At 33.5% G+C, this 72,089-nt stretch overlaps 4 protein-coding genes across 6 annotated transcripts; 1 reads left to right on the plus strand and 3 right to left on the minus strand.

The window, feature by feature from the left end:
- Positions 1–17,356: 17,356 nt before the first annotated feature.
- LOC108487810 (uncharacterized) lies at positions 17,357–18,535 on the minus strand. The gene is made up of 3 exons (XM_017792163.1): positions 18,128–18,535; positions 17,777–18,074; positions 17,357–17,730 (listed from the first exon to the last, which is right to left on the minus strand). Exons 1-3 carry the CDS (start codon positions 18,533–18,535, stop codon positions 17,357–17,359), a joined length of 1,080 nt encoding a protein of 359 aa, XP_017647652.1.
- A 3,967-nt stretch (positions 18,536–22,502) lies between these two features.
- LOC108487809 (translocase of chloroplast 159, chloroplastic) lies at positions 22,503–26,404 on the minus strand. The gene has a single exon (XM_017792162.2). It carries the CDS (start codon positions 26,040–26,042, stop codon positions 22,680–22,682), a length of 3,363 nt encoding a protein of 1,120 aa, XP_017647651.1. The 5' UTR covers positions 26,043–26,404; the 3' UTR covers positions 22,503–22,679.
- A 9,873-nt stretch (positions 26,405–36,277) lies between these two features.
- On the plus strand, positions 36,278–40,115 carry LOC108489747 (ubiquitin-like-specific protease ESD4). Its single transcript, XM_017794474.2, has 9 exons — positions 36,278–37,478; positions 37,572–37,651; positions 37,739–37,832; positions 37,991–38,089; positions 38,204–38,296; positions 38,386–38,505; positions 38,816–38,919; positions 39,203–39,275; positions 39,520–40,115. The coding sequence occupies exons 1-9, from the start codon at positions 36,717–36,719 to the stop codon at positions 39,580–39,582; spliced, it is 1,488 nt and encodes a 495-aa protein (XP_017649963.1). The 5' UTR covers positions 36,278–36,716; the 3' UTR covers positions 39,583–40,115.
- A 982-nt stretch (positions 40,116–41,097) lies between these two features.
- LOC108489487 (kinesin-like protein KIN-13A) lies at positions 41,098–47,634 on the minus strand. Of its 3 annotated transcripts, XR_001871980.2 has the most exons (15): positions 47,389–47,628; positions 47,210–47,305; positions 46,823–47,091; positions 45,311–45,532; positions 45,023–45,220; positions 44,708–44,809; positions 44,499–44,576; positions 44,269–44,350; positions 43,764–43,926; positions 43,139–43,468; positions 42,747–42,965; positions 42,063–42,636; positions 41,903–41,968; positions 41,529–41,779; positions 41,098–41,436 (listed from the first exon to the last, which is right to left on the minus strand). XR_001871980.2 is itself a non-coding variant. In XM_017794068.2 (14 exons), exons 3-14 carry the CDS (start codon positions 47,033–47,035, stop codon positions 41,597–41,599), a joined length of 2,430 nt encoding a protein of 809 aa, XP_017649557.1. In that variant the 5' UTR covers positions 47,036–47,091; positions 47,210–47,305; positions 47,389–47,634; the 3' UTR covers positions 41,098–41,596. The 3 variants fall into 3 exon arrangements, 1 of the variants encoding a protein (XP_017649557.1); XM_017794068.2 differs by having other exon boundaries at positions 41,098–41,779; positions 47,389–47,634; XR_008272106.1 differs by lacking the exons at positions 46,823–47,091; positions 47,210–47,305; positions 47,389–47,628 and adding an exon at positions 46,399–46,750.
- Between the last annotated feature and the right edge of the window lie 24,455 nt (positions 47,635–72,089).

Consider the following 72,089-nt stretch of genomic DNA (forward strand, 5'->3'; position numbering starts at 1 on the left):
TTGTGATTTTTTATATTAAATGATGAATTTCAGATATTAATTGTTATTTAAAAGTATTTTATTAAATGATTTTTGATTAATTTTTCGGTTAGGGACTAAATTATTGAAATAATATAAATACAAGGGTTTGTTGTGAAATAATTGCAAAAATGGGCTTTATTGAATTTCATGAATATTTGGCTAGCTTGGATTTGTATTAAAAATAGTTTATTTGCATGTTTTGGGTTCAGGGACTAAATTGATAAAAGTAAAACTTTAGGGGCAGTTTTATAAAAATTAAAAATGACTAAATTACATGAAATGAATTATTTTATTGTATAAATTAATATATTGAATAAAATTATTAATTCAGATCAATATCGTGGAAAATCGAGGAAAATAAAAAATTACCAAAATGCCCCTAAATCTTGGTATTTCTACAATTTATCTAGGTAAGTCCCTACGGTTAAAAATTAATATTTTTATTAATTTGATAAATGGTATTATGTAATTATTTTATTGTTGAAAATGAATTATTTTTGGAATTATAAAATTGAATTGAATATTCCGGTTGAATGGAATGTAGGATTTGAGTACATTCGTTATTTGGCGTATGACACTATTGAAGAAAGATATCAACAAATTACCCAAGTAAACTGGGGTTCAGCATTTGTTGTGAACTCTCATGTTTTACTTTCTGTTTAGCTCTTTCGAGCTTCTGTTCAACTCTTATGAGTTTTTGTCCAGCTCTTATGAGCTTCTATTCAGCTTTCAAGCTTCTGATGGCGTATATGGAAGGCCCAGCTTTTATGAGCTTCTATTAACGATGCACTCTTATTCATAAGTTATTCTTCGATTTGGGAAAGTTTTGGTAAAGTGATTTATTTAATGAATTTTAAAGTTATCCAACGATATTCTAAATGGTTCAATGAGCAATGTCCTGTTACGAGACAATATGAGTTTGATATGAACGAATACAGGTATATACATGAAATACGTGGAAATGATGGCACATGATATATTGATATATTGATATATTGAAATTGATGATATATGTATACGAAGAAATGGTAAGAGAATGATATGTATCATGACATGAACATATACGAATATCTTTGATATGTTGATACATGAAAATTATGTAAGTTGGGAGTGTGACATGTTGAGATAATAAGGTTATCGATGTTGAATTTATATGAAATATGTTCAAGTATGCTAACAAGTGTTGTTGTTTAATGCGTAGGCAAATGCCAAGCTATTGGTTGAATGGTAATATGTTTAATTATAAGTTGTATTGAAATGGTAAGTGTTCAAATGAAAATATATTTGAGCTCATGAAAGAGTGGTAAGGTTTAAAGTTATTTAAAATCCTACTATGCTTGGAATAATATGTATAAGTGATGTTGTGGATTTATTCACCTTATGAGTTGTTGAATATAGCTTCATGAATCTTGCAGTATCAATATTGGATTATTCTTGATATGTATAAATTTCATATTTGAAATGAATTGACATGATTAAAGTTTATATGAGCTTACTAAGCATTCATTACTTACATATTTATTTTTCTTTACTTTTCAGACTATCAGAAGCTCAATTGGGTTGGAAGATTGTCGGAGTTATATCACACTATCCATCGATTTTTTTTCAGTACGTTTGGATGTTTTGATTTTGGTTATAATGGCATGTATAGGTTATTTTGGCTAAATGTTGGCCTATATGTATTTTGTGGAGATTAGCCACTTATTTGGCTTGTGTTTTGGCACATTTTGGTTTGTGCATATTTTCCTTATGTGGTTGATGTGTGGTTTAGTTTATGGTTGTATAGTGAAAAGGTAAAGTGTTAGCTAAATGTGCATTTATATACATGTGTTTTAGTATGCGATGAGTTGATCATAAATTGGTACCTTGATATGTAAGGTATATATAACTAAATATGGTACTATTTGAAATAAATTTTGGCATCAAATGGTATGTTTTGGCATGTAAGTGACTTAGTTTGAAATAATGTAAATTTTTTTCGTAAACCTTGGGTACAAATATGCATATAAGTTAGTTATACATATGAATATATTAAATACATGAGTACGCATGTTATAATCTGTCATCTGAGGTGCCTAAAGGCATATTGGTTGTATGTGAAGATATTATAGTGAAAAGCTTGATTTTGGTTTGTTTTAGTGCCTAATTTTGGCTTATTGATATGCATAATGTTAACTGAAGGTACATGGCTTTTTGGGTGAGAAAAATGACTTATAAAATAGCCTATTTCTGTCCACAAGGGTAGAGACACAACATGTGTCTTAGCCGTATGTGACACACGGCCAGGTAACACGGCTCTGTGTCCCCTGTATCTTTTAAAAAGAATGCAAATCAGCGAGTTACACGACCTTAGACACGGGCATGTCTCTTGGCTATGTGAGTCACATGGCTGTGTTACCCTTGCAGTATTGAAAATATTAAATGTTTTCGAAAAATTTTCTGAGTTCTTAATTTAGCCCCGATTTGTTTCTAATGTGTATTTTAGGCCTCAATGGGTCGTATAAAGGACAATATGTTTGATTTTGATTGGTTTCTGACATGTATATTATGTGATGTGAAATGTTTGAAATTTCTGTCTATTTGTTCTGTAAACTCCAGTAATGTTCTGTAACCTTGTTTTGGCCACGAACACGGGTTAAGGTGTTACATTTATTGATATCAGAGCTACGGTCTAGTCGGTTATCAGAGCTACGGTCTAGTCGGTTATCAGATTGAACATATCACATGTGAAGTCTAGAAATACATGGCATTATATAACCAGTGATAGTGTGATATCTCCCGACTCTGATGAGATTTGTTTTACTGATAGACAGAGATGTTTTCCAACCGAGCTAATTCCGATAATGCTGAAAGCGATACTCAAGTATTTGATTAGAAAGTTTCGTATGATAAGTAAAGATGGAACTTATAAATTTATGAATAAATGTTTATAATGATTATGTTAATGATAAATATTATGTTATACTTGTGTATATATATATGAGAGTCAATTTTGAGGCTTTACGACCTTCACCCCCTCACCTGTACGTCTTATATAATGGAATTCACAAGATTTATATTGATTAAGTTCACAAGTGTGAAACTGAAAAGTTCAGTGGCTGAATGATTAATAATGTGGTCAGAGCTGAGAATGGGTTAGTAAGTAAAGACGATTTTAGAAGAGATATCAAATTTTTCTAAAGATCATTCAGATTACACAATATCGCTTAAAGAAGAAATTAATCTTGACTAATCAATTTATTCAGGTATGGTATTTAAAGCATGGGTTAACCGAAAATTCTTCTGAATTGATTTCTTTAGTGATCGAGATAATATGGGATCATTGGTGACTGTAGTAGCCAGTGGGATAGTGTTGAAATTGCAAAGATATATGAATGCAGCTGTTATAGTTGAGTATTTTACGGTGATCTCCTCTGGGTATTCTATATGTTCTGTTATTTTCAGAGATATATGTAACTGTTCATTTTTAGATGTGATACTTATCATATACAAAAGCTGGCTAATCATAATATTAGATGGAATTCTTGTAAGTCTGGTTGATTCATGATCAAAATTGTTCTATCTTTCTTTGGTTTTGTAATCCATTATGTTTGATAGAAGACTTGATGATAAGATTCATATGATGTTATTTTCTACTTCTACTGGTTGATGCTCTGAATTACATATATGCAATTTACATTGTCTCTATCACAATTGTTTCTAGTGCGTATGAGCGATATTATTCTTCTGGACTTTCTCTGGGATATCATCAAACTTTTCATCATTCAATTTGGTTTTTATTCTCTAAAATTTAGTATAGCTTAACATCTTGGATTTCATTATCTCAGTTTTCTTATCATTCTTATGGTCTAATCTTATCTATCAAACATGGTTCATCTGTAAAAGATATTTTTTGGCTAGAGATAATTACATTTATTACTATAATAAATCCTAGTTCGATCAGGGGACCTATCATCAATGTAGAAAATGACTACTCGAGAGTGCATCAAAATCTTTATGGTCAAGCTTTGTTTGCTTATCTTTTATACATAAAGTAAATTCTTTGTTAGAACAGTTCAACGTATTTCTAGTGATGCTTAAAGGTTGCGAATAGAAGAGACAAGGATAGGTAGAGAAAGAAACTTTTCTGTTGTTCATTTTAAAGATATGATGACATAAAAGTTATATTAAGGGAAAGTCATTGGGCCTTGGAAGAAGGATTGTTCATTTTTAACAAATAGAGACCCAACTCGCCATTTAAGGAACTTCATCTTGTTACATCTCTGATTTGGATGCTAGTATGAGGATACCAGTAGAGTTAATGTCTTTAAGGAAGGTTAGCTAACATCAAGGGAGATATTGATGACATAGATTAGAGACTCATCTTCCCTTGTAATTTGAGGTATTTAAGAGTAAGAGTTTCGTTGATACCTGAAGGCTTTTGGGTGGCAGGCTGCTACGTGTTACGTGACAACTTTTGGAAGAAGAAATCAAAGAAAACAGAGAAGAATGAGAGAAAGAAAAGAGAGAAATTTGAGAGAGATGATTTAAAAAAGAAAGAAACTGATATTGCTTCTTATTTTTCATAACTACCTTGCCCTTCCAATTGGTGTTAAACTAGGCAGAATAACAGACTATGACAACTGGCAAAATAACTGTTGCTCAAACCGTACCATTTCATTAAACGGTGTTTCCCCCAAAACTGAATCAATTAAGCAAGTGTTAGGCCCTTAAGTCAAAACGTACCGTTCTACAAAAAAAAGTAATAAAACGCAATGTTTCTTCAGTCTGATTTACAATTAAAAGAAATCACAAAAATATGAAATGATAGTTGCATATTCGTTCCATAAAAAATACCCCTCCCCTCGAACAAGATCCTTGTACTCAAAGATAAAAAAAACAAGAACCTTTGTTGGATCTCCTTCAGATTTTCCCAAGCAGTATCTTCAAGAAATGTGTCAGCTTACTTGATCAAGATCTCTGTGACAGCTTGGTTCCTTTTTCTTATCATTCGTCTATCTAACACTCGAATTGGTTCTTTGAGGATTGCACCATTAGACCCCACTGGTGGCAACACTGAGGAACTCACTGTTGACTAAACTGCTTCTCCAGTTGTGAAACTTGGAAAGTAGGGTGGATATGAGAAATTGGTGGTAGACTCAACCTGTAAGCAACTTGTCCCACTCTTGCCTCTACTAGAAAAGGGTCAAAATACCTAGGTAACAACTTTTGGTTTCTGAATTTCCTCAATGAGTGATGTCTATATGGTTGGAACTTTAAGTAAACCAAGTCTTCCACTGTAAAATCCCTATTAGACCTTATTCTATTGGCCATTTGCTTCATCCTTTCTTGAGCTCGTTTTGAGTGAAACTGAAGCACCTTTCACATGGCCTCCCTATGCTACAACTTCTATCCACTGTTGCTACTTGAGAAGCCCTAATTAAGTAAGGTAAATGAGTAAAAGGGTACTAACCATAAAGAGCTTCATAAGGGGTGGTCTTAATGGCTGAGTGGTAGGTTGTGTTGTACTACCACTATGCCAGTGGCAAACAAGTAACCCAGTCAGAAGGTTTTTCACCAATCATGCACCTTAAGCAACCTTCTAAACACTTGTTTAAAATTTCTATCTGTCTATCCGTTTAAGGGTGATAGGCAGTAGACATTTGGAGTTTGGTGCTCAAGTGCTTAAAGAGCTCTTGCCAAAAGTTGCTAAGAAACAACCTATTTCTGTCAGATACAATCGATTCTGGTATACCATGGATTTTTAGTCTATTTGCATTTAGTATCCTTCTTCAACACTCCATAACCTCTTATGAACCTTCTATAATAACTTGATAGTCTAAGGAACCTTCATAACTCCTTCACAGACTGCGGAAGGGGCCAATTGAGAACACTCTACACTTTTTCCTTATCCATGCTAACTAACCCCTAGAAATGATGTGTACCAGATATTCAACTTGAGTTGCTCCAAAAGTACATTTATTCCTCTTAACATAAAGCTGGTTCAACCTCAACAATTGCAACACTTCCTTAGATGAGTCAAATGATCTGACCAAGTGTTGGAGTACACAAGTATATCATCAAAGAAGGATACGACTAACCTCCTCAATAACCATCAAAATATCAAATTCATTAGTGCCTAAAAGCTGGAGGGAGCATTTGTCAAGCCAAAGGGCATGACCAAAAATTCATAGTGCCACTCATGTGTTTTAAAAGTTGTTTTCTGTACATCCTTATCCCACATCCTTATTTGATGATAGCTCGATCTCAGGTCCAGCTTAGATAAAAAATTTGTTTGGCCCAATTTATCAAGCAGTTCTTCAATGACAGGTATAAGGAACCTGTTCTTGATGGTTAGTTGGTTAAGCTACCTATAGTCAATGAACATCTTCTAACTATCATCCTTTTTCTTTTCCATCACCATAGGACAAGCAAAGGGACTACTTCTATTACAGATTATACCATCTTGCAACATTTCTTGTATGAGCCTTTCAATCTTTGTCTTTTGCACTGCAGGATATCTGTAGGGCCTCATTTTTAACACCTTAGTTTCATCTACCAATTGGATTCTATGATCCTATAACCAAGGATAAGATAATCCTTTTGGAGTTTGGAACACATCCTCAAACTCATTGAGCAGGTTTAGTAAATCTTGAGGCAGCTGAGCTTATGGTACAGTGAGTGTGGTCTGGTCACATGAAGTCAACAACATTAGGTATGGGTCATGTAACCCCTAACCCGAATCCATCACCAGAACATGGTTATGGAGCATTACTGGAGTATACAAATTAATTATCAAACATTTCATTAAATTAATATTTCATGTATCATCATTTTCATGAATTTCGTGTATATTTATTCCAGAACAATTCATAATCATGAATATACACAATTATTAGGCAAGTCGAAGACTCTGAAAATTTTTCAAAAAATATTTAAAGCTTTCAACACTGCAGGGGTCACACGGCCGTGTGGCCAAGCCTTGTGACTCACATGGTTTGAAGGCACGCCCATGTCTCACGCTCTGTGGTCATTTGAAATAAAGACCACAATACTCATGAAGCTATATTTAATAGCTTACTAAGTGAATAAATCATTTGAAATAGAGACCACAATACTCATGAAGTTATATTTAACAACTCACTAAGTGAATAAATCTACGGTATCCCTTATATATATTATTCCTAACATAGTAGGAATTTTAAACAACTTTAACTCTTCCAAAATTTCTTTATTTTCATTTGCGTTTCTTTACTTTCCACACTCATTCCATATGCATAACGTACCAATTATAAGCATATCATTCAACAATAACTACAAGCTAGTGCATTTAAACATAGACTTTTTTTCGAATTAATCACATGATAACTCATTTCATAAGAAATTGCATAACTTAAACCTTACCACTCTTTCATGAGCACAAGCATATTTTCATTTGAGCACTTACCATTTCAATGCACCTTATAATTAAACATATTACCATTCAACCAGTAATTTGGCATTGCTTAGGCATCAAACAGCAACACTTGTTAGCGTATTTGAACATATTTCATATAATTTCAACATCAGTAACCTTATTATCTCAACATGTCACACTTGAATTTATTACTCGTCTCAACTTACATAATTTTCATGTATCAACATATCAATATATTAATATATATATATTTCATGATACATATCATCTTTTACTGTTTCTTCATATATCATCCAATACAACTCCTGGTAACTTACCATTCAAGGAATGACTTGCGAATATGAGTACATCGTTTACTTGATGCCATAGTCCAACTATGGTCTTACACGTATTCTACCATGGCCCTACCATGGTCTTACACTCGTAGTGCCATAACCTAGTTATTGTCTTATCATCAGGATGACATAGCCCAACTATGGTTTTACACGTATATTGTCATGGCCCTGCCATGGTCTTGCACTCGTAATGTGATAACCCAGTTACAGTCTTATCATTAGGATGCCATAACCCAGCTATGGTTTTACACGTATACACATATATTACCATGGTCCAACCATGGTCTTATGTTCACGATTCCATAACTCAGTTATGGTCTTTTTACTGAAATTCAATAGCCCAGCTATGGTCTTACGTTTAACACTTTGCTATGGTCCAACCATGGTTTTATCCGTCAATTCATCTTGTGTCACGGAATGATCGTACTCAATCCTGAGTTCTACTTAATTTGAACTTTCAATTTGATTTTTATATTATACAATAATCATAATTCAATAACAAAAATATGAAATAATACATTGTATCATTCCTAAATTAACAATTAATACAAAAGTTTAACCATATGAACTTACCTGAATTGAATTGAAATATTTGCAGAAGTTTAGGGACTATTCTGTTATTTTTCTTTTTTCACGAGTATCTTCAGAATCCTGTTCTAAAATATAAATTTTCTTACTCATTAGCATATATTTCAGTTCCAATTCATTTCACAATTTATACCATTCAATTGTTTTCAAATTTACACAATTACCCCAACTTTTATAACTTTTATAATTTAGTCCTCACTAGTTAATCTATCAAATCAATTAATTTTTCTCGATTAATAATTTATCCAAATAATCTAGGCTATATACAGCCCACAATAAAATAGAAATTTACTACTAAACCCTAATATTTTAATTATTTTCACAATTTGAAACTAACATCAATATTTAACAAAATCATTTTATATTGTCACCATATAACAAAATTCATGCTCTAAAACCCACTTGATATTAATAATTTCTTTCAATACATTAATTTAGACAAACAAAAAATTCATTTCATGCAATTTTGGTCATTTTTAACATTTTTATGAAATTGCCCTTAAAATTTTTGCTTTTATTCAATTTAGTCCCTAAGCCTAAAACATGCAAATTAGCCATTTTTAATGTAAACCCATGCTAGTTGAATATTCTTATATTTTCCTCCTCTTCTTCATTCCACATCCTTAATTTATATATATAATTCCACTATTTACTTGTATGTTTATATCAAAGTTGTCCACTTGAGTCATAGTCGCTAAATTATCTATATCTTGAGCTAAAGAATTCTAAATTAAGATCCGCTTGATGTGTAAGAAACTAGACTCAAATATATTTCTACCATAAAAATTTCAGAATTTATAATTTACCCAATAAGTACAGTAAAATCTTCAAATTTATCCCTGTTCCGCTGTTTGACAGCTTCAACATTTCTTTACTAAAAATTAATTATCTCTTAGTACGGGGTTTGGATGATGTTCCCATTTGTTTCTATTGAAAATAGACTCATTAATAATTTAAACATATAAATTTAAACCCCTTTTCTCACAAAATTTACTACATCTCATAATTTACAATTCACTTGCTTACATCGTTTCTTCTATGAAAAACTAGACTCAATCAACTTTAATTTAATATATTATTCAACCTCTAAATCAATTTCCACAATTTTTGGTGATTCTTCAAAATTAAACTACTGCTGCTGTCCAAAACTGTTTTAGTGTAAAATGTTGATTACCAAGTTTATAACACCCTTATTTCCTTTCTCTACAATATTTCCCATCACTTTCTCTTATTTCCCTTCACTAATATATCAAGAGCATAGAACCTTATATAAGAAAACTCTACTTTGACATCATTTTCATGCTTTTTCAATAATATCAAACTTAAAAATATATTGAAATCTTGATGTTTTTACCTTGTCCTATTGATTTCAATCTTTAGCTTGATTTTCTATCTCCTCCAGCTTCTATTTCTTGAATCTAACTTGATATTCTAGCTCCCCATAGTCTCCTTGTTATTTTTCTCTCTTGGTAGTTATGGAAATTCTTTTGGTTTCTAAGTGAAAATGGTAGATTTTTGGTAAAAGGGCCAAATTGTAAAGAAAAGAAAATTTTCTTTCTTTCTTTCTTCTTCTTCTCACGTTGGTGCATGGGAAAGATAAAGAGAATTCTTCATCAAAATTCTTCATCTTTCTCTCCTTATATATTAAATAAAATTATAATAAAATTATAATAAACTTATAATAAAATATCTTATTAAAATATTAATAAACTAATATTTATTTATTTAATCTAAAATATCACCAACATCATCATTGCCTTCTAGATTTCTCTCTCTTCTAATTGACCATTTTGCCCTTTATGATCTTTTAAAATTTCATCATTGAGTCATCACTTAATTTGGTACAATTACGATTTAATCCTACAAAATTCTTTACATTTTCAATTTGGTCCTAATTCATCCATTTTCCTTAGTTTCTAGACTATTCCACCCTTAAAATATTTACACTATTGGTCCTTCAACTTTTCATATTTATACTTAACCCCTCAGGTTTTGAGTATTTACTCTTGGGCAACAAAACTTTTTCTCACTTTTACAATTTAGTCCTTTCTCGAATTAATATATCATAATATAGTTTCCAATGTTGTCATAACTCAAAATTTCTCTTTTTGTCACTTTATTTCCTTATTTTGCTATATCAAGGATAATATCTTACTTTCTTATTGTAGAAATTTTTGGGGTATTACAAGTCATACCCTATCATACTCAAACATTTAGATAGTTAGTTGTTAGGAATAATCTATAAAGAGCCTGGTATAATACCTTGAAGAATACAATTCTGCCCATGTGATCAAATTCCATGGTTAGAGAAGAGAAATTCCAAATAATGGGGCCAAGGGAAAAGAGCCACTAGATTCCCAAGATCAGGTCACACCCTTTCACTGGTAGAATCATGAAATCATTTAAGAAACTATAACCCTGCTCTTTCCATTAGACATCTCTACATAGCCCTTGAGATGATAATCAAACACCATTAGCCACCATCACTCTCAATGTGTTTGCCTTCTCTACAAGCAAATTCAACCTCTTAGCTATTTTAGAGTCCACAAAACTGTATGTACTCCCTGAGTCCACCAAAATAATCAACTTAGTCTAGTCAATGAAGACTGAAAATCTCATAGTATTGTGTCCTTATGATCCTTCAAGAGCATGCAGAAATAATACTGGAGTAGGGTTTTCAGTTACCTGATCTACTGCTTCTAATCGGTCAGGGCAATCTTGGAACTCCTCTGAAGTTAGGGTCTTAGCATCAATGTCCTGGTCAACCTGTGGTTAAATGATAAGATAATATAGCTAAGATTTGGAACATTTGTGCCCTGGCGTGTATTTGGAACCACTCAAAAAATAGAGCCCTTTTTTTTCCTTTTGTCCTCTATTTCAACTTGATAAAGGAATTTAGTAGGAGTTCGTTACCCAGAGTTATTTGTTCCTAGAAGGCCCCCTACTGGTAAAGAGCCACAAGTGCTATGATGCACTCTTAGAGTAAGAAACAAAGGTTTCAGAGGAACTGTTCTACTACTTACAAGTAACCTCTTCCTTGAAAGACCCAACACAATGATTTCAACCTGTCTAGCCAAAGTATAACCCTCAACCAAGGTTTGTGGCTTAAACAACCGAAGGTACTACCCTATCTTAGGATTCAAATTTCTTTTAAAGATGCTTAATGCATATGCTTCAGGCAAATAGAGCTGGTTTAATAAACTTCCAAAACCATCATGAAATTGATCAACCAAGCCTTGTTGTTTGAGAGATACAAGTTCAACCATAGGATCGAGGAAGGAGTCAGATCCAAAATGCTCCTTCAGACCCTTAGCATACAAACCCCAGGTCAACTAATGCAACCCTCCTTGTCTCTAAACAAAGAAATGATGTCAATCTAAAGCCTTCCCTTTCAAGTGTAGCATAACCACTCGAACTTTGGCATGATCTCCCACCCCCTCAGCTTTGAAGTACTATTTGAGCTTAGACCACCAACCTCTAAAATTACTCTTATCAAAATGAGGACAATCCACTTGAAAAAAGTACTCCCAGCGTCCACGCTGCCTGCTCTAGAAAACGCTCTAGTATGTCTCAGATCTAACATGGGAGACATAACTAGATGCTTCTTAGTGGAAATCCTAAAGGAGATTCTCCCAAAATTCCTTTCTCCTTATTAGAGACTAGTCCAGTAATAGCAATTGGAGGAGTTTGCCCAAAATACTGTTCAAACAAATAGTGGAGCTCAGAACGAAGCTCAGATCGTACCCTAAAATGGACTTCAGTCTTGATTTCTTCTTAAAAGTCCTTTAAACGTGCATCAATCCTTGAATCCAAGTAATTGAACTCTGTTTGCCGCTGGGTAAGCTCATTCTAGACCACCCCCATATCTTTCTACGGCCTGGTGGTAACGTCCTCCATGGCCATGAGAACCGGCTAAGCTCTAATACCTTTGTTGCGTGATAGCTTTTGAAAAAAGAAATTGAATAAAACAGAGAAGAAGAAAAAAAAGAAAAGTGAGAAATTCTTCAAGAGAAAATTTAAAAGAGAAAGAAATTGATATTGCTTCTCATTTCATAACTACCTTGCCCCTTCTATTTGGTGTTAAAAGAGGCAGAATAATGGACTATGACAACTAGTAGACTAATAGTTGCTCAAACTGCATCGTTTCATTAAATGGTGTTTCCCCAAAAATGAATCGTTTAAACAAGTGTTAGTCCCCTAAGTCAATATGCACCGTTCTACTAAAACAAGTAATAAAATGTAACGTTTCTTCAATCTAGTTTACAGTTAAAAGAAATAACAAGAAAATAACAGAAATATGAAATGACCGTTGCATATTTGTTCCATAACACTACGTTAGAATCGAAGGACTTCGTGTATGGGTAAATTTAAGATATGAGAGGGTTTTTAAGTATTGCAGGCAATGTGAAAGAGTGAGTCACACTTACTCACATTGTATGAGCATTAATCTAGAAAAAAATCAATTTTTTTAATATCTTTAGAATCTAGTATAAAGGTATTTTCCCCGAAGTAAAAAAAAGGAATTCCATGATCATTTGAATAGGAAGGTCGATGAGAATATGGAGAATGGTACAGATATTTCAGTGGGGGAGGAGGGCAGCCTTTTGAATGCTGAACCAGTAGATGCTTTAAGTCTTAATTCAGTACAGGAGTACCAGCCATCAGAGGAAGGTGAAAAGCTTCATCAGATCAACTTAATACTCCGATATAAAAGAAAATGGGACTAATCAGGAATTAACATTCCCAATAGACGAGGGGGTGCAGTCTACATGACAGGAAATAAGATTTGTTACCTATGAGAATGGTATTCATTTCCTAACTAATGTTTTCTTTGTTAATAATGAAGCAAGAGATGGTGCAGAAAGTAGCACTAGAGGGGCTAAGAGCCCAACTAAAAGCAGCTAATGGCTAGAGATGACCTCAAAATAACATTACTTCCAATTTTGATATTCTCCATGATGACGATGAGGTGATCATTGAACAAGTGGGTGAAGGCACAAAGAATGAAGGAATGATCCCAATAAATGATAAAAGAACATGGAACATGTTTGACACGGTAGAGTATCAGAATATAAATGATGCAAAAGCATTTGAGAGATTCAAAATCTTATGTATGGAAAGTTATGGAAAAGTTCTCCAGTTCACATTGTAGAAAAAAATTAGTGTAGTTGGGTAAGCTCAGTATAAGCATGCAGAAATAAGTATTATCGAAACTAATATTGATATCATACGGGATGATTATATAGTGGATGGAATTGGGGGTGGATCAATTAGAGTCTTTGAAGATGGTCCAAGTTGAACCAATAGGTCTCGTTAGCTCAACTTATGAAATTTAGAACATCTAGTTGGTGTCACTTTAAAATTATCCAAGATCTACTACTTTATAAATAATGGGTGAGTGGGATTCCAAAATGGGTGATAAAGAGGGTGAGGATTTTAGTGGATCTTTCTTAGAAGATATCCAATAGTTAACTGCTAGCCCAATTAATATGGAAAAATCTTAGCTGATGTTATAATATCTAATTTATTTGCGTATGAGCCTTTAAACAACAACTCATAAAAGGTTTAAAAATTGGGGGTATTGAAAATGCCATGCATGATGAGTTGGTGCAGGGAGATTGTTTCGAAAGAAATAATGGTGAAGCCATGATGACTGGACTGTAGATGACCATTTGAAGTAGTAGGTTACAAAACAAGTTAACCCTATCTTTCTAGAAAATCCAATAAGATTGAAAAATACTCTAAATCAGGTTTCAATGTTGCAAAACATTCTTGTGGATGTTGATATGGAGGAGACTGATGTGGTACTAAACATGACAAACCAAATCGAGGTTGGGCTAGAGATTAACAATAGAGAATTTTCAACTCAGATGCAATCGAAATCAAATGAGCATTCTCTTCATTCAGAAGTGATACATGTACTTCAAGGAAATGATGATCACTGTAACTTGACACCAGTGAACTCGGGCATAATTTGAGTCGAGGTTTATGCTACTAGTCTTCCAAATGATATGACTAGGTCTTTGGAGATAAGGGATAGAGTGATTCAGGGGGATCATTAAGATGGGAAAGCAAATAATTTTGATGCAGTCCATGAATAAATGGTTTAAAAAAATCAGTTGGACAATATTATACCAATGCAAGGAAATTGTTGGTGTTATGAACAATGAGCAAGCAAGTTTCAATTGAGACTTGAGCTATAAGGCTCGATACTTGCAGAAGAAACAAACAGAATTCAAGATCAGAATTGAAAACAAAGGCAAAGAAAAATGGAGAGTATATAGAAAGAAATCTGATGAAATTTCATTCAAAAATGAATAATGGCATAATGCCAATACATAAATCAAGCATTCAGCTTGTCAAAATCAATATATGGTCACCTAATCAATACCTACTACCACTAATACATTGAAACTTGGTAAACCAAGCTTGTACACATGAAAAAAGCTAAGTTAACAGCTCAATCACGATCAAATTACATCAAATATCAAACTAACATAGTTCAAATGAACTAAATTACATTACATCAAACTAAGGTTACAAAATGAACCAAAAATCAACAGCTGCACTTGCTTCAGCAACTCTTGCATGGCTCGAACTAAATGGCCTACTTCTTGGCTGCTCCTGGTGCTACATGCTAACCAAACTTCAACACTCCTCCTTGGTTAGCATGTTGTAAACTCCCATTTCAGCTCTCAAGTGTAAGAATCTTAACACACTAAGGGCTTTTGTCAAAATGTCAGCTAGCTGCTCTTCAGAACTGTAATGAACTAGTTTCACTTCTTGTGCTTGTTCCATTTCCTTAACAACATGAAGTTTAATGTTGAAGTGTTTTGTCCTTCCATAGAAAACTGGATTCTTTGCAATTGCAATAGTAGATTGATTGTCACACATTATCTCTGTTGCTTCACTTTGGTGAAGATTCAGATCAACCAATATCTTCCTTAGCCAAATGGCTTGGTTAACAACTGCAGCTGCCACATATTCTGCCTCAGCAGTTGACTAAGCAACAATATTTTGCTTCTTCGAACTCTAACTAAAGATGGTTGAACCAAGGGTGAAAATATACCCTGAGGTGCTCTTCATGTCATCCATCGAACCAGCCCAGTCACTTTCAGTATAGCCAACAAATTTCAAGCTTTCAGCCTTGCTAAACAACATTCCATAGCTCAGAGTACCTTTGATGTACCTGAGAACTCTCTTGGCAGCTTTGAAGTGACTTGCATTACCACAATGCATATATCTTGAGAGTAAACTCACAGCAAACATTATGTCTGGCCTAGTGGCAATCAAGTATAGCAAACAACCAACTAGGCTCTTATAGGTTGACTCACATACCTTCTCAAAAACACTTTGGCTCAATAGCTTCTCTCCAATAGCAATTGATGTGCTTGTTGCTTTACAATTAAGATCTTCATGGCAAAAGCCCTCTGACTTAGAAAAATTCCTTCCTGAGTTTGTGTTACTTCCATGCCTAGGAAGTAATTCATTTGTCCCAAGTCAGACATCTCGAACACTTGTTGTATTCTAGCTTAAAATCAACCAACATTGCTTGGTCTCCTCCTATCACTAGCAAGTTATCAACATATAGAGACACTATCAATTGTGTTTCAGCACCTTTCCTCTTAACATACAAAGTAGGTTTACTGCTGCTTCTTTCAAATCCTAGGCTAGCAAGGTAGCCATTGATCCTGCTATACCAGGCCCTTGGTGCCTGTTTCAAGCCATACAAGGATTTCTTTAATCTACAAACCATTTCTTCCTTATCAGCCACTTTGAAACCTTGAGGTTGCTCAACATATATCTCTTCTTTAAGGAATCCATTTAAAAAAGTTGATTTCACATCAAGATGGTGGATTTTCCATTTCATTTGAGCTGCTAAGGCAACTAGCAGCCTAATGGTGTCAAGCCTAGCTATTGGTGCAAAGGTCTCCAGGTAGTCTATGCCATACTTTTGGCTAAACCCCTTCACAACTAGCCTTGCTTTTAACTTGTTCAAACTTCCATCAATATTCTATTTGGCTCGATAAACCCATTTCACTCCAATAATCTTCTTGTTGGCTGGTATTTCAACTAGTTCCCAAGTCTGATTCTTCTCAATCATACTGATTTCATCAGCCATTGCCTATTTCTAGACTTGCTGAGCTTCAGCCTCTTCAAAGCAGCTTGGTTCCACTATGGCTACTTGAGCTCTTTCATAAATCTCAGCCAATGGTCTAGTGCCCTTGACTGGTTCATCATCAATGTCCATTTCAGGACCATTCTGATCAGATTCAATCTGATCTGCTATAAGGTCTTCAGAAACTGCCTCTAGCTCATTCTTCTCCTAATTTCAGCTTGAATTCTCATCAAACACCACATACTTACTCACAAGCACCCTGCTTGCTAAAGGATCCGAGATCCTATAACCCTTTTTGATTGTGCTGTAGCCCACCAAAATGCCAGGTTAAGCCTTTTTGGCCAGTTTGTCCCTTTTCACAGATGAGACATGTGCATAGCATATGCAACCAAAGACCCTCAGGTGAGCCAATGATGGCTTGAACCTAAACCAGGCCTCAAATAGAGTCTTCTAAGCCAATACCTTGGTTGGGAGCCTATTTTGGAGGTACACAACAGTGTTTACTGCCTCAGCCCACAAGGTTTTGGGCAAATTCTTCTCAAACATCAAGCATCTGACCATATCCATCAAGCTTCTATTCTTTCTTTCACTAACACCATTTTCTTGAGGTGTATAGGTATTGGTGAGCTGGTTTTTTATGCCTACTTCATCACAAAAGACTTGAAACTGAGCTAAGGTGTACTCAGCTCTATTTTCAGACCTTAAAGTTTTGAGCTTGCAACCTGTTTCAGTCTCTGCAGCAACCTTTAACTTCCAGAAGACTGAGGCTATCTCTAATTTGTGGTTCAAGAAGTAAATCCAACAAAATCTCGAGAGATCATCAATAAATAGAATGAAATACCTACTGCCATTCAATGACTGAGTCTTCATGGGACTACACACATCAGTGTGCACAAGCTACAGCTTTTCTGAGGCTCTCCAAGCCTTATTTGAAGGAAATGGCAGCCTCGCTTGCTGTCCTAGCTGACATAACTCACAAACTTCCTCCTTTTCAACTGAGTTGGTGAAGTTCTCAACCAGATCTTCTTTGGTTAGCTGGTCCATCAATCTGTAGTTGGCATGACCAAGCCTTTGGTGCCAAAGCTTGGATTCATTTAATGAGGCTATGTAGGCTGAGTCTGAGTCATTTATCCAGTCAATAACAAAACTTTTATCAGCCATAGTGACTGATATGAGCCTGGATCCACTTGGATCACTAATTTGGTACTCTTTGCCTTTGAACACAACAGAATAGCCTTTTTCTAGCAACTGAGCTATTTCTGAGCAGATTTCTGTCAATCTCAAGCACCAACAACACATTTGAAACAAGCTTGTTACCTGTGGGAGTGCTTATTAGCACATCCCCTTTGCCTTCTGCCTTGATGAAGTGGCCATTACCTACTTTTACCTTTGTTTTGAAGCTTCTATCAATTGACTTGAAGATGGCAGCATTTGGTGTCATATGGTTGGTGCAACCACTGTCTATGAGCCACCCCTCTGTGGCCTTTTCTTTAGCAGCTGAGCATGAAACTAAAAAAACTTGCTCTTCATGTTCACTGCCTTCTTCTGCTACTCGAGCTTCAGCTTTTGGCTGTTGTGGTTGATTCTGCCTTGGTCTGCCTTTGATTTTGTAAACCTTTTCAACATGGCCCATCTTTTTGTATTATTGGCACTGCACCCTAAACTAACAATTGGCTTCTGGATGACCAGGCCTTTTGCAATGCCTGCAGGGTTAATCCCTACTTCTTGCAACATCTGACTTAGGCTTATCTCTCCAAGTTTTTTTGCCTTTGTAGCAAAGGTGCTCGAGGCAGGTTTAGTTTTGGCTTGGAAGACACCTTCTTGGTGCTCCTCCAGTCTGCTGGCTCTTCTTTGCTCTTGTGCATAAAGATCATTGGTCAACTCTGTCAATGAGATGTTGGTCAGGTCCCTTGAGTCATTGAGAGAAGATATTTTTGCCTCATACCTCTCAAGTAAGATTGAGATCACCTTCTCCACTATTTTTGTTTCACTGAACTGCTCTCCAAGGAGCCTTATGTTATTTACCACAACTATAATCCTATCTAAATACTGCTTGACAGTTTCTTCTTCCTTCATCTTTAAGTTCTCAAAATCCTTTTTCAAATTCAGTAGTTGTTGCTGCCTTATTCTCTCAGTTCCTTGGAATTCCTATTTTAATCTATCACAGGCTTGCTTTAGTGTCTCACAGGCCATGATCCTTGTGAAGATCACATCTGACACATGATTTTGGATGCAAGACATGGCTTTATGCCTCTTTGTCCTTTCATCAGCATGCTGTCTGATTTGAGCCACTGTTGGATTGGCTCTAAGAGGTGCTGGCTCAATATCTGAGTTGACCACCTCCCATAGATCGAATGTCTGTAAGTAGGTCTTTATTTTGACCACCCAAATGTGATAACCCTCTCCATTGAAGACTGGTGGTGCAGCTAGTGAGAAGCCTAATGAAGCCATCATTTTGAAGTTAAAAATGTAACAGGTCCACTAAGATTATAGCTCTGATACCAATTGTTGCTATTATGAACAATGAGCAAGCAAGTTTCAACTGAGACTTGAGCAACAAGGCTCGAGACTTGCAGAAGAAACAAACAGAATTCAAGATCAGAATTGAAAACAAAAACAAAAAAAAATAGAGAGTATATGGAAGGAAATCTGATGAAATTTCATTCAAAAATGAATAATGGCATAATGCCAATACATAAGCCAAGCATTCAGCCTGTCAAAATCAGTATATGGTCACCTAATCAATACCTACTACCACTAATAGATTGAAACATGGTAAACCAAGCTTGTACACATGAACAAAGCTGAGTTAACAGCTCAATCACTATCAAATTACATCAAATATCAAACTAACATAGTTCAAAATGAACCAAATTACATTACATCAAACTAAGGTTACAAAATGAATAAAAAATCAACAGTTGCACTTGCTTTAGTAGCTCCTGCATGGCTCGGACTACATGGCCTACTTCTTGACTGCTCCCAGTGCTACATGTTGACCAAAATTCAACAGAAAAAAAGAGGGAGTCAAAGTCCAGTGATGATAAGGAATGTGGGCACACAAGGAAAACCCATAGGCAAACTTGGAAGATATTTACTGTTCGCGAGGGTGACAATAGCATGTACTCATGGGGGCTTACGGACTAGCCTAGAAAAGCCTTAGCTAGAGCCATGATAATTGTCAGTTGGAAGACAAGGAGGTTGGATCGCCCCCTTCTTGCTCACTGCATTCAACAAATGACCTATCGTTTAAAACTAAACGTGTTATTACTGATGGAAATAAAAAGTTCGACTGAAGATATTGGAAAGTGGGATAAGCTATGGGGTTTTGATGATTTTGTGGGTTGTTCCTATGGAAGAAGTAGTCGGGGTTATAGTTATGTCTCGAGTATACATAAAAAGGTGATTCACTTTTCTGTTTATGATTATTGTAACTTATTTTCATGGATGGCATGTGTGTATGGTGACCAAAAATTAAATAAAAGGGACAAAGTATTGCAACAAGTAAAAAGGGATAGTCGGGTCATTTTGGGTGACTTTAAACAAGTTTTGAATAGTGAAGATAAATTTACACCTAGACACACAAATATCAATGGATGTGAGCTACTAAACGAATGCCTTGATGGATGTAGTTTGATGGAAACTAATCCAAATAGGCAATTATTCACATGGACCAACAATAAGGAGGTTGAAAAAGTACTTTGGGAGAGACTTGACTGTGCTTTTTGTAATCAGAAATGGCTCCAACACCATCTTAAGGCTAGCTTGATAAATAAACCAACCATTCAGTCTGACCATGGCCTAATGGTGCTTAGTACCAGTATTAGATGGCCTTTCATGTGAAGACCTTATCTTTTCGAGGCAATTTGGTTGGAACATCCAAGGTGTAAAGAAATCAATAGTCAAATCATGTTAAGGGTACCTTGTCTTACTCATTTTTACCCAAATTAAAAATTACGAAGCAAGCATTGAAGCTTTGGAAAAGGGAGGAGTTCGTGAACATAATGTTCAAGAAAAATATTATAAGATAAGCTAATGGTGGTGCAACAAAAAATTATGTGACTAGACATGGTTGAAAAGGAAAAGGAGATGAGGGAAAGTCTTGAAGGGGTTTTAAATATGAACAAGTTTTATGGTTTCAGAAATCCAGAGTAGAGTGGATAATGGAAGGAGGGAGGAATACTAGTGAATAAGAGAAGATAGAGAATTGGGATTTTAACGATTAAAGATGAGAATGGTCAAGTTGCGGAAGATCATAGTAAGGTTAAGAAGGTATTGCTAATCATTTCAAAAATATTTATGGAAAGGAAGATTCAGCTAGTGATGAGGAGACAAGGAATAACCTTCAATCCATTCACTTGAAGAGAATTACACAAGCTCATTTGAATGAACTAAAGAAAATCATTGTTATAAATAGGGATTAAAGAAGCCTTGAATCAAATCAGTCCCCTGAAGGCACTGGGACCCGAATAAGAATCTTGCTATCTTGTTTTAGCAAAACATGGACACGGTAGGTAATGGTGTTTGGAGAGGGATGCTTGACTTCCTGAAAATGGTAGGATGCTCAAAGAATTTAATACAACACTTATTGCATTGATGCCAAAAAGCAAGTTCCCTTCATCGGTAAATGACTACACACATCATTCTTTGCATTGTAGTTTATAACATCATTGCAAAAATTATTGTTCAAACCATGATAACACCCCCTCAAAATGTGTTTTCTCAAAATAGGTAAGTATGTGATAATGTCAGTATTGGTGCAAAGATTCAGAAAAGGAGGACGACCAAAGGTATGATCAGAGCTTTGAATATCAACATGAATAAAGCTTATGATAGGATTAGTTGAAATGTCATCAAAAATATCTTTTGCTTTCTAAGCTTCTGTGTAAAATGGGTCAAATCTTATCATGTCATGCTTCTTAATAGTGAGATCAAAATGACTATATTATGCCGAAGAGGGGATCAAGACAAGTTGATCCTCTGTCTTTGTATTGATTAACCTATTGAATAAGCAAGTAGTTGAAGAAGGAAGGCAAGGAGTTGTACAAGGAAGAAAGATTGAATAGAGAAATAATGAGTGGAAGATTCTATGGAAGTTGAATTTGTTGTACAAAATTGTGATCTTCTTGTGGAAAATATGCTCTAATTATATCCTATATCAGTTGGAGCTCGGCAGACATATATCATCCATAGATACATGTTGCCCTATGTATCATGAGGACCATTTATTCATCAAATGACCCTTTAAAAAACCAAGTGGTCTAACTCTATTGTGGATTCATAGCTTTGATAATAAAGATAAATAGGATCCAAAGAATGCTATCAAAGCTGGGAATACGAGAACATCGAATCATTATAGAGAATGCTTGGTAGCTTCACTGAAAATTGTTAAAGGGAAGATGGAGATTGGAAGAGGCGCATGCTTGATTGACAATGACAAACGGTTGATTTATAAATGTGCAACAAGTTGGAATAAAGATGATAAAATTGGTCTAAAACTGGGAGCTCTTACTTAAAGCAAAGGAACTGAATAGGATGATCAAATCATCCAGAAATGTAATAGATATTTCCTCTATATTGTTTGATCCTTAGCCCCCAAGTACTTTGATATTTTAGACATTGCTAGATGTTATAGGTCGAGTTACAAGGAACGCTATGGTCATTTACTATTTTACGATAGGAACTAATTATGCTTGCTTTGATAAATTTTTAATATAATTATATAAATATGTTTCTATAAATTAAAAAAAATTCATTTTTATTTTAAATACTATCATATAATTGTATTAATTATTAATGTATATTTAGTCATATATTTAGGGTTTTCTCGAGTTTTGAATCAGATTTATTTCAAGCTCAAGCTCAGATCATTAGAAGCTTAAGTTCAGATCAATCTGAAGCTCGAACTTGGGCTTCCTCAGGTTTAGATTAATTTGAACTTGAATTTTTTCAAGCTCAAGCTTTCTCGAGATCTCGAGCTTATTTTGTTTAATGGGAGATTTTTTTCTGTTTAGGGTCATTATGCAATAATTGAATTCTGATATGAATATGTCAGGTTTTAGATAATTTATAATAAATAAAGGAGGCTTGAAAATAGCAAATAAGTATGTTATGTTTCATTGAAACCTAGTACAAAATAAATTGACATTGGTAAGACTAGATAAAATTTAGCATCATTCTAAGCGTGTTACTGGCCTCCAATCATGAAAATGCTTAGCATTTAGAACTTTCTTATATCAGAGCCAGGATAGATCATCCGAAATATGGAGACTGCAATTGGAATTAAAGAAGCAAATGTCATGTATAATTGTTCTGAGCTGCTTACTTTGAGAGTGATTTGCCCACAAAACTGGTGTTTCAATTCCCCATGAACAGCCACTGAAGAACTGCATCCAATAGAGAATTGAGATTGTAGGTTATCCATTAGAGCTGGATCATGCCTCCACTTCACAAAAGACAGTCCAAGTATGGTCTGGATTTGCTCAACAGGAAAATTATCCTTTAATCGGATCTCAATGTTGGCTCCATATGCTACTTGACCTTGACATGCCACTGCCCCAGCATTTCCAGCCAAAACCAACCTTTTTCCTATTGAAATCCGATCCTCGATCTTAACTCCCGTAGCCATATTTCCGCCAAAGAAAGTACCTGATAAACCTACAGTTGTTCCGTTTATGTTGAAATTTCTGAATCTTGTTTCCGTCCTTAAGACGTATGCAAGCTGTTTTCCAACAGTTTGGATATCGAATCCCAGCACTGTTGATCCATTCCCTCTGTGTTTTGAATGGACTGAAGAATCCAAATGGACATTGAACTCTCTTTTATCCTTGGTGATTTGAACAGCAAATGCCCCTGGTAAGTAACCAGCTATAGCAAGACTTCTTTCAAGGCTAACACCATCATATCCAATATCATGATCCCAAACCTGTGAGTCCAAAACTGGCCTCGTGAGAAGCTGAGATGCAGATTCTGAAAATCGATACAGGTATGTCAGGTTATCCCCATTAAAGGAAGGAGGAAGGACCATTTCAGGCAAGGGGACCGATATAGTAGTCGGATCCACTTCTTCAACGTTTGCATTATCTCCAACATCATCATCATTACCATCACCATCTTTCTCTTTCTTCTTAGTTTCCATCAATCTTTTCACATCATTTCTCCATTGTTTCTTTTGAAGTAGCTTCACACGATAATCATTCTCTTCAAAGTAAGGTTTTCTCTGCTCTTTGCAAAGTTTATCAACCTGAGACCTTCTTAGAGACTTGAAGGGTGGATGCTTGTCATATTCATCATAATTTGATGAGTCTCCCAATTCAATCTCTAAGATGGCATCCTCATCACCCTGATTGTTAGGTAGTTTTGGATGAGGACGAGATCGCAATAGAGAAGACAAGAAGTAAGGTAGAGGCGGGGAATGAATTTGCGAGCTAAAAAGCTTATGGTGATCCAAAGGATCTTGTGGTTTCGACAAACAACTTGCTTCGGATAAGATCTTCACTGAATAACATAAGAGTAGCAACTGTGATCTCCAAGTTTTCCCATTTGGAAGCAAGAATTCTCCATTTCTGTCTCCCTGACACAATAGATGGTTCTCAACAAGAGCCACAGGTTGAATCATACTTGGATTCATTAGCCGCAGATCTCCAACTGCTTGGCTGATACCTCGATGAACCACATTAGACCTTTGAGATACAAAGGCCTCAAAACTTAAGGGTTCAACCACTGGTCCCTCGGGGCAAGCAGATGCAGCATGAGTAAGAGTTACAATGGCTTTTTCCCATATTGATGAACCTAGAGAATCAGTAACTGACTTTAGTAATAGAAAGTCCGTAAGATCTCTGTCATATGTGTCTAAACGATCGACATAGAGGACAACATCTGGCGGGAACTTCCTTATAGACCTCTTTATGGATGCCAATAGTTTGCAATTAGTAGCTTCTTCCGTCACAGGAGATCTAAGACCAGGCGTATCAAAGATTTTGATCTTAACTCCATCAAATGTTCCAACAATCTCCTTTACTGTGGTTGTGGCTGGTTCGAACGCATCAATCATGGATTTTTGCTCACAGAAAATGGAATTAATGCTTGCACTCTTTCCCACTCCAGTTTTTCCAAGAACCAAAAGAGTCAAAGAAAAGTCCAATTCATCTTTACCTTCTGCTTCAAGTTGCATAGCTGTTTTCATGGAAGATTCAAGGATGAATTCTTGACAGAAAGGGTTACCTGAAGCTAGTCTGTACAGTACTTGAGCCACCATGGGATCATTGGGAGAATGACCTAGTCTATGAACAAGTCTCAAGAATTTCACTCTTATTAGTTGTAACCTCTCAAACAGCTTATCTTCATCACTTAGATTCTCCTCGAAGGCAATGTTATCCATATTTGATGGAGCAACTTTCAGAGAATGGAATGAAGAACCTGAATGAGCAGCACAGTCTAGCGAGAATACTCTAGAACCACAAGGGGAAGTGACTGTGAGGCCACCACCATCCGTTTCAACGTCTGTCGGATCTTCTGAAAGAGTAGCCAATGCAGCAGAATTGAGCAGTTCCTTAGCTTCATGCTCCATCTTTGCTTCCGCTTCATCAGAATCCATTACAATCTGCTGATTTGCTATCCATATTTGATCCTCAAAAGCTACCTTTGAAAGAGATGTGGAGGTTGTTTCAGAGCTTCTACATATCATTTGAACAACACTTTCATCATAAAGGCAAACATTATCCGCAATATGCTTATCTATAGCTTCTACTTCTGGTTCAATTTCTTGGTCTAGACCTAATAATGAAGCTGGAAATTTGAAGGGATCAGAATTAGTATCACCATCAGCAGTTTTAAACAAGCTTACATTCCCAGTATTTACAATTATAATATCACCATTGTTGCCCTCTGTACTTTGGCAACTCATTGGCTCTCCTACCTCCACCCTTGTTTCCTCAACTTTGAATTCCTCCATATCAGACACAACAATCTTGTCAACAGGTTTCGATTCGATCCTCTCATCCTCCGGATTTTGCAGTGGTATGCCCTCATCAAATTTAGAAACATCCAAACTAAGGCCTTTACCTTTAGCTATAAAATCTTCCAAATCACTTTCAACCTGAATCGCGCCAGAAAACTCTCCATCTTCAACATCAGTCACTATTTTCTCATCATCAGTAAACATTTCAGAAAACCCTTCATTATCCCTCGACAATTGAGCAATAGGAACAATCAAGTTTGAGATAAAACTCCCCATGAAACCAATGCTAACCCCACTGTTTTCCTCATCTACCGATGAATTCTCTAAGCTATCAGTATCATTATCCTCATCTAAGCCAAGCCTCCACCTCTCAGAACTAGCGTCAAACTCCTCATCCCCACTAAAAAACTCCTTAATTCCCAACTCCAACTCACTATCGTCATTGTTGTTGTTGTTCTCAAAACTATTTACAGTACTCCCACCACTAGTGCTTTCAGTTTCATTACTGTTGGATCCATAATCAAAATCGGAATCAGTAGTTAAAGGAGCTCGGATAAGTAAAGAACCTGATGAAGATTGGGTCTCTTCTGCTGCAGAAAAAGAGACATGGCGCTTTGAGTCCATGGACTTTACCTCAAAAAAAAAAAAAGTGGATCCCAAGAGATAACCAATCAAAAAAAATCCATGGGTGCCTTTAATTTCTTTCCCTTCTTTATTGTCTTGGGTTGTCTTAATATACGATCAGGCGGTGGATTTTAGGGCAAGGCACGGCTTTGTCTTTATGTTCTTGTTTCAGTTGTCGACAATGTTTAAGGTTGTTGCAGGGTGTCAGGCTTTAAGGTTTAGTTTGAAGAACAACAGAGTGGGACAACAATCTGCTAAGTAAGAGCCATACAAGAATTGTAAAGATTAAAAAGCGGTTGGGGATCAACGAACTACAAGATAAAACAATAAAAACCTGGTTTCTACTTTTGTCTTATCTGATTTGATTCGATTGTCATTACTATTATTTTATTTGTTATTAAAAATGTGTGAGAAATAATAGTTACATCGTTGTGTTTGGCAAGAATTTGATGATAGGTCAAGGTTGTTGTTTCACAAACAGCATAAGTTCCATCATTTGAGGGATGACAGTTTATGTGATGAAGCATCTATTGGAATTAAAAAATTTAATAATTTATTAAATTAGGAACCAAAAGAATCAAATAAGTTCTAAAAAACTAAAAAAAGAAATCAAAATCTTGGAATAAGAATCCATACAAAAACCAAAATGATACAATATTAGTAGTACCATATCGATTATTATTATCTTTTCTTTTTCCAAATTGTTACATTCGATATCGAAAATCCTGGTTTTTGGTTGTGTTATTCCAAAATAGAGAACTGTAAAAGATAAAAATTTAGAAGTGATATGTCTTCTCAGTTGCTGTTGTCTTTGTTTTTTTCACAATGGGTTTTTTGAGAGAGCTCCTACATTATACCAATAGAATGTAACCAAGAATATTGTGCATTATAACAAGGAATAAAGATAATACGTACTTATGTATGTACGTATGTATGTATACTGTGAATGGATTCACATCAATTACTAAAATGAAAAATGTTGGAACAAAAAGTTTAGAAATAGTGGTTTTCCCAACTATCCTTTTTCTAGCTATGTCAATGTCCCTCCATAACTCTTCCCATCAGATTGAAGATTGAGGAAAAATACCTTAGCTTAAGCTCATCAATAGAGGTGAGTTGCTAGTTATGTTGTAAGGTTTAGCATTGCATCTTTCTTCATCTACTCAAAGATCTTCAATGCCTCCTCCACTCGATCACAGTTGAATCAACCCGTTTGCCTTTCATCATTCTAGTCTAGTAAACTACACGCTTCATCAAACTTTCCTGCAGTGCCATAACATATAACCATGTGCTAGTATAATGCTATGTAAGTGAGTAGCCTCCTTCCTGTCACATAAAAGAATTTCGATGCCAGACACTGTAAAGAGTTACTCTTCATCTCATCTAACAGGGACATAACAGCATTAACCGGGCCTTCCTCGAGTAAACGAATGGACAACGACTTCATAACCTGGTTCCTACATTTGCTGACAAGACCAGGTTCAAAGACATTATCAGATAAAGAAGCAATCAAAGAGTGTTATTGTTAGACGGGTCAAACCTTGCAACACTCATTTCACCAACAGCACGTTCCAACCAGGCTATCAAATTGATTAAACCAGGTAGGGGTTTCTCATTGAACCCATACAAAGAATATTCAATGGCAGGTCCCCAAGGACCACTTTCCAATATACAACACACACCATCCACTTCTCTTCTTACCCCTTCAATTTTACTTGGCTGTTTTTCAGGAACATTGAAGATATGACAACAATTAGTACGAATAAAAAAATATTCCTTAAGCACTCAAAAAGAGAAGTTAGAAAATTTGGGATGATCATGAAAATGGGAAGGAAAATGAAATGAACTCAAGTACAAGAGATTATTCCGGGATATAGAACTCAAAAAATCTACTTCTTTAAAGTAATTTACCTGGATTTCTAAGATCATCTTCATGTAGACATTTGTAATTTCCAAATCCCAATCCATTTTTTTAAAATAATCAAAGAGGAATTAATCAAAATAAATTGGAATAATATAGGGTTTGTGAAGAATTTTAAACCAAGAAGAATGGCGGGAGAAAATGACGACTGAGTAGCCATTGTTTGACCAAAAAGAAAGCTTCTGCAAATTATGAAAACGAACTGTGTCGCCCTTTTTCCTAGGAACGCACCGTTTCATTAATTTTCCCAAATCTTCTTCATTATCAAATCTACACTAAATGACAAACTTTCGTTTCACTTCTTGTACTTGTAGTGATAACAATGGCTTCCTCTTATTCATGATCTTAAATGACAAACTTTCTTGAACAACGAATGGAATCGCAAATCTTGAAGTTCCGCTCCTACGGACCACCGTCGCACCACCAAGAGCAGCAGCAATTGAAAATGACGGAGTTTATCATATCTGAGCTGTGGACTTGGAATTGCTTAGCACATCAGGTTTGTAGATATAATTTCAGTCTCTTTTTATCTCCACCCCATTTTTGGGTGTAAATTTAGGTATTTGCTGAGAGTGGTATAGATGGAATTGAAAGAGATAAAGCCGTTTTTAGCAATGATGTTATGATAAACTGTAGAGGAACTAACAAGAAGCGGAGAGAAATGAAGCCTGGAATTCTTGTGTAAATTAAGGGTCAATGTTTTTGTAAAACCTCAACATTCATCTTGTGGTATCCAAAAATGATTGAATTTTTCTCTAAAACAAAATCACAAAACCAGATCAATTATGAAGTAAAAACTTGACGTGCATTCACCTCTCCAATTTTTACTTTTAGTAGGTCGTCAATTTTCATTTCTACTTTTTGTTTCACCAAATCTTTGGTTTTACTTTTTCTTTATACTTAATTATATGTAAATCTAAGTTAAAAGATATAAAATTTTCTGACATTCTTTTTAACTTATAAGTTACATTCTTTTCAGAGCGCAAGATGTTATTAATTTATCACCGCTTTACATTTGGAATAATTTGTTTCACCACGCACTCCATTTTATTATTAGTGTATAATTTTAAAATCTACTATTATCTCCATAGAAGTTAGATATATTCATTTTACTTAGTTTTGCTTCGCTTCAATTTAAGTTTTATTATTTATTTTTAATATTGTCAATATTTTTAAGGTTAAAATAAATATTTAAATATAATTTTATAAAAATATTTGAACATAAAATATATATATGAATTTTTCTATATTATATTATTATATTTTTACATTTTAATAGTTTTATATATAAAAGTAAAATAATAATTTTATATAATAGAGTCATACTAATTAGAACAAACAATTACCATAATTGTATAATATCCGCTAATTCAAAATAAAAAAACCACGCTACTCTATCTCCATTTTTCAAAAAACAAAATGTAAGATTTAGGTTTTATCACCTTACTTTTATCCCCTCATGTCTTATTTTAGAGTTGATAAATATTTAAAAGTTCAAAACAAAATGCAAAATTAGGAGAGGCGAGGACCAAAGTTGAAATCTATAATTGAAAACATTACAAAATTTTCAGGTTTATACAATTATTTTAAAATGAACAATTCGATATTTGAATTTAAGATATTGTTTGTTTTAAGTTAAATATGATGTTAGCTTTTATGTTTGAATAAAATTTGATATTTAGTCATTATACTTTATAATTTTTATTTTTTACATTTTTAATTTAAAAGCCTAGTTTAATTATTATCATCATTAGTAGTTTCATCAAATTTTATCAATTTAATATGTTAATTTTTTTGTCAATTGTATGTCACTTCATATGTTGATAGCCTAATAAAATTTTCAAATTAATAAATTTTGTTAGAAATTATTTAATTGAGATTTTAAATTAAAAAAATATTAACTTTTAAACTACAATTGACTAAATCAAACGACATATTTTAACCTTTATTTTAAATGTAACTTAATCCAACTCATTAATTAGTTTTTCCTCTTTCATCTCTTTTCTTTTATTTTTACTAATATATTATTTCCTCAAACAAATAAAACTTTTCATTTTGGGAAAATGAAAAGAAAAGAAAATCTATTTAAAAGTGAATCATTTAATTACTCTCCTAATTGGTATACTCTTTATATATTTAAAATTTAGGATAAATTACACCAACAGTCACCCAACTTTGGGGTAACTGACAAAACAGTCACCTAGATTTCATTTCAGTCACTTAACTTTCAAACAGTAACAAAACGGTCCTTTTGCGTTTTTCGTCACAAACGTCACAAAGAAAGTGGCGTGGCGGTGATTTGAGTCCTTCTCATCAACCTTAAGTCTAGCTGGCCAGTTACTAACACTTTAACAATAGTACCAGCACCATTTTAGGGTTTGAGAAAAAGAAAAAGAAGAAGAAAAAGAGGAGGAAGAGAAGAAAAAGAAGGAGAAGAGAAAAAATGGATATGCCTCAAGTGATTCCGGTGTGCTACTATGGAAACCCAGCCAAATTAAACACGTCTTGGTCCAATGACAACCCAAGTAGGAGGTTTTTTTGGTGTAAGAAATTCGGCAGTGGATTTCGAAAACCATGTCGGTTTTTCAGCTGGTTTGATCCAACATTGACTCCCCGTTTAAGAGTTGTGTTGTTGGGTCTGCTGAAAAAAGTGAAGACATTAGAGGATGCAAGGAAGAGGGAGAGAAGAACCTGGTTTTTGGTGCTTGTAATTGTTATTGTTTTGCTGTTTTCAAAACCTTAAAAAATCATTCTATGTTAATTGAAAACCAGCTTATGTTTTGTAATTTTGTTGCTGGTAAATTGTTGCTTATGTTGGTATAGATGGCTGCTGTTATACATGGCTAACCATCTCATGTTGTTTACAAACACTTGAATGAAATGGAAAATTTTTGTTGATTACAAATTGTGTTGGAATATTTTTGTTGCTTAACATGTGTTAAAAATGCCTGCTGGTATACATAGCTAACCAGCTCATGTTGTTGTTTACAAATTGCTTAACACTTGGTATACATGGCTGCTAGTTAGAAAAGATAACAATTGATATACAAATTGCTTAACAGTTGGTATACATGGCTGCTAGTTAGAAAAGATAACAGTTGGTATACAAATTGTTTAACAGTTAGATAACAAATAGCATGGATAAATTGCTCATATATTAATGCCAAACTGTTTACAAAAGGAATGAGGGGCAAAATATTGCCAAATTTTCCTACAATTTATTACAATTGAACAGATGTAAATTGTAGAGAAATTTACAAAAAAATTCAGTGACAATACCTAAGTTTATCAACAGTAGCAATCATAGGCAAATTTCCCAAAAAATTATCTGCCTAAGTTAATAATCAATAGCAGGCAAATTTACACTATTTTAAAAGGTTAACAAAATGCAGTCTGTTCACATCATCATCAATGGTCTGTCATGGATGACTCTTGAGTAGAAGGCATCCATCTAACAGTGGTTGTAGTTGATTTTCTCTTTAATGGGAGCTTTTGTCTTAAGGCAGCTTCTTGATGAGTTGGGGCAGTAGGTATCTGAGTTGAGGCAGTGAGTAACTGAATTGGGGCACCTTGTTGAGCTTGCTGACTTGGGGTAGCCTGTTGTTGGGTTCGAACACCAACTTGATGTCCTTTAACCTACAAAAATAAAAGAAATGTGAAAAACAAACAAATTCATATATAGAAGTATACTATAAGTTAAGGCAAATTACTTACTGGAATGTTTTGGCCAACTTCCCATTTGCAACTCCTCTTATTGTGGCCTATTATTTTGCATTTACTGTACCTCATCTCCACCCCTCTCTTGCTCAACCTTTCTGTTGTTTATAATTCATCAGGTTCTTTCCTTCTCACTTTAGTAGGTCTACCAGGTGGCCTTCTTAGTGGAGGAGGTAGTATTGGTAGCATGTTTGACAAAGAGGCCCATTGTTTAGGACCCTTTACTGGACTTACAAAGTTGGAGTAAATTTGAAGTTGGGTTTGCTTGGTGTACCAGGTTTGTACATAGGTCTCTGGGAACTCATTTTTTACATGAATGACAGCTAATGCATGCATGCAAGGGATGCCAGTGAGATCCCAATTCCTGCAGGAGCAGGAATTCTAAACTAAGTCCACCACATGCTGGCTGCCTGGACCACATTCAACCTGATACTTGTCCCTACCAGCATGTGATGGAACACACCTAAAAAACAATGAGCATGCTTGGTTAAAACATACAATGACACACACACCCCTTAAAAAAGCAGTCACTACATGCATATTATAAAAAAAATCATTGCATGCATATTAAAAAATAGGCAACACACCAACAATCATTGCATGCATATTAAAAAATAGTCAACAGCTTTCCAACAATCATTACATGCATATTAAAAAATAGTCAACAGCTTTCCAACAATCATTGCATACATATTAAAAAAAGTCAATAGCTTTCAAACAATCAATGCATGTGATCAGCAACATTAAGTCAAAATATAGGCATTAGAAAGAATCTTTACCTTAATGAATCTTTTATATTTACATCCAGCTTTTTCTTGATCTTTGGACACAAAATTCCTTTCCATTTGCCAGCTTCTTCTTTCTTCTTGACAATAAGTAACATAATCTTGGTCTTTACTGTTTCTGGTTAGAATAGGTTTACCTCTTGCTTTCAGTATCACCTGTCCATAAACCACATAAATGATTTGTGAATTGCTAATGATCAGTAAGAAACATAAAACATAGGGATTTACCTTGTTAAATGATTCAGATAGATTATTCACCAACATGTCAGAATGGCTCTTGATTGAGAAGTGAGACCTTGACCAGTGAGTAGGGTTCTTTTTCTTCAACCAGTTATAAGCATGCTGATTGGTTTTTCTCAGTTCATCCATGGTATCATCGAACTCCCTTGTAGTGCTTGCTCTGGCAGCTTTCCAAAGCAAATATTTCAACTCCTTTGTTCAGAAACCAGTATTCTTAAAATTAGAATGTAGGTGTCTAACACAGTGTCTTGTTTCTGCATTAGGAAACAACATACATATTGCTTCCAAAAGTCCCTGCAATTAGGAAAAAAATAGTTTAATTCTTTGACAAACCCTAAATATAAACAACATAAATATATATATATATATATATATATATATATATAAATAGAGTTTTACCTTTTGTTTGTTAGACATGAAAGAAATCTGGTACAAGCTCACAATTTTCAAGTCTATTGCAAGCAACTCCAAGAACCAAAGCCATGATGCTTGGTTTTAACTTTCAACAGCAATATATGCAAGTGGATAGATGCCATTATTTGCATCTATCCCAACAGTTGCAAGCAAGTAGCCACCATAGTAGCCCTTTAAGAAACATCCATCTAAACCTACTATCCTTCTACAACCAATCCTATAGCCATCTTTGCATGCCTGCAAACAGACATACATCCTTTAAAACAATATGTTATCCAAATAAAAGATTATTGTTGTTCCCTCATTTTGGGTCCTAACCTCCAACAAGTACTCATAAATCTTCTCATATTGAGCTTTATGAGCTCCTTCAATTAATTCCAATGCCCTAAATTTAGCCCTCCTACATTTGGCTAGTGAGACCAAGCAACAAAAATCTCTTTTGACATCTTGCTATAATGATTTCAGAGAATAATCAGGATCAGCAATGAATTTTTCTTTATATTGTTCACCTATCCAAGCTGAAGTTACATTCCTATTTTTATAGACTTTAGAACAAGTATGGTTAGGGTTTGAACTCCTAATTTGGCAAGTCTGGTCAGTAGGGTCATTAGGGTTTAGCCTAGAAGCCCATATGAACCAAGAACATTTTTCATTGCAGACTGCCTTTAACCTTCTTAAATCATTTTTTGGAAGCTTAATCAAATAACTATTCAACCTACCATACTGCTTGGCAGCTTCTTTTAGACTATCTTTAGACTTAAATAACATTCCAACCTTAAGTCTAGGATTACTCATGTCATTCTCTAAGTTAAACTCAGGTCAATTTTGGCCATCTGAGTTAGATTCATGTGCACTATCTAACCTTACAGAATCATCTCTATCACACAGTTCATCTACTTCTATACCATCCATGTCTAAACCATCTAAACTAACTCTTTCAGATGCATCACTATCACTACCAGACACATCACTACCAGACACATCACTACCAGACATGTTTTCTTCATTCTCATTAAAATTTTCATCAATTAAACCTGCTAAACAAAATACTCATCAATAAAGGCAGACAATATAGGCAAACACTTTAACGATTTATGTCAGGCAATAACCAATACAAAATGCCCAATAATTTAATACAAACACTTTTGTCATGTACATGGCAGACAACAAGCAATACAAAAAATAATTTAATAATGGCAGACAACAAACACAACCATTTTTTTCATGCACATGGCAGGTAATAACAGGCAATAACCAGTTTGCTAATGGTAGATATACACAATATACACAATAAACATCATGGCAGATATACACAATAAACATCAGCTTGATAATGCATTCATACAATGGCAGATATACGTAATACACATCAATTTGATAATGGCATTCATACAATGGAAGAAACAAACAATAAACATCATGCATATGGCATACAATACAAAATCGAAATAACCCTAAATCGAAATCCAAATCGAAATCAAAATCAAATTCTAAGTCTAAATCGAGATCAAAATTGGAATCAAAATCAAAATCAAAATCAGTGAGTGTTTTAGAATTGAAATCAAAATCGAAATCAAAATCGAAATCAGAATCGAAATTAAAATTGAAATAGAAATAACCCTAAATCAAAATAGCAGCATTGAAATCCAAAAAATTTAAAACTAAATGCAACAACTTACTCGTTAAAGTAGATGTAACACCACTGGTAGCTTATTTTCTATTGCCCATTGTCGCTGGCAATAAAAAAATTAAATGGTTTCTGGTCCGTCTTCTTTTCTCCCCAAACAAAATAGATAATCGTACCCTAAACCTTATACCCTGTTAATAGATTATTGAATGAGTTTCTAACCCTAAACCCTTCTTAATCGATTCCCAATTCAGTTTAAACCCTAAAAAACCCTAAATCAGGATTAAAATTTCTCAAATCGATTTTCCTTTTTCTCCCCCCCAAATCCCCTTCCCTAATTTGTTTCTAACCCTAAAACATTACATTAACTCATAACCCTTACCCATTTTTTCCCTAAACCTGCCCCAATCAACCGTTTCGCCAATGTGGCAAGTTAACTTGCCATGTCAGCAATCCCATTAAAACCCTAACGACAATCGTTAACCGGTGACTATTTTGTCACTTTTTAATAACGTTGGTGACCGTTTTGTTACTTTTTGAAAGTTAAGTGACTGAAATGAAACCTAGGTGACTGTTTTGTCAGTTACCCTAAAGTTGGGTGACTGTTGGTGTAATTTACCTTAAAATTTATTTCCTCTACTTTTAATTACAAAAATATATCTCTTTACTCTTTTAATTTAATAATTAAAGTTCAATAGATAACATTCTCAAAAGATTTATGTGAAATTGGATCATGAGGTATTTTTGAAAAATAAAAAAATTTGGCAATCTTGAAAATTAAAAAAAATTTGATCATGTCATCAATATAGAGTAATGTTATTTGAACCGGACCGGTCAGTTAGATTAGAATACTGGTTCGAAAGGTGCTTTTACATTGGTTAAATCGAAAACCGATACAAATCAGCTAAAAATCGATTAAATTAGTGGTAGAATTGGAGATTTTTATTTCTAATAATTTTTTAATCAGATTGGTCAGACCGATAAACTAATGACCTAACCGGTTTGATATGAATTCGATTTAAAAAACATTAATTGAAAGTTGTGTGAAAATCATGTAGCCAAAATAAAATTATCAAATCTCACATTGTTTCTTTATAACATTTTTATTTACTTTATTTATTTATTTATTTATTTATTTTGTGTATGTAAGATTGAACAAAATTATTTAATTTTAAAGCGTTATATAATCAAATTTTTATCAATATTATTGTTGGACTTTAATTATTAAATAAAAGATTTTGAAGATTTAAATATAAAATTGACTCTCAAGCTATATCAATTTTCCAACTTAGATATCTAAAGTTTTTTTTCAAAAGTGATGACCAATCTATAAAATTTGTATAATTCTGCCTTTTGAATATAATGAGACAAAATACAACTTTGGTATTTAAGTGAGAAAAAGGGTATAGTTTGGTGGTAAATTTTATAGTTAAGCTAATTTTTTAGATTAAAAGTAAAGAGACTAAATTTGAGATACAGAAAATGTGCAGGGACTGAGAAAAAATTGATGAAAGTGAAAACATCCGCTGGCGGAAACATAAACCTAAAAAACGCAGCGTTCAAAAAAGCTGATTCTTTTTGTGCCGCGAAAGCAGTTGCGAAATTTCCAAAATCCTTTTTCCAATTCAATTCCTTTTTAACAACTCTTTCAAATCTGATATTAAGATCCAAATTACAGCGCCAGTAGCTGTAACGGTTAATTCCTTGAAATTTCCCTCAAATTTTCTTCAATTTTCCTCCCCCCCCTTATTTTCTGGAAATTTCTTGGATTGTTTTAGTTTTAAGAAAAATCCGATCCTTTTTTTGTGTTTTGAAATATTCCGGGTTTTTCAAATTCTGGGTTTTCAGGGTTCTTTTGAAAGCATGTATCCTTTAGGGTTTTTAAAAACCCTAGCCTCTCAAATCTGTTTCCATGGTTTTCTATAAATGGGTATTGTGGTTTTAGGGTTTAAAGTTCGCAAATTTCATCAATGGGAGCTTTAGCAAGTAATCGTAAACGCTATGGTGATGAGTGCTTCAATTCCAATTTCTGTCACAAAAAGAAATCCCCATATTCAAATTCCCCAGAATTCCAACTTTCTAAAAAGCGCAGGCTTTCTTTGATGAATGAAAGCCCAGAAAAAGCAAATTTATCTTCCAACAGCACCGTCTTGAGAATCTCCCGTTACCCAGAATCTAAGTTTTCTTTCCCTAGAGAAGTCCACGCCCCTGTCAGACGCCTTAAATTTTGGTTGTCAGCTTCAAAGCCTGGTCAGGATTCGGTTGAAAGCTACATGGGAAATTTTTTGAGTAGCAGATTAAGTGATGCTAAAAGGCAAGCATGGGGTGCTTTGAGGCACTTTAAGAAGGAAAAAGAAGTTATCTTTGTGGAGGATGATGAGGAGAAAGAAAAAGGGTTGGTTTCAGATGATGTTAGTGTTGAAGAAGTTGAGCTTATTGAGAAAGGAAAGAATAATGTGAAGGAAGAGAGGCATTTTCAGCCATCGTCTTCCTCTGCTGTTACTGAGTTGAATAATGGGAGTTTAAGAATGGAGAGTTCATTGGATATGTTATCATTAAGGGAGGTTTCTAATGGGTATGATTTAGAAGCTTATAGGAAGTTGATTGAGAGTGCAGAGAGGAGAAGTTCCAAGTTGAAAGATTTGGGTTTTCAAATTGAGTTGAACGAGAAGCGTATAGCTGGGCTTCAGGCATTGCGACCTGAGAAGAAACCGGAGGAGGAGCAACACGAGGTGAAATTCTATTGCTTGCCTTCTTTTAATTAAGCTGCATTATTAGAATGATTGGCATTAATGTTATGTTCTTTTTGATTTATCGAATTCCAGGTGTTACCTACCGAACCTTTTATTCCTCTTACAGAAGAAGAGATGGCTTTGGTTTCTAGAGCTTTATCTGCGAAAAACTGGTATGTAATACTGCTTGTGTTAGTATTTGATTATTTGCTAGGATGTCACTTGTGCTATAACATCATTGTTTATGCTTGCTTTTGTAGGAGAAAGGTATTAGTCTCTCATGAAAACTCGAGCATTGATATTAGAGGAGAAATTTTGCAATGTCTGAAACCAGGCGCATGGTTGAATGATGAGGTTGTTTTTCATTTCGTTCATGATTATATCGTGTTGTATATCTTCAGAAAGTAACCACTGCAAGGATTTGTTAGTTTTGTCCACATTCAATTAGGATCTACTGGAATTAAGTGTGCTGGTAATCCAGTTTTAACACAAATCCAATTTCTCTTTTCCAGGTCATTAATCTGTATCTCGAATTACTGAAAGAACGGGAAAACAGGGAGCCGAAGAAGTTTCTGAAGTGCCATTTCTTCAATACCTTCTTCTATAAAAAGGTAGTTTCTTGCTTCTACCTTCAGTTTTCCCATTCTTTACTTTGCTTGTTCATGTAAGTCTTTGTAACTATCATTTTCTAAACTAATTTTTCGTTTCTAAATAATGATGCTCAGTTAGTAAATCCAGAGAGTGGCTATAATTATAGAGCTGTCAAAAGATGGACTTCACAAAGGAAGCTGGGTTACTGCCTATTGGACTGTGATAAAGTAAGTATTTATCTTAACACTTTGAATCAATAATTTGTTTTGCATGATATATTTATTCTTCCTTGTATCGGTTATTCCATTTTGCTCAGATATTTGTCCCCATACACAAAGACATACATTGGTGCTTGGCAGTTATCAATAAGAAAGATCAGAAGTTCCAATATCTTGATTCACTAAAAGGAAGAGATCCTAATGTGCTGAGAGCACTGGTATGATCTTTTTCTTTCTCTTTAGATGTCATATTATTTCGATGCATTTAATTGATTGATCCAAAGGTCATTACACGTAGTTTAAATGTTAGAATATTTGGAATTAAAGATCCTGTTAGGTACTAGACTCATTTTTCCACTACCTTATGCTGTAAATATTTCTTATCTTATTCAAATAATAGTTTCCTTGGCTTGAAGCCCACCGTTCCCATTCTTAATCTCTATAAGAAATATCATCCTAAACAAAGTTCATATGATATTTTTTTGGCACTTCTGCTGAACTTGTTTAATATTGGTTGCAATGTGCCAGGCAAAATACTTCGTTGAAGAAGTGAAGGACAAGAGTGGGAAGGACATTGATATAAGTTCTTGGGAACAAGAATTTGTTGAAGATCTTCCTGCACAGGAGAATGGGTGCGTATTCTAGTATCTGTTGCAATACACTTTAGGGAGCAGTACTCGAAGTACTTGTTCTTCATAAGCTTATTGCTTAAACAAAATAACTTATATTGTGTAGTAATTGATTGTGAGGTAGCTTTATAGGTATCTGAGTCTTTTTATACTAACTATTTATTGCAATTGGTTTCAAATATTTGGTGAATTCAATTATTAATTTTCACTGCTAGTTTCGTGGTGTCATATGCCTTTTGTGTTAGAATTTGAATTGTTCCCCCTAAACAATTTTCTCTATGTACAGGTTTGATTGTGGCATGTTTATGTTAAAATATATCGACTTCTATAGCAGAGGCTTAAGTCTTTGTTTTGAGCAGGTAAGTCCATGGAACAATTTTTTATCCTTGTAGTTCATGTTTTATTTTGATTTTTCTGTGATTAAACTCTAGTACTCAGGGCAGTAGTTGTTGGGATGTAAAATCTGTTTTCCATCTGCCTAAATATATGACAAATGGCAGAAGTACATATTGGAGATATTCTCACATGCACATTCATTCGTTTGAAACACGATATCTGGTTATTTGTCTTTGAACTGAGTTGGATTTTTCCATGCTAATGTAGGAACACATGCCCTATTTTCGTTTAAGGACCACCAAGGAAATTCTGAAACTGAAAGCTGATTGATCGGATGTGTATGCCGGCTTTCATCAACTACTTTCGAAGGCCTTACTAGGAATTGAAATAGTGTGCAAAGAGATTGCTTCTTCTGATCTGATTTTTCGATATAAATACTGGACAAAGTATGGATATTTCGTACAAAAGGTGAAAGCAGTTAAGTATAAAATGCCAGCCATGAGATTGCGGGGCAGCAGACCATTATGAAAAAAGGGTTGTGTTTGACTGGAAGTAATAGGTGTTTTTGTTTATATATTTTCCATATTAGTAACCATAAGAATGTCTCTTTTCTTTCTTCTAACATCTTCATTTCACTTTTTGTATATCAGTTCTGCCTGGTTTTTGTTGTGGCTTTTTAAGATTTTCCCATTCTTCTCTTCTTTTAATTGGTCTGTTGAAGAGTTATTTTCACCTTCTTTGGTAAAATGGAAGATCCTTTAATATGTTTCCTTGGGTGGGTTAGAATAAAAGGAAGTGATAGTTGTTTTTGTGTTTATGGTCCCCAATGACAAAAATGAGATTACTAAATGGTTTGTTGAGAATGATTGTGATGTAGTTCATTGTTTTGTGTTCAGTTTCGGATTCATCTCACCTTAGAATTTAAATCATTGAATCATTAGGGTTATCTCAAGTTTGAATCATTGAATTTAACGCAGTTGAAAATGAAATTGCATGATTTTATCATCAAGCTTAGGGCATTCAGTGATAACCAGGAGGTTTGCTTAAAGCTAGAACCTGTTCGTAAATAGCTCAAAGATCCAGCGCTCTTGCATGAGTGAATGTAAATGTTTTGGCCTTAGCGGGAAAGCACTCGCATGGGCAGGAGTAGACCACTGCCCCCAAAACCCCAAGTGTTTCTCCGCAAGTTTGTACATGTGCTGCCTAATATGCTTGTTCAAATTTGGTCTGATCTGAGCTTAAAATTTTATTCAAATTCATCTATATTTGTAAATGGTTAATTCATGTTCATTTTAGGTCTAGAAAATTTTAAATATATATTATTTTAATTTAATATTTAATTATTTTATATATTTTTGTTTATTAAAATTTTATATATAATTATCTTAATACTTTTAATGTTTACATTATAATAATATTATTCCATAGATTTAGTTCTTATAGGTTATAAATCGCATAACATATATAAAAATAACGGCATAAAATATTTCAAACTTGAAAACGGGTTGAAGTCAAACCTTAAATATTTAAACTCAAGCTCAATTTATATTTTAAACGAATTTATTTTTTTAATCCAAATATATTTTTCATGTTTAATATTTTCATCTGAAATCTTCCAAATTTCGAACAGGTTTTAAAAACGGGCCCGGCCCTTAGACAGGTCAAGTGCATGCAGTTTTTATGGATAATTTAAATCAGCAAAATTTTTAAAATAAATAAAACAACCTTAAATTCAAATATCTCCGACTCACAGAATGGTTAAGATCAATCAATTTACATTACATTTAGAAATGTTTAAAACGTTAATTTTTCTTAAACTAGAACATTACATGAAGGAGGATGTGCTTTTGAGGTGAGAAAGCAAAATATGCTTCCATGGGTAGGAATCAACCCATTATAAATGAAAAGAAATGAACAAAAAACCACTGTGTTCAATTTTCTTCTTTCCTTGTGAAAACATTCCCTGTCACCATTAAACAACAGATGACCATAAAAAAACCCATATCAATTCCCAACATGAAAACATCATATTCTTCTAACCAAATACAATTTCGAGAAGGCAACCATCATTACAAGGGAGCCATTCAAATGTATTACTAGTTAACATGTAACCCATGAACGTCCCAGATGTGTGCACTGCTGAATTTCCTCTCGAGACCCTAAAACAAGTTCCCCAGACATTGACTGCCAGAAACGAGATCATTAGTTTAAGAGACAACCTCATCGGTTGATATCTGTATTTAAAATGTATAAATGTCCACCAGGATGAACAGTACCGAAACAGTCTACATGCGAGGACATTACAGGTCTGCGTCTGATGCTGTGATGACAGGAGAGACCTGCGCTAATGAGGAACTCTCTTCCGACTCAGTATCTCCTGCTCTTTCAGACGATGCTGGAACCTGGCGAGGCGAGCTTGAAGGCTCACCAGACCAGCAGCCTTGCGTGAAAGCACAAAGCTCAACTGGGTCACATAGTTGTCTATGCGGCTGCCCGGTTGGTCCACCTCTGCCAAAAGCTTCATTTCCTGTAATATAGATGCAAAACAAGAACAGTGGTTTAATTGGTGTGCAAGTATTTGAGATACAGAAGCAAAGCTTCATTTCCTCCAGCTTATTGACTCAGGTTTGGTATAACAAAAACTACTTACTTCACGAACAATCTCCATTGTATCCTCGATTTCTTTTCTGTGAGCTGCAATTAGAGCCTCTTCTTCCTGCAACAAACAAAAAGAATAAATTGGATGAAGAAAATGCTTAAAGCCCCTAATATAATAAAACACAACAAAACAAACCATATCGATGGTCTACCTCAAGTATTGCTTTGATATTCCCATCGGTAGGAGGCTCAAGATTATATTGTCGATGTCCAACATCATTTGTTCTGTTGTGATTATTAGAATTTGACTGCATAGAGTTTTGAGTTGACAAATCAGATCCTCCTCCATCTTTCTTGGTCCAGTTCCCCATCTTCTCCGGTTTTTCTTCTCTGGTCACTTTTCTACGGGGTGGTGACACCTTCTGCACTTTCTCTTCCATATCAGCTGAGTTTTGAGAATTTGATGAGTAAACTCTTTGACTTCTAGAACCACCATAAGAATTATTTACTTCAATTTTTTCCCTATCTGTTGGGCCAGAAGCCATTCCACTTTCCTCCCTTCCATTGGAAGTTGAAGGCTGTTTGTCGAAGTCAACAGTATAAACATCTTTCTCTAATGGCCTTCGACCTGTATCAACAACTTTTACTTCTGGTTGTCGCCCATACACATCTTCTACGTCTGCAGTAGCTAACAGAGACAAGGATGAAACATCCCTGTTACTTGGTGGTAAAGAATTTAAGGTCTGATCTTTTTTGGGATTGCCACTTCTCGAAAGACTTTTAACCCTGCTCATTTCAATAACAGTAATCTATATTTAGTCAACAAGAACACCATCACAATCTAGTGCATCAAAGGAAGTCCATTTTTGTGGAGGCCAGTATAGAAACAAGAATACCTATCAGCATATCTCAGAGTATTGAGAGTGTGTTCACATGAACCTGCATTAGGAGAAATACATGAGATCATAACTGTCCTTGAATTGCCAACAAAAGAGTCACGGAGCACTTCGGTGAGTTTGCTCCCACGAAATGGTATATGAATCTGGTCATTGTCCAGAGCACGAATGCACTCCTTAAGAGCCAAAAGGCTTTTATTAATTTCAGCACCCTCAATCCTGGAAAGAATTCAAACCAGTTATATCAGAATAAGCCAAAAATAAACAAGGTGAAAGAAAAAAAAAAATACATGTTAAACCAGATAAAAAGCTGACAGACAAAGCAACCCATACATAGACCTTTGAAATGGGTTTCTACACCATTCTTTTTCGACGGAAAGTTTCGAACATACCTAGTTTGCCGGTCATTGTCAGTAGTATCTGCACCTCTTTCACTGCCAGCAAGATCAATAAAAGAAATCTTTCCCACAACCTTCCCAGCTTTAGACTCATTCACATCATTGTTCTGCTTGGACTCCTTTATCTCAGGGTGCCTCTTGACGACAAGTTGTAAAATTGCATGTGACCTTGAAGATTCCTCGTTTGCACCAGTAGAGCCGGTGCTTCTAGCAGAGTTTCCCCTCTCAATGTATTCCTTCACAACTTGCACGTCTGACACCTCAAATTCTTGCAGTCCAACAATGCAGACTTGTTGTCTCCCATCTTCTCTCATACAAAGTTTCCTATTGAACATTTGGATTGTTCAGTGATCTAATTATTATTAATACATATGCATCTACATTCCAGTGTATACCAGAGATACACAATGAAGAGAAAATCTGCGCTTGGCATAGGACACAAATTGTGCTTGTGCTAATAGAGTCAGACCAGCTGACATTTCAGTCATTACAGCACATCATAAATGAATCAGATATGTCTTGAAGAAAGGGGAAAAAGAAAAAAGAATAAAAGGGAAGATAAATCAGAACACACATACACATAAGTAAGTAAGCAAGGAAAGAAAGGAAAGAGAAATACTTTCTATCACTCAAAAGGTCGAAGAGTTTTCCACCATATATCTCAAAATAGCTAAGCCACAATTTAAATCTCTGATTGCGGTAAATTGGCTGATGCAAGAATCTAACAAGGTCTTGTGCAGCTCTGAGAGGTAATGGTTGCATCGTGAATGTCTTACCACTACCTAAAATCAAAAACATATATCATCAATTATTAATGCAGAAAATAGCAACAATGCAGGATAACCATGAACTTGAAAGACAAGAAATGTGGAGCAAGAATAAGGACAAGGAAAATGAGAAAATGAACAATCATGTCTTAGGTTTATGTGATTTAGTTCAGAACAGAGTGCTTCTTCTCTTTTTCCAGCACTAGTTGTTCTCCTAGCAGTAATTCATTAATCTAATCAAACCTTGTGATATCTAAATTCCAAAGCCTAATCATATGCATTAATTAAAGCATACAAAGTAGAATGCAAAAATATAGCACATGGCCCATTCGGGAAGAATGCAGAGACTATATGCACCTGTTTGCCCATATGCAAAGCAAGTGGCTTTTGTTCGCTGGAAAATGATTGGAATAATTGGCTCAACAGTAGCACGATAAACCTGTACAAGTAAATAAGAGAAGAGCTCAAACTTTTGCTCTAACAAATAATAAACAAAGAGAAGATGAATTTTGGTCATAGTAAACTCAACATTATTCAGAAACCATGTTAGACTGGCAACAAAGCAAAATAGCTCAACCGAGTACTACCTGGTCATTGTTAACATGCTCATCCAGAACAGCATCAAAACAGAACTCATGCTTCTCGACATACGCTGTCAAGTCCACCTTTAACAAAACAATAAAAGCAGATAAAAGAAAATCAAAATAATATATCAAACAAGCACAAATAGTTCTAAAATAGTCATCTCAGAAACATATAATGAGGTCGCAAGAACTTCTGTGGATAATAGACAAACCTTTAGCTTTGGTTCATGGACAGTTAAAGCATTCTCACTCACAATTACTATATCGTCCTCCTTTCGAGAAATCTCCTTCTTGTTTAATGGTCTTTTACGTACCTTATCCCACATGTAAGACAAAAATTAGCTTTCCAGGAAATCTAAAAAGCAAGGTAAATGCATCAACTGCAGCCACCCAGAAAAATAATCAAGCACAAAGGCAGTTACAAAACTGGACAAATGTATAGTTTTTTAACCTTAGGAAGGACAGAAAGATGTGTCCTTATCTCCATAGAGGATGAGAAAGCATAGAGAAATGAAGCATTGACATACCACAACTTTAATCTTGGCAACATTACTTTCCCTTGTGCTGCTGATCTCTTTTTCATTGGCAGAAAATAATGAAGCAGAGGCATCTGCATCACTTTGCTCTTTTTGCTGCCAGTTAGTTGTCGCATTAAAGTCATTTTCAAATGCTTTGTTCACACCAGGTATGAATGGTGATGGCTCAAAAGGTTCTGAGGTAACATGCTGCAAATGAATCAAATCAATATTTATTTCCAGAGGAAAAAGAAACAACGCTAACCATCATGGTAGTTTCCTAGAATGCTAGAATCATACCTCAGACAGAAGCTCTGTATCATCCATAGCATGAAGATCCAAAAGCCCAGCTCCAAAATCCCCCCTGAACTCTGGAGAATAAAACCCATCAGATGCAGCAGGCCCTCCTGAATTTTGAGCAGTTTGTGTGTATGGCTCCAACCCAGATTCCCCATTAATATTGAGGTCCCTCATTAATTTGAATAGCCTCTGCTTCTCTTCTGTAGATTGTGCTCCATAACCCTTCAATAGTGCAATAGTAACTTCTCATTATCTCAGAATGTGTAAATTGTAAAACCCGGTTAAACACATTTAAGATTATATTACTAAAAGATTTATGTAAAAATCAAATGTGGCTTTGGTTGAAATGGTAAAATTAAGGTTTTAAATATCATGGTGTCTTGGGTTTTAAAGATCACATAAATAAAGTAGCTATTTTATAGATTTTATATAAAAATATAACTCATGACAACTCCTTCGTAAGAGTTAAGTATAGATACAAATAGATAGAGTAACTGCCCGAGAAAATATTTAAAATACAAATATTTCATTGAAAGGGAATAAAAGCATGGTAGTCTGTACTATACTGGTACCTACCATCGGTCCTAAACCAGTACTGAATAGTCTATGTTCAGTTTCGGTTAAAATTCCAGTGTATTTAGGTCATTTTGGTGTATTTCGGCCAGTTTGGTCAATACCGGCTTGTACCAGCCCGTACCAGTTGATAAAAAATTTTAGCATTTAAATCAATATTTAAAATTTTTCTCTTAACCATTTTCAATTTCCAAAATTGCATTTAAAATGAAAAGTTATTAAATTGAATTATTCAACCTAATTAATAATTTTAAAACTTATATTTAGATATAAATATATTTATATGGATATAATTGAAATATATTTGCATGTTAATATAATACATAATTTATTCTCTAACCAAAATAAATATAATTTAGGAAGAAACTAAAATTAGACTACAAATATATATATGCCAGAAAATATTTAAAACATCAATAAACCCAAAACAATACACCAAAACAAGCTGGTACCGGTACGTAGAAATACCAAAACAAAAATGGTACGCCCGTCGATAAAGATAAAGCACTGACTACCTTGAATAAAAGCAAAGGGAAAAAAACCTCATGAGAAACAATACGAAAAAACATCAGAATGATCAATTAATCCTGAACTCCAACTTTCTTAAAAGGCCCATCAACCTAATTGTCAATACTAAAAGCGAATTTCATAACTTCAAGCAAATGAAAAAGTACGCACCCCCATCCACTCGGCATGGAATATAAATGGCAAAAAGGACACATCAAGAACAATGTACAGATGTCAACAACATTTCCGTTGAAAACGCAAAGGCTATTTCACTAAATAATTCATTAAAATGAGTAAATTCACGGCAATTAAATATACAAATTAACCCAATTCAAATTGCATGAATCTGAATAGAGCAATGAAAAGTCAATAATCGAAAATAACAGAAGATATAAATAAATATACGGAAATCAAAAGCAAAGCCTCCGTTACCTGCATGAGGAGATTGGGAAGGAGGCGTTGGTCGATACCAGTAGAAGCCAGGGGAGAGGCCAAATGCTGCAATCCAGCAGACTGCAACCACCGCGCCATAACGGCATCACCAGCATCGCCGCCTGTGGGACCCGCATTGTGCAAGGACCCTACGCCGGCGTGATCGTAAAGCGCCGTCGCTGCAGCATTGCTTTGCTGCATCTGGCCACCCATGTGGCGCTGCGATCGCCTTTGAGGAGCCAATTTTAAGATCTATTTATCCACGCCAACTTCAAAAGAAGGAACCAAAAAAAAAAAAAAAACTAAACTCCAAAATCAATTTTCAAAAACAATAAAAAAAAAGATAGAAGAAATCAAAATATATGTGTATAGCTGAATTTCACTTACAATTTGGAGAAAATCTGAGTTCGAAGAAAAACATGAAAGTGAATTTCTTCCAAAAAGAAAAGGCGAATTCCAATAATCCGTGAAATTTTTTTTACCCTATCCAAGAAGAAAAATTTTCAAAATTCACGCATTCAAATCCTTTCGAATCATTAAAACGAACAGAAAATAAAATAAATTACCAAAGAAAGAGGGAACAATGAAGAGAGAGTTTTCGGCGATTCGAGATCTACAATCAGATCTGCATGAGAAACGAAATTATAAAAACTGAAACCCGATATAATTTCAACGTACGGTGCCTCTTGTTTTTTATTCTTTATTCTTTATTTCTTCTTTTTTCTTTCCCTTTCTGTGAAGATATATGAAAAACTGCGATGAAGAAAAGATAGGGCGTAAGGTTTTTTTTTTTTCAAATTTATTGAACGGCTATGTTGAATTTATTTGAATGACTTATATACCCTTGTTACGGTTTGATTCTCTTGATGACGGAAATGCCCTTAACTACTGGTTTTATTTATGCTTTTATTTTTTTTTCTGGTAAAATAATAACGTATTATATAATTGGGAAAAAATGAGGAGAATAGGTGGATTTGAAAAAAAATAGGAGATTAGGCCATTTTTTTTTTAAATTAGAGAAATAGATTGTTTTCGCGTTTTTACTTACGTGACAGGTATGCTCTATACAGACATTTAAAAAAAATAAATTTAAAAGGTAAATATGAACAATTGGACCACCAACTGTTAAAAATTGAAAAATAAAAATAAAAACACCCAACAATCCCAAACTCTAACCTTACGTAAATCCCTCCCCTTATCAGTTTTTTCATTCAATTTCATTAATCTTTTCTCTCCATTTTTTTCTCTTTATTTTTATCCTAATCTCTCAATTTTCTCTCAAATTCTTCTTCTCTAAATTTTCTATCTAACAGTTAGTAATTTCTTAATTTTATTCGATTTTCATCATCTCAAATATTTTAAGTAAAATAAGTATTTTTTTAATTTTTTATTTTAATATGTTTAATGATATTTTTATGTTAAATAAATTGTTAATTTAGTGGTAATTTAATAATAGTATATTTTTTAGTTTATTTCATTGTCTAAATTAATTAATCTTATTTAATTTGATAAAGTTACAAATTTTAAAAATGTTAACATCTCAAATTTGTTTGAATCACAAGCACATATTCAACATCCAATTACAAATGATAAAAAATATTATTATATATTTTTATTTTAATTAATATCATTATTAAGTTGCTAATATTATTATATTTTTAATTTTTTATATTTATATAATCAGGATGAAGATTGAATTATTGAAACATATATACAAAATTTAAGTGCGAAAGCACCACATGTTATTGAACAATACTTGAAAGAGGCCACACTTATCAGTGCTTTGTTGGAGAGATGGAGACTCGAAACACACATCTTTCATCTTTCGTACGGTGAGTGTACGTTTACACTCGAGGATGTGGCATTACAACTCAGTCTATCGATTGATGGAGTAGTCGTTATAGGGGTAGTGCATGTTGGGGATTTGAAGGTAATTTGCCACCAGCTATTAGGCAAGTTGTCGAACAAGTTTAGTGGTAGTCGGATAGATATGAAATGATTAGAAGATAATTTCTCATATCTTGACAACTCTTTTAATGCAGTTAAAAGACAACAATTTGCTCGAAGATTCATACTAAGGTTGTTCGAGGTCTTCTAATATTAGATAAATCTTAAAATCCGGTACATTTAAGGTGGCTTCTACAACTAATGGGCTTAAAAGAAGTCAGGCGACTTAGTTGGGGATCAGCAGTCTTGGCTATGTCGAACAACTAAAGCATAAAAAAGTAAAATCAATGGTTGTATACTCCTTCAATCGTGGGCATATTATCGTTTTCCATTTTTACGTCCCCAAGTAAACTTTCTTTATCAATTTTCACTCGTAATAAGGTAAGATTCATTTAATAAAATAATTATCATATTATTTTTTCATTATTATATTATTGAAATAACATATTATTTGAATTGATAAAATAATGACGCAAGTCATGTGGATATACCGAATGAGCTTGAAGATATCTGATTAATGTTAGATCAATGATTAGAAGGTGATGTTAGTTTTTGAATTTTTCAATTACATAATAATTACATAAGGATTTGAAATTTAATATTAAGTACATAAAGAAATTTATAATTTTGTACTGCAGTTTGAAAAGATGTCATACTTTGATCCGAAAAGATGTCATACTTTGATACGAGAATTGAAAAATGCATCTTATCCAATTTTTTTACGAATCGTAATATCTAGTACATCAAAGTGTCATTAATAGTTTTTGCAATAGTTGAGATGAATTAATCTGGTTAAGTGATGTACCAATTTGGCTTTGTGCAAAATATTCTACCCTTACCTTAAAACCTCAATAAACTTCACAATATTGACTTGCGGGGGAGAATCAATGAAGATTGGCCTAAATTTCATGCCGAGTATATCAACTTGTAAGAACATAGGTATGATTTTATATCTATACGTGAACAAATTTTCGAATCGAATTTGATTACATTTTCGAATTACATGACATGATTTAGACTTAATGGTGAGCCATATCTATTTCCAGAAAAGGAAAAGAGTAGACAAGTTCATTGTAGGAGGCCAACACCACCCCATATAAGGTCGTGATTGGGAGTACATGCATTAATTTTATAATCATCAACTCTAACCTCGAATCCTATATTGATGGGTGCACCTCCCAAACAATATGATTTATATTTTTCTAGTGTATTTACTAACAACTAGATGTGCTCATGGGTTGGGTCGGGTTAGGCTTATGCAAGGTATTTAGACCAATTTTTCAAGCCCAGGCCTAGGCTTAGCTTGAAAAATGGGCTTACTTTTTTGCTCAAGCCTAATCCAATTTAAGAAAAGTAACTCGAGCCCGACCCGACCTATACATATTTGATTTTTTAGATTAGTTTTATTTAAAAATAATTTTTAAAAAATGTAATGCACTAAAATGCTAAAATAAAAATTTTCTAACACAATAAAAATAAATTTAAAAGCATTTATATTTAAAAACACAAATAAATATAATAGATATTTTATTGTATAAAATATAATTTTAAAATTTTATATTTTGGGTTGAGTTATTTAGTTGGGTAAGGTTTTTCTCTTAGGTTTTGGGTAATGGGCTTAATTATTATTGGGCTAGTGATTTAATGTAAATATAAATATATAATTCTTATTTAACATATATAATTAATATAATATGTTTATAACATAATATATTCGGGTCAGGTCAGGTTGGGCTAAGCCCAGGCCAAAAAATCTTTCCCAAGGCTCGGTCCATATAGAAAATAATCCTTAAATTTTATCCAAGCCCATTTTTCGAGTCTTATATTTGGTCCAAACCTTCTCATTTTTCGGGCGGGTCTTCAAGCCTGAATGGGTGGCTTAACCCATGAGTAGGTCTATTAGCAATCCCGTATTTTTCACACAAGCACCAAATTATGCACCATCATACCATGCATCAACATCTGCCCTAGGAATATTTTTTGCACTACCTCTATCTGCAGGAGCCTATTACAAGTCACTGCCATCAACAACAGCATTGTATCCAGGATACCTATAATTCCAACATTCTATGCATAATCTAGTTGTTCAACACCATATATTTCTCCATCGATAGTGTCATAAACACCACTAGAATAAATAAAATGAGATTTATAACTGTTAGTGGAGAAGGTAGCAAGAGATTGGAGAAAATTTAAAATATTAATGTATTGAGAAATATTAACTCGAGGTATAGACTAATTGTAAGGTTTCTTAATGTGTTGGGGTCAAAGTGAAAAACTAAAAGTATAAAAGGAGTAAATTGAATTAGTGGTGAAAATGTGAGGACATGGAGAGTAATTTTATTAAGATCAAATGGATAAGTATAAAGGATATTTTTTTAGTTGTAATAATATTTTATTTTCATCATCGTTACTATTTTTATTATATTAAATTGAATTATTTTATTTTAGTTTATTAAAATATTAAAGATATTTTAGAAGAAGGATGAAAAGAGTTCTCCATCTTCTTCCTTGTTCATGTTACACCATTGAAGAGGAAGATAACTTTTCTTTTTTTTACAATTTGGTCCACAATCTCTATTAAAGGCCTTTTCAAGCTCAAAACCATCAAATTTCCATAAAAACCTTAGCTAAATCAAGTTACCCACAACCTAGCAAGCTTAGTTTTCAAGTTGGAATTGGAGAGTACATGTTTGAAGAGAGAGAAAATCTAAAAATGCGAGAAACTAAAATTTTAAGGTAAGATCTTCATGATTTAGTAATAGTTTCATGTCTACTTTGATTATATGAGCATGAAAGTGTTTTGGATTAAGAATATTAATATTATATATTTTATGATAATGATATGAAATAAAGATAAATATAAAGAAGAAGCTACAATGAGTTTAGACAAGGGAAAGCAGGGAAAGCAAGTAGACAAAGCTTGAAGGAAGTATAATTTAGCCAAATTTATAAGTACTTTAGAATTCTTCTTACCTAATTAGGTTTTTGAAATTTTATGTTAATAAAAGTGTTAATGTCATGAACTTCAATATTTGTGTAACTTAATAGATATGTGAATAGTTCAAGGAAGTAGTAAATGAATGTGGTTATTGTTGATGTGAATATATGTGTGGAGAAAAGGACTAAATTGTAAAATATTAGAAAGTTATGTGTGACTACGAAATTATGAAACTTGATTGTGCTTCTGATGAATATTGGATCTATAATAATGTTAAAGCTCTTGTAGACAAGTTTTGAGCTTATGGGATATAGATGGCATGCTGTTAGGAATTTTTTCAGTGTACTTATGTTCTAACATTACTGGTGTTTGTGATAACCTAGCACTTACGTGCTCATGTACTTCATGATTATATTTCGTATATCCTTCTTGTTCATTCAAGTCTACAATGGGAAAAGTGAGTGATTAATGAATGAAAACGTATGAAGAAAATGTTGTACATAAAATGATGCTATTTAACCTTGTTGCCCATATCAATCTTTATCTTTAAGTAGTTTGTAGTAATCATGTTTATTATATTTATTATTTAAGTACTTATTTATTGATATACTATATTGAATAAAAAAGTTAAGTTAGAATTCTAAGTACTTACTAAGCTTTCATAAGCTTAATGCGTTGTTTTGAACGTATAGGTAAAAATAGTTTTTAAGGCATCTTTTGAATTGGCCATCCTGATTCTAATCCCATCATCAAGCAAGGATTGAAGTGTATAGAATTTAGATATTGGTGATAGAGTGGCATGTACATAAGTTAGAACCATATGAATATTTGTTGTAAAGTAATCAAGTGGTTCCAAAACTATGTCGTGCATGCCTAATATCATTTTGTACCTTGGGATAATCTCCCTTAGATGGATATACTTATGTGTTATATGAAGTTTTTGAATGATGATTTGACATATTTTGAGTTATAAAAGTGTTTAAAAATGTTACGAATGTTTGAATATAGTTTTGACTTAGTTTTAGGTGTTTAAGTTATGTTTTGGGCAATTTATCTCTAGTGTCGTAACATTGGAGTTAATAGAGTAATATGCTCTCGGTGCCATGACATCAGAAGATCAATGTCACGACATGTCGAGTGATTTTTGATTTATGTGCAAGTGTACACTGTAGTGACAAGTAATAAGTAGTAAGTATGAGTTATTGTCTCCACAAGGACTGTGTATATGAATTATTTACAAAATTAATTATTAACAACTTGCTATGTGACAAAAGAAATTATTGATGTGAGATAATAATTTAACTATTTATACTAAGTATACAAACAAGGTAAACTAAACACACTACAAAGGATAACAACAGAAAACTCTAACACACGATTTAACAATAATAATATGAATATGTTAGGACAGTTACTTCTTTTTAACTAGTGATCATTGATAATTATGTTATAGAATGTTACAATAGATCGTGGTAATATAAAGACTCACTAAACCAACTTTTTAAACCACAAGCTCTTCTCAAAGTCCTACTTATGTCACTTAGCTACTTTGCATATATCTATGTCAAACTAACCTTAATATCACCCACTCAGGCATCACATCGGTTTATGCATACAACATCCATCTCTCGATATTAACATGACATGCACCATTCAAGTCTTTTGTCTATTAAGTATTACATCTTCTCAAATTAAACAGTTAACTTGATGACTTACCAATTTTGGCTATGCATTTATAAGTGTTAATGTCTACTTAAATGAATGAATAAACACTTGAACAAAACATTCTTAATATAGAATCAAGAATCACATGTCAAAGATTCATAATTATTCTAGCAAAAATAGAATTAATTCATAATCATTAAATTAAAAAATACAAAAATAAGTTACAACCATGTTTATCAACACAATAACAAAATAATGAATAAGAAAAAAGAAAGATGAAATGTCGAGGGGGTTATCCATGACTAGGGCATAACAAGAAGAGATAATAGACGAATGCAGTGGTTCTCCACAACTATTTTTGCTTGCTTCTCACAGTGGATTTCCTCCTCTCCTAGACGTCACTCTCACCTAAATGCTCTCAAGCTATTACTTTACTTTTTGCTCTCAATTTTCAGTAAGTGTCTAGCTTCTTTACTTGTGTCTTTTCCTCTCAAACGATTACCCCTATTTATACTAGTTTTCATTAGGCTAGATCTTTCGTCTCGCGATCTGTATGACCTTAGGCGATTCGTTTGTCCAAACTCACCTAAGTCATCCTTTACTCAAATGAGGACTCCTTTAGAAATCCTCCAAAGCACCAATTTGTGTAGTAGAAGCAATTTATGCCAAAAGAAGCAACAAAAGAACAACAGAAAGAACACACACATGGTGTTTGAGTAAATGCTCTGAATATTCTCTTATTTACAAAGAATAATGAAACAATGAATGGAATCAGTACAAATAAGGGTGAGGCTCTCTATTTATAGTTGAGCTCCCCAAAAATCGACAGTCAAGATTACAATACATCGACAAACAAGATTCATCCTATCCCTTAAATCATGGGATTTACAAGATATGCCATATCAAATTTAATCTAATCTTTACAAGATATGATTCTATCAATCTTCTAAGATTAGTTACCAAAATAGTCTAAGTTGCTATATCTTCATTATCGGGCCAACTAGGCTTCAATCTGACAGGCTTCTCCAACAGCTTCCTAAATCAAGCCAGTTCTTGCAGGCCAAATGATCCCTATCTACACAATAGACCTCAACTGGATGCATTTGGTGCGATGGTCACGGGCTTTGAATTGTGGCCCGTGACACCATTGTCGTCGATGCTATTGCCAACATTATCTTCCTTGTGATCCTTTTCACATATGCCCCTTTTCCACAGACTTGGAAGACCCAAGCTTGTTTTTCTCTAGACTAAGGTTGACCACGGATTCCGCTACCATCATGGCTTCCGACAGCTTTTGGGCACCTTTTTGTTCCCCCTCTTGTCTAACTCATGGCTTCAATCTATTCTGAAAAGCAAGCAATACTTCTTTCTCGGCCACATCTGAAACTTGGAGCATGAGTTATTTGAACTCTCGAACATACTTCCCCACTGTTCCCTGTTGCGTTATCCCTTGAAACTTTGCCCGAGCTTCTTCCTCGACAAATTCTAGGTAAATTTATCCCTTCAAATCACATTGGAACACTTTCCATATCCTAATCTCACTTTGCCTTTTATTTATGGTCTTGCCTCGCCACCATAAAAGCGCAATATTAGTAAGAAACATTGAAGCAGTGTTTACCTTAACTGCATCATCGTGATGCCTTTGTCACGAAAGTAGTTTCCATCATCCACCAGAAATTGTCCATATCATATATAGGTTGTCCTTACAAACTCTTTCGGCTTTGGGACATCCTTGTAATTGGGTACTGCACTCGACACTCATTCCCCCACGGCTGCTCAACACAAGGCCAGCTTTATCTCGAGCTCCTTTATTCTTGTGCTCAAAGCTATCATTGCGGCCATTGTTTCCTCCTTCAAAGCCATCGACATGGCCTCGAGAGCATCGTCCCTCTCCGACAACTTATCCCTGTGTGAATTAAACAACTCATTTACCTTATCCTTTGTTATTTTTGGTATCAACTTCTCCTTTATTTTTTCCATGTTGGTGTCATCCCCATGATCTCCTCAAGGTTGATTTGGTTGTTCCTAAATTTAAAACATGTAGTTGAGATAGGTGAAGAATAAGTCCTTTGGCTAATTCGAGCATGTGATGGACAGTTTGGGCTTCCTTCTCTTCTAGTGACCGGCTTGGGCTCTTCTGGTTTGTCCAAGCTTGTTAATCCACTCTGTAGTTGGGTTGAGATGAACTTTGAAATCCAAGAAAGTTGGATTGGGACGTCTAAAGTTGTATATGTCTAAGCCGAATCTAACGGTCCTATATTGCAGCATAATTTTGCATTGCTATGGGATTTGCATCATGTGAACTTCTGCTCCATTTTCCCACTAAGTCCAATTACCTTCTCAAAAAGATGAAAAATCATGTGTTTAGCATAATAATTAGTTAAAATGACACATTTTCATAGTACTGCTTAATAATAATTAGTTAAAATGACACATTTTCATAGTACTGCTTAATATAATGAAATTATGTGTAAAAACTAAAAAAGTGTTATCAACTACTCAGAATTTGCATAATTTATATGTTAGAAAGTGCTAAAGATAACTTTATATTCTAGAGTTATCAGGACACCTATTTCTTAGTATTGCGATACTGATTTTGTCTACCTCATTTTAAACCATATAAAGCCAAATGGTCTCTATTTGTAACTAAACTTTAAAAAAAAAAGAGCCTAAAAATGACGTGAATAACTTCAAAAGAGTCTATTTATTTTAAAGTAAAGTCTTGAAATTGATGTTCGAGTTAAGTTAGCCTTAGTGGCCAAATGTGACATCCCTTGCTCTTGAGGTATTAGTTCTTTTCGGGTAAAGGGCGTTACATTTATACCATATCGCTTTATTGCAGCAACAACATCATCTTTGGAGGAAAACTTCATTCTAACCTATAAATCATCGAAATTTGTAAAAGAACTTGCATGACTCGATCTTCTATAAAGAAGTTTTGGAAATTGTAACTCATCTTGAGCATCAATATTGACATTAAGAATGTGGGGTGGATGTTCATACAACATAAAATCTGGTTAGGTTCCACCAACATTGTCCGGACCTTCACCATCAGAACCATTCCCCTTCAATTCAGTAGGAGCAACATTTGGTTTTAAAAATAATACAATTTTTGAACCATTAAGCACAAACTCTCAGTTTGAATCATCATCAATTTCAACTTCCTCTTTATTATCAACCCTAATTGCAGTTTCATGTACCTGATTAGATACCCATTTGATGGTGCAGGTTGTAGGGAGAACATCATTTGTTCTCATCAACCCTACGTTAAAACCAATATTACTCACGGATTGCCCACCCATGTAATTTGATAACATACTTGCATTAGTGTTTCTAGCATAGGACATCGACGTTCCAAAGCTGAAATCAAAGGTGCTCACAGAACGTCGAGTCAGGGTTTTCATGTTCGGGTTACCAACTAACCTTGACTATACACCAAAGTTGAAATCGAAGGCTGAAACTGAGGAATGCCTTCCTATTGATGATTTTGACATTCCCTGATATGAGTTTCGCAACAACGTCATGAAACTACCACACAACCGTGTGGTTGGGCTTTCTACTTTCTATTCTTGAAATAAATCAACTGGAATTGTTGCCGAACTCGGACCACCTTCCTCCACATCGACAAACTGGACATATAACTCTAGTATAGCATTTCTATTTGAGCAATGTGTATCAAGCATTAACTCGATATCCATGTTGCCTTTGAACTCAAATGTATCATATCTAATAGGGTTCATTGATGTTAGACATCTATATTTCAAGCTTGAAATTCTCATCTGACTTGAAATTGAGACTTTTCTTCTAATTCTTGACAGAAGCTCATTCAGTTTGATGCTTCGATTGAAAGTCAATTCTATAGATTGGGTTGATACAAAAACGACCTCAATTTTGATGTCTCAAATTTGAACGTCGTAATAAATAATGACTTTAATTTGTTTACTCATCTTCGCATTTAATTTGTTTACGCATCTTCGCATTTAATTTGTTTACTCATATTCGCCAAAAAAACCCGTTTCACTTGTTTAATATAAAATTAAAACGAAAATATTATACAAAAAAATAAATACTCATTAACCAAATTCAAACAACAACACCAAGTTTACTTGAACTAATTTACTTTGTTGGGTTGATTTTTCAACTTCAGGTTTTCAACATCAACAATCTTCTCGTCAACATGCAAATCTTCTGCTAGAAATTTAATTGTGAAAGCATCTCCATATCAATCTTTATTTTATAGGAAACTCTACTACTGAATTTGAAACATTTTTCAAAATGTTGGAAAAGACATGACTCACAAATCAAAAGTTTTTCTTTCCCAAGATTCATATTCTTTTGACGAAATTCTGCCACAAAAAAGATGAGACAAATTGTAAATTTTATCTCGAGATTCTTAAGTTTTCAAAAAATTATTAAACTTTTCTCAATTTTTCAAATTTCAATCCAACGGCTAACTTTTCTTTTATTTTTATTTTAAGTTTTAATTGAACATCTATTTTATTTTGCTATCCACCAATATGCAAGCCATAAATTAAACAAGCCATAAATTTTCTCTTGTTAGTGAAATAATATTTTCAAATAGAATTTTGAATTTACTAAATCTATGAAAAATCTATATTAATATTTAAATTCCGGGTCGAGTTGGTGCTAAGAGTCAATTGAGTACTAATTCTTTTAGAAAATTAAGGGAATGTCCTTTCGTAATTTAAATAAGTAATATTATTTGAAGATATTAATATGTGTGATTAATTTGTGTGGGATTCAAACCCACACCACCTTTTAATTTACCACTCAACTAAATTTTGTATCAATATTTATAATTACACTGCTACTATAGAATATTATTACTATAAAATAAAAATATTGTGTTCTACAACATCAAAATCATATTTTATTGATATAAAAATATAGAGAAAAATCAAGTGGATAGATAGAGTAATTGTATTTAAAAAATATATAAAATAACATGTACTAAATACTAAACCATAATACATATATGATTAAAAACTTTTTAATTATTATTTTAATAATTTTTAAAATTTAAAATGTATATTAAATGTAACCTAAAATAATTAAAGGTGACTATTTTAATAATTTATCTAATTAAGTAATTATAAACAAAAAGAACTGCAATCATAATTTTAAAAAGTAAACAAGCGTTGTATATGAATGTGGTATTTTGATATGAGTTAGGGTTGGTCCATGATTAAAACAGCCAAAGTGCTTGGACGGCATCCAAGTTGGATGAAATTAGCATTTAATTAATCATGATTAGCATTAAACCTAATTGTTTACTTATTTAGGTACCAACACATGTTTTTGTTTCTAAGCAAAGTCATTATTATTTAACGTTCAACTAATTTATTACCATTGTAATGTCAATCTTCCTTTTTTTTTTTTTTTTTTCTATCCACCAATATGCAAGCCATAAATTCACAAAGACCATGTATTTATTAATTATTAATTTAAAAAAAAAGAGTGGGTGAGAAACTCTAATTTTTAAGCTGCAAATTAAAATATTTTACGAAGAAAATTGAAGTTAATATTTATTAGATTATATCATAGTTAAAAGTAAAATTATATTTATAAATAATTTATTCATCCATTCAGCTAATAAATTATAGGTGAAATGGTAAAATTTTTATATCTCATAATTGTATATATATTATTATATTGAATTGGTGTTAGGATTTTATATTATTATTATTATTATTATTATTATTATTATTATTATTATTATTATTATGAGATTGTAGTGTCAAAATGAGTGAAGGTGTTTCACCGAGGTGGGGGCAAATTGCACGTGACATCCATGCCAATGCCCATTTGTCCCTCATCAATGTTAACACACACAAAACTATGTAAAGGATTTTGCCTCCCAATCTCATTGCATCTCTTCTACCAATTGAAGGATTCAGTTAATGAATACTTACAAAATATGGTCCATTTAATCAGTTCCCATAGTTATCAAATTAATGATTTTTTTATTTGGTACATTATTTTACTGAATTCTAAGTAAAGCACTAATTACACTTTCTCATATTAATAGACACATGTTAACATTTTCATATATTTATCAAAATTAATAATTTCTATTTTTAAAAAGAAATATTTTTATATCTGTTTGATTTACAAGATATAAGATATAAGATCATAGGTTATGGTTTTAAATTTCGAAGCTGCATTTTCTTATTTGGAAAAAAATTTACAATAATATGATTAAGGGAGACTATGAATTAGTTTTAATCAAAAAATTGATATAATTGGTTTTAAATTTTGGTTTAGTTGATTTTATGCTCCTACTTAATTAAACACTAATAAATTAACTGAATCTCAAAATTGAACTGATCGAAAAAATTTGACTTGATATTATTTTATTTTTAATTATTTATAATGTTTTTATCCTTTATAATATATAATAAATATATTTATTTTTAATTATTTAAAATTTGCATCGATTAACTAAAAAATTGACCAAATCAATGTCGGTTCAGTTTGGTCGTTCTTGACATTTTGTGAGCCCTAGGCGAAATAATAAATTGGGACTCCTTTTAAAAAAATTATAAAACACAATACAATAAAATAAAATCATATACTAGTAATAAAATAAAATAAAAATCGGAGCCCCTTTTATTTTATTTTTATCTGTAATGAAGTGTCGATTAGAAGACTTAAAATATTGAAGATTTTTTTCTTGTTAAAAGCTAAATAAATTTTGTTGGGACCCCTTCCAGTCCTAAACCTTGACCGATCGCACTCCCAAACTACCCCCAAGGTCAGACTTAGTTCTATTTGATTGATTGAACCGACTGACTAAATCGATTATTCACCTCTAAATATGATGTTATTGATAAATATTGTTACCATTATGACAATTACTCTTTCCTTTTATCATTTTTTTTCAGCTTTATTAACTTTATTTAATTATAAATTGTGTTAGCAGGAAATTATCATTCAAAATAAAGTATTAGGGATCAACAATACAAATGCAAAACAATGTATTGAGGAGTTATCTAGAATGTCTAATAATTTAGAATTTGTAAATACACTTTATTATTACTAATGGTATATTTAAAACTTAATTTTAAAAATATAACTCAATTTAAATATAAGTAAAAAAATATTTTAAAATTTTAAAATTAATTGAGAATTCAATATTTTATATGATATAATAGAGATATCAGATTAATTAAAAATTTACATAAATAATAAATATAATGATATTAATAATATCAATAATTGAATTTTAAAATATTAATTGTAAAAATAAGGAAAATGTATAAAATTATAATAGTTTTAGATTAATATATATTTTCTCTATATAAACAATGAGTTTGCTTTCTTTAAAAGAAGTTTGCTAAAGAGTAATAATTGACATCTTTACTCATTACTTATTGACCAAATTATTATATCTAGAAACCATAGGACACTTTTTAAAGTTAATTGATCTGTCCTTAATTTAATAATCCATAACTGTACTTGTTCACTAAATATTACTTTTAAGGAGTGAGTTAGGAGCATTTATTATGTAAAAAACCAAAAGAGTTAATTGCATGACACATTTTAAATTAGTCTCTAAATTTTAATATATTTTAATTATATTTTAAATTATCAATATTATAATAATTAAGTTATTTCATTATTAAAATCGTTAAATAAACAGTGAAATGACACGTCAAATCTTATGTAGTTAAATTTAAAATAAAACTTTTAAAGAAATAGAATGTTGATGCCATTTGTTTGATGATAATTAAAAAGGAATATCGAAAATTCAAATGGCTAAAGCCGAAGCAGCTACTTTCGAAGCAATAGAAAGAAAAGTAACAATTGGAGTGGGAGAGTCAGAGTCGAAAAGAGGATTCCTCATTTCTTTCTCTCATTCAAAATCGTGCATAAGACTTTCATCTCGCATGATTCCTAAGTGATAAAAGTAAAGAACTTATCTTCTTTCTTTTCTTTTTTCTTTTTTTACCTTCCTCGCGTATGTATAAGATCGAACCTATTCAGTTTCTAAAATGGATTACTAGTTCTTAACTTTTCGAAGAATCCTTCATCAGTGATTGTGAATGACTAATTTTTCTCAATCAACTTTTAAAAGCAATAAAAAAAGCTGAAGAAAGAAAAAGAGTGAATGATTAAGCTTATGTAAAAACTTTGAAAATATGAAAACTAATATTTCTAAAACATCTATTTTGAAATATTCATTTATTTCTTAAAATTTTATTTTAAACTATGTCACATAAGATCTGGAATGTCATTAATAGTTAAATTAACGGATTTAGTAACAAAAGGACCTAATTGATAAGACCTCGATAATTTAAGATATAACTAGAATGATTTGAATATTAGTGACCAATTTAAAATGAGAGTCGTAGTTTAAGGATGTTTGGTGCAATTAACTAAAATTAAAATGTAAACAAATAAATATTTGTGTTTAATAAAGATGTTAAGAAAATAAAATTCTCCACTAAAAGAGTAATTTAAGAAGGTTTTAATAGCATTTTAATTTTATTTGTTAAATAAAGTTGGAGTTTAATTTAGCTGATTTATGTGATATTTTTAATAGATGATACTAGAGTTTAAATTTTAGTATTTATAATTGTCTTTTTATATAATCACGAGTGTTTTCATCTATTTTATAATTTAAGACTAATTTCGTACTAGTGTAATATTCAAATAAAACCCTCTATGATTTCATGTTCTAATTCTTTTATATAGAAAAATAATTTTAAGGGTGTAATGAGTGCTTCAAATTTAAAAATATGGTAGAAATGATGATGACAACAATGTAAGAATAAAAATGTATAATGACAAACTCAACTCTTATTCTTTATTTTTAGTCACTTTTGTCTTAATTCTCCTCTTTTCTTATTACTTTATCCATCAATTTTCAAATTTGAGTTAAATTATTTTTTGGGTAAAAAATTAATTAAACTATTAAAAGTTTAATAAAATTGACGTAGAAATTCATGTGACATTTCATATGTATTTTATTGCTAAGGTGAATATTTTTTAAAAACATGCTTATGAGCTTTTTGAAAATTTAATATTTTTGAACTTTGAAAATTGAAGATTAAAGTGATCCAAATAAAGATATTAAGGCCAAAGCAACAAAAAAGATAAAATGTTAGGGACTAAACTAATATTATGCAAGAAAAAAAGGGTTATATTTTAGTAGGTGAACTATATTGCATATCTATATGGATTATTATTCTATCTATTATTGGACTTCATTTTTAATTCTAAAAGTAGGATTAAATGAATGTCATCACAATGGAAAGTTATTGAAGTTATTATTATGTTTATAGCCAATTAGTTCTTTTAAGCATGGTAAAATAAAACTTGTCTAATTTCATTATTTTTAATATCATATAAAGATATTTAAAAATATATTTGTTAAATATATAGTTCATTTCTACTATGAAAAATTAGTGTGGTTGATGAAATAATCAAATAATTACACATGATGGTGACATATAAGGACCAATTTTAACAATAAAAATAGATGTAATTTTAACAAAATAACCAGTTTGCTATTTGATCTAACATACATATAATAATTTTCTCATTTTTGAATAAAGTGCAATCCAACTATTAATACAACGACTCCATAATACTTTTACCATAGTTGAATAAGTTGATGATAACATGAATCCAAGTGATGTAAATTTTGTACAGTAATTATATATATTAAAGAAAATAAATTATTACTAGATTTTGTAGAGAGCCAAGGATTTTTATGTAAATTTGTTAATCTTGTGTTCAATTATCAAATAATATTTTTCAGTTATTATATTTGAAGACTGTACAAAAGTGTAAAAAAAATAAAAATATTCGTATAATAATATTAATTATCTTTTAAAATAAAATTATTTTATTAATTTTCAAATTAAGTTTAACAAATCATGTTATAAAAATATAGATACTATTATAGATATCAAATAACATAACAATGGCATTGATATATTTTTTATTTTTATGTATTTTAATTTTGAAAAGAATTATTAACTTGTCTTAATGGTAATCCAATTTAACAAAAATAAATTTTTATAGAAATATTTTAATCTTTTAAAGTTATATTGCTGAGAATAAAAATTGAAAAAACTAAAATTTAATATGAATGGTTGCGTTATTTTCAAGATAAAGCCTTTTTTTAATATTTACGAAAATAGGCCAACTTTTTTATTATTTATTGGAAAGGGTTGAATTCCCCGAAAGCGCGTCTAAGTTAGCGCGATTTCAGGTGACATGTCAGTAAAATGCGTCTCTGGGTGAGCGTTTTGCCCGTTTTACCCCCCAATGACTTTTTTTTGACCGTTAGAACCCCCAACGGTAAAAAATATATATATAAAACCCCCCATTTCATTTTTTTCACACTTCAATCTTTTCAATATTCTCTCAAATTCCTCTCAAAGCACTTTTTTATTTTTACAAAAAAACTCTATTTAAATTTTTTCTGAAATTTTTTTTAAATAAAAAAATATTCATCGTGTTAGCAATTGCCGGAGAATTAATTTGTCTTGATAATAAACACATCTCCGTCGAACAAATGAAAATGGTAAGTGTTAAATTTAATTTTTCAATATTATTTAAGATTTTTTTTTATTTATGCAATTTTAATTAATTTTTATTTTATAATTTTTTATAAAAGTCTATAGATCGGGTGTTGCAATGCTATATTCGTAATATGTCTGGTCCTCCATCACCGTTGATAGAGAATTACCTACAGGAAACGGGTTTTTGGCACGTGGCCACGATAGGCCAGGGGTGCAAGTTGAACCCGAAACTCATTAATGCGTTGATAGAGAGTTGGAGACCCGAGACACACACATTCCATGTTCCATGCGGAGAGTGTACTATCATTCTAGAAGACGTGCATTTGCAATTGGGATTGTTGGTGGATGGGTACGCAGTCACCAGGTCCGCTTAATCTACTGATTGGGGAGTCGTCTGCTATGAATTTTTGGGTGCTATTCCGAATAATATTAATGGAGGTTGGATCGAGATGGGCTAGTTACGAGACATATTCCCGAAGCCGGATAATGATTCGACTAAACTAGAAAGAATACAATATGCTTGGGCATACATTCTTGAGATAATTGGAAGTTATCTGATGCCAGACTTGTCACAAAACCTCGTACATCTGAGATGACTGCTGAAACTCGTTGATTTTAGAGCAACTGGTGAATTTAATTAGGGGTCTGCCATGTTGGCAACATTGTACCAGGAGATGTGCAAGGTGACACGGTCGAATAAAGCCAAAATCGGAGGTTGTTTATTACTACTGCAATCATAGGCACGGTTTTGTTTTCTATTTTTATGTCCACGAGTGGACCACCCATATACATTCCCACTCATAACGAGGTAAATTTTATATTAGATTTTACAATTATTACGTAGATTTAAAATATAATCGTATGCTAAAAATTTATTTAATAAGGTGGAACTGTTCAGCAAGTTATGTTGGATTACCTACCTCTCTTGAAGATATATGACTTCTATTAGACCAACGGTTGGAAGTACAAGTAAGTATTAAATAAAATAGATATACATAATAAAATAGTAGATTCGTATTCAGTATTTAGTATTATGTATATAACTAATATTTTTATCATGTTCATATAGTTTCAATAGACACCATACGAGGATCCGACAATTCAGGCAGTAATTTCGGATGAATACTTTCAAAATCTGAACATTTGGCATGTGAAGGTCCATTGGTCAACTATGCCATCGTGGAGTTGCACCAGTTAAATAGAGTATTGCGGCAATTTAGATTTCGACAACCGATTCCTGTAGCACCTGAAGTGCTTGATGATGAGCACGAAATCAACTTACAGTAGTTGCATACGGATTGGCCGAGATATTGGTCAGCATATATCGAAATGTGGGAAAATCGATATGATTACATACCTACTCAGGAACCGATCATCGTTCCAGAGTTAGCGTGCGTGCCGGAATACATGCCATGGTTTAGGATCTATGACAAGCCATATTTACCGTCGAAAGATGAAAGGCATCGACAAATTCGTGTCGAAAGGGAACGACGGGGCCCTTTAAATCCAAGAATAAGGGATGACGACGCGGGCTTATCAACAGCACCCACACAATTACCGGGCCCATCAAAGGGTCCATACAATCACCAGGCCCATCAACAGCGCCCACACAGTTACCGGGCCCAACACTTCAACTGACGACACCCACATCACAGCCTTTTTAGATTATGCTAGGTGCGTATCCTAGCCCTTTTATGTATCCTAACCCTTATATGTTTCCTTTTTCCAGTCCTATGGCTGGTTGGAATGCATGGCCCAGTCCATCTCCATTCTCAATTACTCTAAGTAGACTGCCGATCTATATGCCACAGTCGCATGAGGGATCGCACGAGGCGTTGTGGAGAGTTCTTCCTTTTACCAATCCCCATCGCCTTATGGAATTCAAACACTTTGGCCATGGGTGATGCAAACACCTCCGCATTCACTATTCTATCAAGGTGGGTCATCATCCCAACACCCACAACCAGATCCCCTGTCAGAGGAACCAGAATTCTTGCCGGAGCAACCACAATCCCCGCCGAAAGATGGACAAATGAGGAATCCAACGCGTAACCATTGACAACCCCCATGTGGCACTGAATTTGGCCAACACCAATATTGATATTTTTTTAATATATTTGTACAAACTTTTTTATATTGTTTCATTTAATAAAATAAAAGTTGTTTTGAATAAAGTAATTATAATTTACTTTTATATTTTTAATAAAATAAAAGTTCTTTTAAATAAAGAAATATTTTGAATATTTTTATATTTTTAATAAAATATAAATAATGCAACATAGTTTTATGACAACAACTATCAGTTATTTCGATTTGGACATGATCGACTTGTATGGCCTTGGTTCCAATACCATCTGCACAACTTCTATTGGTTGGTTGTTTCTCGGATATCCATATTGTTACGTATTCTAGGCGAGCAAGGTTGACCATTTAGTTTGCGACGCAATTCTCTATCTGGTAACAACTTAAACGGAGCAAGCGATACAGACGACCACTTACATTCATCTAGGACCGGTGGGAATACGTGTCTCCACACATTGTACATGTATTCTATTTTGTACACTTCGTCGACATAGCTCATGGGATCCAAATAGAGATTCTGACAAGCTGCAATTACATGAGCGCATGGATAACAAAGTGCGTCAAACCTCCCACAGTTGCAAGTCCTATTTCTCAAGTGTACATGATATTGCCCTCCAGTAATACCTTGGTGTAGTCTATCAAACTCTATCACACGAAACCATAGGTTGTCTCGATCGTGACACACTGTGTGCATGGTATTTGCCCGCGCCTTCGCCTTGTTAATTTCTTGCAATACCTTCTTGCACCATACATGGCCTCCCTGCATTTGGCCTTCATAACTTGTTGCTTGCTTTAAAAATAGTGCCGCTAAACAAAAATATTTCTCTCGCACAATCGATGTTATCGGCAAATGACGCGTTCCTTTTAGAACATAATTTATGCATTTAGCCAAGTTTGAGATCATATGACCATATCGTAGGTAGCTGTCGTATGCTCGTGTCTAGTGTTCGAAAGGTATCTTACAAAGGTAGTCCGCGCTTTCGTCGTTAACTGAATGCAAAACTTTCAACATCTCATTAAAACGGTCCTTACGTATCTCATACACTGCCAACATAAGTTCATAGCGAAAATTACATACCACTCTTCCATTTAAAATTAATTCAATAATACAAACGAAATTATATTAATAGAGATTGAAAACTCATTTTGGTCACTTGTCGTTTTTCACTTGTAGATCAAAATTACCCGTAGTAGTTGGACGCAACATGCCTTAGGCAATACCAATAGTGTGTGTGATGCCATAGGCTTCTCCGTCGCTTAATTGCGGCTAGTATTCTAGTGCCCCGATCCGATATAACGCAGATATCAGGTTGGGGGAAGACATGCCTCTTTAACCTAGAAAGAAAGAAATCCCAGTCGTCAGCTGACTCCCCCGGTGTTATTGCAAACGTAATTGAAAGAATTCTCCCACTGCCATCCTGTGTCACATCTAGCAATAGTCGATGGGTATATCTACCAAACATAAAGGTACCGTCAATTTGTACTAAAGGCTTGCAGTATAGAAATGCATCTTGGCATTACTTAAAACTCTAGAATAGACATTTGAACACTTCGCATCCACAGAGCAATCGGTTGTTGTAGTACGCAGGTGCCGTTTCAAGGTCTGTTATGTAACCTGAGATGTATCTCTTTAGCATTTGACACCACTGCCACATTTCATTAAATGAAGCCTCCACCCACTGTGTATCTTTTCCAACGCCTTCTGTTTAGCTATCTAAACCTTGCAGTAAGAAGACGTGTACCTCATTTGGCTATGAATATTGGTAATTAAGATCGGCACTGAAGTCCTAGGATTTGCCTTCATCGTCGGTAGTATTAAGCTAGCTAATATATCTGAATACATCTTGGGATGATCTTACGAAACACCTGTTAACGAAGTACATTAAATAATGCAGCATTACATAATAATAGTATTATTCAAAAACCTTAAATATTGTACCTCCAACACATGTATGTGGACATTTGTACTTTTATCTCCCACAACCCTGTTTTTTTCCTCAACGAGGCGTAAATTTTCCATGAACATGTACCGTCTTGCACTGCACACTTCGCCTTAAACTTATCGAATTTGGATTTAACCACGTGGTAGTTAACCCTATTCATGATACTATGTTGTTTCAATGCACCAAGAAAATTATCCTTATTGAAAAACTAATTACCAACTTCCAATTCACCCGAATCTAATAACGAACTTGTATGATCACGTGTAGATTTGGTAACTCCAACGCATCATCTGCAGATAGATCGTCATTATGCATGTGGGTTTGAGGCGAGTATGGTTTGAATCGTGGATCTTTTTCTTCATCTGAACCCCCTTCAACATCTTCATGTTCAGTTGGAATAGGCTCCGGTTCAGAAAATAATGTAATTTCTGCACCATCGACGTCGAGCTCTCGAGGTGGATCCACATCAAACTCATTATCTAACCCACCATCATCTACAATATACGAGGTCCTCTCACTGGTGGATATCGTAGGGAGTACATCATCCTTTCTTCTGGGCATTTCATAATGTCCCCAATTAGATATAGATTGCCAACCACTAGAAGTTGATGTCATTCCCTAATATGTATTTCTAGCGTCAAACATCGACCCACGGAGGTGCATGTCCCATCCACTGACGGAGTGTTGTGCAAGGGTTGTGTATTTTATACTGCTACTAAACACGGACACTTCTATGTTTTGCAACCCACTAACGGATTGTCGAGCAGGGGTCGTGTATTTCTCTCGAACAACAGTAGATGTTGAAGTCACAAATGTATCATTTGACAATAAAAATTGTACATATAACTCAATATGGAGTGATCCACTAGCGAGGTGAGTCTGCACCATTGCCTCCAAGCTACGAGCACCTTTGATGTCGAATGAGTCATATGTCACGGGATCAACAGAAGCACAAAATCAATACCTAATAGACAAAATTTTCATTGGCGTCGTTCCGAAGATTTTTCGCCTAATTCTTTTACGAAATTCTGTCAAATCTATGTTCTGGTTAAAAATCAATTACATTGTATTCTCTGATAAAAAAATAACACCGTTCTCGGTGTGACGGACCTCACCATCATAGTAAATAACAGTACTAATACGTTCACTCATCTCCAATATTTCTATTCTGCTTAGTGTCACTAATTTTTCTTGCTGTAACTTATGCAACCTGAGAATAAAATTTGGCTCATTTATAGCCTCAGGCCAAATAGGAACTACTGTAGAAAAAGAGCGTCCACATGAGAGCTTTTTTAGTACTTTTGCTAACAGTGCATCTGGCTTGAAGTGTTTTTGACACTAGTTGTTTAGAAACATCTTCTCAAAATTATTTTTTCAGAAACAACTGTAGAAAAAGAGCATCCACGTGGGAGCTTTTTTCAGTACTTTTGCTGACAGTGCATCCTGCTTGAAGCGTTTTTGACACTATTTGTTCAAAAACATCTTCTCAAAATTATTTTTCAGAAACTACTATTGAAAAAAAAAGTCCGCGTGGGAGCTTTTTTCAGTACTTTTGTTGACAGTACATCCTGCTTGAAGCGTTTTTGACACTATTTATTCAGAAATGTCTTCTCAAAATTATTTTTTCAAAAACTACTATAGAAAAAGTGCATCCATATGGGAGTTTTTTTTCAGTGCTTTTGCTAACAGTGTATCCTACTTGAAGCGTTTTTTACACTATTTGTTCAGAGGCCAAACCACTTGGGCGCTAGGTCTAATGTGAGTAGGATCGCTGAGCCATGCTTCATAATTGGAAAAACGAGCACCGTGGAAATACATGCCGCTCAGCCAAAGAAAGATGATGGAGAGTTGGCGAAATGGGCACTAAATATTTTTGAGAGATCTCCTCCAAATCACTTGGTATGGCTATCGAAATCGTGAGCATCGGCATGTAGGTTCCAGATCCAAGTGGTAGTATCGGGTCTCTTAGCTATTGTTCTTGAGAAATGGCCCGGCCTAGCCCATTCCTCGAAAGAAGTTTTTACGGGATCCCTATCTACCAAAATTTTTACTTTTGGTTCCTACAAACGAATAATCATTGAGTCCTCCTCTTCCAGGACAACACATACAAAGAGACGCCAGCAACAAGAATTAGTGAACCTATGAGAGACGCTTATAATTAGTTTCTTTCTCTTTTATCTCTCATCTATCTATCTATTTTTTATCTATATATTTTTTCTTTAGTTATTCACTAGAGCAATTATGATCTAGAAGTCGATCCGGGGCAAGTGTTCGGATCTATTATGACATATCCATGAGGCGCTCAACAGACCTTTTTAATCTTATAAAACCTTTTTCGGACTTTACTTACATTGGTGCAAAACCCCCATCTTCTAAAAATTATTTTTTCAGAAACTACTATAGAAAAAAAACATCCACGTGGGAGCTTTTTTCAGTACTTTTACTGACAGTGCATCCTACTTGAAGCGTTTTTGACACTATTTGTTCAAAAACATCTTCTCAAAATTATTTTTCAGATACGTCTTCTCTAATTTATTTTTTCAAAAACTACTATAGAATTTTTTATTGCTAATATATTTTTTCCATAACCCTAAACACAAAATTATTAAAAAAACTATTCCATAATTTAATTAATTAACGCCCAACCCTAATCTAATTTATTTTTAAATTAATAATTAATTTAATTAAGTAACCCAAAACTCTAATTTATTTGATTTTTTCTTAAAAATCATAAATCTGAATGTTAAAACCCTAACCCTAACCCTAAATGCAGAAAAATTCTGAAAACGCGTCCTTGAGAGAGCGTTTTACTGACATGTCAACTGACATTGCGCTGACGTGGACGCGCTTTCGGGGAATTTGGCCCTTTCCAATAAATAATAAAAAAGTTGGTCGATTTCCGTAAATATTAAAAAAGGCTTTTTCTTGTAAATTGCCTTATTTTAATCTTTTAAAGTTATATTGCTGAGAAAAAAAATCAAAAAAACTAAAATTTAATATGAATGGTTGTGTTATTTTCCTAAAAGATCGAAAATAAATATTGACCCAAAAACTAAAATTATCATTTTCTAGGGAAAATAAATATTTTAATTTTAACTTAGTGAAAGAAAATTAAAAATATTACTGGTAATATGTTTTTAAAATGGAAAATAAATTGAATTCAACTAATTTGCTTTAATTATATTAGGATATGACACATTCATAATGTGGGTGAAAATAATCATCTAATATATTTATTAGGATAATTATCAAGTTTATACATTAATTATGATTCAATATGCGTTTGATACATGAATTTTGATTTGGTACAATTATACACATGAAATTTGAATTACGGTTTATGTGTACATGATAATTTGATTTTGATTTAAACACACTATATCAACGTAAAATGGTATTAATTTGATAACATTGCCAATGATTTATGAAAATTGAATCTAATCAAAATTTTATATATAAAATCGTACAAAATCAAAGTTCATGTATAACATTATACATTAGGTCAAAGTTCATTTATAGTTTTAATATTTATCCTTATTTATTAAGTATCGACATAAAAACCAAATATTACTTTGGTTGAAATGATAAAATTAGGAAGTATGTGTTAGACAAAATACGTTAGCGAACAAAATAATTAAATGAAAATAAACACATATAAAATAAAATATAAATAGAAGAATTTATATTTAATTTGTGAAAGATGAAAATCAAAGGAAAACCATAACAAGAGTTAAAATAAAAAGGAAGAATAGAGATTTTACGAAACATTGAGGCCTGTGAAACACAGTTTCCTTAAGACAGATTCGGCCGCTCCTACGGTACTTGGACAAACGTTGGTTGAATGTCTCCTAGGAAACAACAACAACAGTTATCAAAGTAGTACACCTCTACAACAATCAATGAACGAACATTGCCTTTTTCTATCACCGGAACGTTAAAAATTCGGAGAAGAAAATAAGAGTTTTAATAGCAACAGAAAATTGGTGTGAGAGAGTAGAAAAAATGAGTAAAGAATTCTGAAGAAGTCTTAGCCTTTTATAAGTATTCAAAGTGGAGGGATTTATGGAAATATCCATGTATAAGAAGACAAAATCTACATTAAATGGGCAATTGAATCAATTTAATTAAAATCA

This window comes from Gossypium arboreum, chromosome 10 (assembly GCF_025698485.1).
Source record: "Gossypium arboreum isolate Shixiya-1 chromosome 10, ASM2569848v2, whole genome shotgun sequence".
NCBI lineage: Eukaryota > Viridiplantae > Streptophyta > Magnoliopsida > Malvales > Malvaceae > Gossypium > Gossypium arboreum.

Bases quoted from the DNA above. Each gene is read 5' to 3' on its own strand.
- LOC108487810 (XM_017792163.1), bottom strand. From the start codon at position 18,535: ATGAAGGAAGAAGAAACTGTCAAGCAGTATTTAGATAGGATTATAGTT. The intron at 18,075-18,127 runs GTTAGTTTAGGG...CATGTTGAAAAG, and splicing joins TGGTCATCCAGAAGCCAATT to GTTTACAAAATCAAAGGCAG. The intron at 17,731-17,776 runs GTAACAAGCTTG...TGAGATTGACAG, and splicing joins GCTAATAAGCACTCCCACAG to AAATCTGCTCAGAAATAGCT.
- LOC108489747 (XM_017794474.2), top strand. From the start codon at position 36,717: ATGGGAGCTTTAGCAAGTAATCGTAAACGCTATGGTGATGAGTGCTTC. The intron at 37,652-37,738 runs GTATGTAATACT...TTGCTTTTGTAG, and splicing joins GCTTTATCTGCGAAAAACTG to GAGAAAGGTATTAGTCTCTC. The intron at 38,297-38,385 runs GTAAGTATTTAT...CATTTTGCTCAG, and splicing joins GCCTATTGGACTGTGATAAA to ATATTTGTCCCCATACACAA.
- LOC108487809 (XM_017792162.2), bottom strand. From the start codon at position 26,042: ATGGACTCAAAGCGCCATGTCTCTTTTTCTGCAGCAGAAGAGACCCAA.
- LOC108489487 (XM_017794068.2), bottom strand. From the start codon at position 47,035: ATGGGTGGCCAGATGCAGCAAAGCAATGCTGCAGCGACGGCGCTTTAC. The intron at 45,221-45,310 runs GTATGATTCTAG...ATTCATTTGCAG, and splicing joins ATACAGAGCTTCTGTCTGAG to CATGTTACCTCAGAACCTTT. The intron at 44,577-44,707 runs GTTTGTCTATTA...GTTTTGTTAAAG, and splicing joins TCCATGAACCAAAGCTAAAG to GTGGACTTGACAGCGTATGT.